The following is a 69950-nucleotide window of genomic DNA, read 5'->3' on the forward strand; positions in this document are numbered from 1 at the left end:
AAAAGATAGAAACTATTTCATTGACGAATAGAAACGATAAGGACATTTTAATAGATATAAGAAAAGATAAAAATATTTTAATAGATTTTTAAAAATATAGGGAGGGACTATTTCATTGATAGAAATAAATTATAAGAACATTTTAATAGATATGAGAAAAGATATGGACTATTTCATTAATAGAAAAAAATGATAAAGACGTTTTAATAAATATGAAAAAAGATAAGAACGTTTTAATAGATTTCTAAAAATATAGGGACTGACTTATTAATAATAATAATATTTAAGAACTAAATAAAATATTATATTTAAGAGTAAAATTAAATTTTAAAAATTTTCTCTCTCATCCTTTATCTATTTAAAAAAAAAAAGAGGACGGAAGGACTATTATTTTGTTGATGAAGGAAAAAATAAAAATATTTTAATAGATTTTTAAAAATATAGGAACTGACTTGTTAATAATAATAATATTTAGAGACTAAATTGGAAATCTCGTTTTTATTTTTAGTTTTTTTTGCCGAAAAAGCTCGCACTGAAAAATACGATTTTCTTCACCCTGAGATTCGGATCCAAAGCTATGCCTAGCTTGGGTACCCAAACCTCAGCCTAGGACCCGAACCTCAGTTTTGTTCATCTGTTCGTTGAAAATTTCGCACTACATTTCGATCGCTTTATCTCTCTACCTGGCTCAGAACAAAGAGAAGGCTTATATCCATATCTCTGTCTACATCTCTCGATTCAAGCCCTTAATTAGTTAACAAATTCAGAGGCACAGAAGATCGGTTCAAAGCTCAAACGGCGGCCGTCAGAGCGAAATTGTGAGTCGCTTTCTTTTTCTTGAAACCCTAACTTTTTTCTTTCTAGAATCTAGTTTGCCATGACGGCCGAATCTGCACCAGGGTTTTGGAGCTTTAGGGGTGGGCAGCTGCATTTCATCTTGTTTTATGTTTTTAGGATTCTTGATCTTATGTGAACTAGGCGTAAAATGTGAGATTTTGGGCTAATTTATAGGTCTAGGCTTTGTTTACTTGCTGAGGAACGGCAGGGAAAGGAAAGGAAAGGAAATGGAGATTTTGGGCGCTGTTTTTCCTGCTCTCTGTTTCTTTTTAGTTGAAAAATCTAGTAGTTGGCTAATAAATTTTAGATGGCTATTTGCAAAGTGGCTCTTTCTTTTTCTGCCTTTAGAAATGTTTCAAGATATTCAGTAGTTGGTGTTCAAAATTTGTCTTATATTATTATTGTTATTTTTCTTCCACTTATTTTCTCGGTAAACCAGAAAGAGAAAGCAAGGGGTTATGAGATTTCAACTAGTTCATATATTGTTATTTATAGTATTCTCATTATTCTGTTTATAGGTGTTTCGATATTTGTAGTGCCTGCATTTAAAATAACAATGACGGCATTTGTGAGGCGTTTTCATTTCCACTTGGCTGGAGCTTTCTCGGCTCTATGTCCTGATTCTCTATTGTGGATTTTCACTTCCTTGATTTATTCCATTCTATTACCACATCTTTAATGTGAGCTGGCTTGTAACAAGAGAATCTTTTAGGAACTACTTGTCTGCATGGCTTGTGAAAGGGGCAAATTTGCAGTACGCCCCAAAGTTCTCCTTATCAAGCATGTCACGTATGTGGCAGATTTTGTATTGATTAGTTAAAGAAGAAATTTGTTTAGAATATAAAATGGGAATCCACAGATGAGCAAGTATTTATATTTTAAGCGTGCCAAATGGAGTTTGACTTGTTTCCCATAAAAAAGGGTGGCATGCTAAATACATATGCCACTGTTCAGGTATTTTTGTGGAGTGTTAGGCAACGGCCCAGCATATCTAGTGTGTTTAAATCTGGGAATTTAGAGATGTAGTGTTTTAGTACATGTGCCACTGCTTAGTTTCCATCTTTACTTGGTTCAATAAGTGGTAGCTGGTATTAAGGTTTCAATTATTGTTACAGGAATTAGTACTGGTCCCAGTATCACATGCAGTTTATAAATTTTGAACCATGACAGAATATTGATTGATCCATTGTATAATCTTATCCTATTCAACATTGTTGATTAGATTTCTTATTGTCAATTGAAGTTAACGAGGTTAATGTCAATATCTTACTAGTTTTTTGGTGTTCTAAAGTTTCTCAGTAATCCTTCTTCTTTGTTTTCTTGCTCTTCTAGTAGAACTTTATGGATGTCCAAACACAAATATATATAAGAAAAAGGTGAGTGAGTTTATTTGTTTTTTTTGGATAAATTACTTTGACATGTGAACTTTTATGGGGTCAAATTTTGCAGCAAGTTCAGGGTTTGCCGTGATTGATATCTTCTTAAATTTTCAAAATTAAAATTTTTGGTTATCCAACATACCTGTGTAATTAATTTATTGACTAATGTTCATGGGGCAAGGTCTACAGTAAAGTGGCACCTAGATATTGATATCCCATCCCAATTTTGGATTGTAAGAATACATTTTGAAGGTTGGTGTGAGACAATGTTATTTTCCCCGATCTTTATGTCTCTTAAGATCATATTCTGTATGGATATGGAGTCGCGGCAGAGATCTGTAGACTTTGAGAACAAGAAGAAATCTTTTGATGTTTCATGTTTATTTTTCATGATGTTTTCACTTGAAAGAGGGTCTCTTACATGCGATGGCGTGGCATTATTACACAGGGTATGTTAGGGCCAAATTGTTCATGTGTACTCCATTCTAGATATGAGGTTGACAAGTATTGAGATTGGAAGAAATTTCTGTAGCTAACTAAATTTGAGAAAAAAGGAAATCTGTAAAGCATGAATAACTAGTCAGTTTTTCAGTTAACTTTCAAACCCTAGCTTCATGGTGCACAAAGTGGGGGCAATTCTCTTTTCCTTGGTGGCATTTTCTTGTTGGGAGTTACAGTTATCACAGGGGTTTTTTTAGGATGTGCCCTTGGTCTACAGGTTCAGTTTGCCATGTTTGTTGCAAGTTAGCCGTTTGACATGAAGTATCAATTGGACTAGCCATAAGCTGCTGGGAATATGTCAAGTTTTGATTGTGAGTGATTTAGGATGTTTAATATCTAGAAGATGCGTAGGAGGTGGACATCCTGGAGAAGTTGAATCCATGGGTAGTTTGGGGATCACTTGCCTCTTGCCCTTTGTTTTGTTGTAGGGAAGAAATTGAGGACAAAGAAATGAGTGATAATGAAGAAAGAGATTGAGAAAGGAGGAATAGGTGCCATTCCTCTGTCTTTTTTGGTAACTGATTGAGGATGATATTCTTCCATTATTTACATGGACAAAATTGTTGAAATGCACCAAAATTCATGAGTTTTATAGGCAACATAGTAAAAAATAAATCCAGTCGAGAACTTTTCATTCTGCCAATATGCTTGAAATTGGTTGGGAAGATTTTCTTTTTTGGTATGGCAGCAGGGCGAAAAGATTTTTTTTTCCCCTTTCCTTGATTGCTGTTGCTCCAACCAAATGATGGAAAATGGCCTTTATCTTGGTCATTCTTTACTTTCCTTTCTTCTTTCTTTCCGCTGAACTTTGCCTATTAGAGAGGAGTTCAAGAGAAGTCATTGCTTCAGCTTCTCTTGTTTGGCATATATGATGAATGAACTGTGACAAACCTACAAAGATGACCATTAAGGCGAATGTAAATGCCTATGGTGTAGCCAAATGCAGGGAGGATGTTTAGGTCCTATATTTCATAAACATTCTGGGAATGGAATTTAGTAGGTCTGGGGCTTGTGTTTGAATCAGGAGTTCTCCATCTAGTTTGTCAAATTTAAGTGAAGTGTTGGGCTGTTGGAAGCTATCCACTTTAGGGATTAGCAATGTGCAATTTCGTTTTTAACTGAACTTTGTAAAAAAGAAAATCAAATCAAACTGAACAAAAATATTCGGTTCATCAGTTTGAGCCTGTTACCAAACAGCTTACCAACAATTACCAGCAACTTCTACAGAATAAATCAAGATGGTTTTCCAATTGTCATCTATAGACATGAAATGAAAATCATTCTATACAGGAAACCCAAAGTAAGAAAAGCAAATTTACATGTTGCAACAACCACGCCAAAAGAACTGTTACAACAAATCAAGGAGAAGTCCAAATTCAGCAATGTAAGGTGAAGAATAAGAAACCAGATATGCAATTTCAGCAAACCAACTGATCAGATATGCAGCAAGGTGAAGAAGAACAAATCTCGATCCCACAGAATCTGTAGCATCGCTGGAACCAATGTGAAGAACTTGTTTTTCTTGGAAATCTGGCATCCCTTTTGTCTTTTTGGCATGGGTGGAATGAGGGAGAGAGTTTTCATCAGGTGATTGATTTCAACGGGTTCAGTTTCTCTAAAGATTTGCATTTGTTAGAGTCAGTTGGGTGACTGGTGAGTGGCGATGGCCGAGGTCAGGTGAGGGATTTGTCATGACAGGAAGGGAAAGATGAGGTAAAGAAGAGGCCAGCTGCAGAGAGAGGGGAAGACTGGGGGGACTCCTGGGTCTGGGCTTTGTGAAATAAAATTGAGGGTTAGGTGAGTGAGTGAGGCTCCAGAATGCAGAGGTGATGGAGAAGGCTGTGAGCTTTAGGGGTTTTATAGGGAGGGCAGAATGGCATAGCAACACATATGGGCGATTTGGTCGGTTGCAGATTTTAAAATCAAATTAACCAAACCAAATTGAAAAATGTCATTTTAAATAATAACCAAAACCAGACAAGATCATTTTGGTTTTAATGGACTCAGCCCTAGATCTTGTGCTGTGTCGAAAGTAATGGATCTTAATACTATATGCTGGTCTTGTCCTTTTTAAGTTGGTTGACTAATGAACTGAGAGATCCTTTGGGTTGTGATGAAGGGAATATCTGAATTCTGAAGTCATACTGTTTGAGTGCAAAGTTTGTATTGGAGGTCAGGTTGGAATAAAGATGTATCTGCAGTCTGCTGTGAATTCTTTTACTGTATCAGTTTTACCAGTTTGCCATGGTCAGTGGCTAAGTGTAGGTGAGATGTGGCACAATGCTTCTTAATTTAAACACTGAATAATGTTTTAGAAACTACTGAGGCCCTGATCAGGTGGATTTTTTTTCTTGATAGAGCAGTTTGGTGCATAGGTATCAATCTTGCTTCCTTCTCAAGCTTAGTTGGTGGATGAAACCATTTGATGCAGGTTATCTAGGTGCTGAGAATTGGTGTATGTCCAAATAAGACTATATAATGTTTAGTGGATGGGTGCTAGATCAGTATTTGGTATGACATTTTGCTTTTGAAGTGTGGAACTGTTTCTTTTTGTTGCGTTCACAAAATGTAAAGTTTTATCCACTTGTGATAAGAAGGTCTGTAACGTTCTTTTTCACAAATAAGACATTTTTCTTATTCATGCTGGAGCTTCCTTTAGTTAAGTAATTTAAGTGAATGGCATTTTCTTCTTATTTGTTTTCTGGATAAATTTAAGTTCGACTTTTCCTTTCTATCTATTACTTGCAAATAGTACGGTATTTCTGTTCACAAATAAGAATTCATTACCGTTACGTTTTTATTTTTTTCCCTCAGTCTTGACCTATGCAGATTAAGATTTTGAATGACTTGCACATGATGATTGGAGTGACACTTAAATGAGAAGAAAGGAGGTTTGAACTTGCTTGTGCTTGAAAATGTTTTGCTCAATTATATCCTCATCCATCAAATGTCAAATTGTAAGGACTGGAAATTTTTGGTTTTCCTTGTAGCTATTAATTTTCCTGTCACAAAAGTTTAGCTGCTGAAAATTTGTGTGGTGGGTTATCTATGCCTGGCAACGAAGTTGGAGATAGGATCCATAATTTCTTTGGCCAGGAGAACTTGTCTCAGGGCCAGCACCAATCAGAGGTTGTTGAAGGGGTCTGGCCTGCACTAGGTAACAATCTGTGGGCTGGTAGTCAAAGACAGATTGGCACGCCTTTTATTTCTAACTTGAAGAATCACTCTGTACCACAATCAGGTAACACTTATCCACATTGAATTAGTTGATTTTGATGATCCGTATTGTTTTCTATAAGGTATATTATTCATTTTTTTCATCTACATTTTGTTTAATAGTAGAATAAGAACTGGATGATTTGAAGTTTATTTGTGGTATTTGAATGCTTCTCTGGTATTAAATGTCTTTTTTATTTTTTTTTCCTTTTAATTTTGATATTAGCTGATTCTGAGAGAGGACATGGGGAACAGTCATCAAATGTGCAGCATGGTGTGAATTTTTCTCAATCAATTCTGAGGACTGAGTTTGCTAGAAACCAATCTCAAAACCAACAACCAACATTGAATGGGTACATGCATGGGAATCAGGCTTTCCACACAAGGCAGAATGATGCAAACTTTTTGGGAATGGATACAGAACCTGATCGACATAATTTAACGTCAAGAGGCTTTTCAATTCTTGATGTGCCTTTAGGAAGTGCCCCTGAACTTCAGAGAAATTCAGTAAGGATGGAGTTTAATGAATCCCCTGTTAATTATGATTTTTTGGGAGGGCAACAGCAAATGAGCAGCCATCATCCTGGCATGTTGCAATCTTTGCCAAGGCAGCAGTCAGGGATTAGAGATATACAGCTACTACAACAAGAAGTCATGCTCAAGCAAGTGCAAGAAATTCAGAGGCAGCAACAGCATCAGAAACAACAATTACAACAGCAAGAAGTAAGGCATATGAATTCTGTAAATCAGGTTTCCCCTTTTGCGAAACAGGCAGCTTGCAGTCATCCATTGACTATGCTCAATGGCATTCCTATACATGATGCATCTAATTATTCGTGGCAGCCTGAGCTTATGGCAGGTAATACAAATTGGCTACAGCAGCGTGGTATGTCTCCAGCAATGCAAGGATCCTCTAGTGGGCTTATGTTTTCCCCTGAGCATGGCCAGGCATCACGCTTGACGGGAATGATTCCTCAGCAGGTTGATCAATCTCTTTATGGTGTTCCTATCTCTGGAATGAGAATTTCCCAAAGCCAATACTCTCCTGTCCAAATGGATATGTCTACAGTACAGCAGATATCAGACAGCAGTAATTCCTTTTCAGGTAATCAATATGCTGGGTTCCAAGTCCATACTAGCATGCTAGATGGTACTTTGGCTTCTAGGCAGGGATTAGGGACTGCTGATAGCCAAGGCTTGGATGGTGGAATTAATTTGGAAAACATGCAGCAATTAGATCCTCATCAAAGCAGTGGGCCTGGGCATGATTTTCATAGGAGACAAGATCTAGGTGGTCTATCTGAAACATCACTGGAGAAAACAGTAATGGAGGTTACTCCTTCAAAGAATGTGGCTACCCTAGACCCAACTGAGGAAAGGATTTTGTTTGGTTCAGATGATAATTTGTGGGAAGCTTTTGGCAGAGGTACGAATGTAGGATCAGGAGGGGTTAATATGTTGGATGGCACTGACTTTCTCTCTGCATTTCCTTCTGTGCAAAGTGGGAGTTGGAGTGCTCTCATGCAGTCTGCTGTAGCAGAAACATCAAGTGCTGATATAGGTCTGCAAGAGAGAGGTCTGACTTTCCGTGTTAGTGAGCCTTCACTTGAGAACCAACGGGCCCCAATTGTGAATGATAGTGGCAAACAACAATCTTCTGGAATTGACAACAGATTGCAGGCTGCCTCTATGCCAAATGCTAGACCCTATGGTATGTGTGATGGCACAAACTCGAGTATCAACTATAATAATCTGCCAGGTGTCAAGCAATCTGGAGTGAATACCTTGCATGAACAGAGTGAGAGGCTGCATGCTGGTTCTTCTGAAAGGCTTGTTCAGTCTTTTTCTGGAGAGGGATCCAAATGGTTGGATCAAAATCCTTTCCAAAAGCCAGTTTCTGAAGGCAGCCATAATTATGGCAAGGGTGCTCAGGCCTCAGATATAGAAACAAATTCAAAGAGCATTTTGGGTTCTTGGACAAATGAACAGAGCATATCCTCTTATAACACTGGTACCCAGCCAGGCAGTAGACTGCATGGTTGGAAGTTAGTTGATTCTGTGCCCCCAGGCACAGGTGCTGTTTTGAAGAACCAGGGTAATGAGAATGCATTGCAAGCTTCTCAGAGTAATGGGCTTAAGACTGCAATGTTTGAGGTAATGGGCTATGGTGCTGGTACATGGAAGACTGATTGTGCTTCTAATCCAAGTTTTGAATTGGAGCGTTCAAAATCCACCACTGGAAGCCCACAGGTCAATAGAGAAGATTCTGACCTGAATAACGTTGCTGCATTGCCTGATTCAAGCACTCTAAGGGCTAACCAGGAAAGCAGCCAGCAGCTTCCCAACGGTAATAATATTGATATCTGGAATAATGTTGCTTCTTCAGTCAACACTGAAGGGCGGGGCTTTTTAAGAAAATACCAACCTTCTATGGATAAGAGGCATAAAACTTTGGAGTCATCAGGACATAATAGTTTTGGCAATGGTGCTGTTGAAACTCATGATTATCCTGATACAAAAGAAAGCAAAAGTGATACCTTCCACAATGTATCCCATCATACTTCTACAAACAGTGCTAGAGGAAATACTTGGCTAGATGCCAATGGTTCACCTGCCCCATCTGGAGGAAAACTAAAGTCATCTATGCATATTGGCCGTAAGCCTTCAGGAGTCCGTAAATTTCAGTATCATCCCATGGGGGATCTGGATGATGATGTTGAACCTTCTTATGGAACAAAACCTGTCACACATCCACATTCCATGCTGATGCAGATTCCTCCAGGGTTAAAAGGTCATGATCAGGAGGATAATGAGAAATCAAAACTTTCTACTCAGATATCTAGAAGTTCCACAGAATTTGAAAAGGTAATTGGCATTTTGTTGTTCTTATTTCTGTTCAGAATCATGCTAAGCCCCTTCACTGGAGTTAAGTTAAAAACCACAGCAAGTTTTTAGATGCTTTGTTGACATTTCTCTTTTAATACTTATTTACAGCTTCATTTTCTGGGTCAAGGAGAAACAAACAACTTAGACGGGATTAATATCAAGAACTCAGTTCCAGGTTCTGCACCCAGTACTTCTACTTCCTTTGACAGAGCTGTTTACAATCACACAAGCAGCAAGGCAACACCCTCAAGGTACTTGATTTATTTTGAGAAAGTTATTTAAGATGATAGGAATGGTTGAATGCAGCATTTCTATTGCTTCCTATTAAATTACTGTGTTTTTGTATGGTTTGCTTTGCACGCTGATCAAATTTCTCCTCCTTCACTGTTTTCGCTTTCATAAGTCATGCTTTCTATGTTCAAATTCGTTGCAGTCAAAATATGCTTGAGCTTCTTCATAAGGTGGACCAATCAAGGGAGCATGGAAATGCAACACACTTCAGCTCTTCTAACTGCAATCAGTCTTCTGAGTTGCATGATTTAAAAAATTCTGATAGATTGGTTCACCTCCAACAAAATCAGGCTTCGACTTCTCAAGGTTTTGGTTTACAACTTGCTCCCCCATCTCAATCCATGCCTAGTCAAGACCATGACCTATCTTCTCAGACAAATAACTCCCTCAGCTCAACTTGTGTCCCTTCTGAAGTAGGGGAGAAGAATCATAAATGGTTGGCTTCCACCACATCTGTTCAAGGTTTGCCTATTTCTTGTGAAACGTCTCAAGAAGAATTGAGAAATAATATACATGGTATCTCAGGATATACTGGCAAGAATGCCCAGGGTAATTTTTGTACTGCTCTTTCCCCTGGATTTCCTTATTCAAGAAGTCATAGTCAAAATCCGCACATGCGTGAGGTGGGCTCACGGGCAACCACCACTCAATCTGGCAATGCATATTTTGATAGGTTTGCATCTCAGTCTAAACAGGCATCTGAGTCTTTTGAACGAGTTCGAAGTGGTCAGGCAGCACTAGCATCTTTGCCAGACATGTCTAGAATTACTTCACATAATGACGTTAATTCCTCTGATGAGATGCATAAGTTCAGCAATAACAACCATTATGATGCAAAAGATTGTGCCCAACAATTTCCGGTTTTGGAAGCTGTACCAGCTGCTCAGGGTTCTAATAGATCTGGCAAATCACAGGAGTATGCTTCTGCAAAAATGTCCGCTCCTGTATGGACCAGCGTTTCAACACAGCAACCTTCATTTCGTATGCAGGATTTTAAGTCTTCATCTGATATGCTTAAATCCAATATTCAATTAAATAATGAATCAGAAGCAACTTCCTCTATACCGCAGAAGCTAGAAGGTCATGGGGTACAGATGGTAAAGAAGGATCCGTCTGAATCTGTTGCATGTCCCATTAGTTCACATGGTTTTGTTGGGAAAGAGCAAGCAGCAAAGGGCGACCTAGGACAGCAAGTTTCACCTGATAATGACCATGCTCAGAAGACAACTTCTGTCTTAGAAGGGAAAGAATCTGTTGCAGATTGTCTTACTGGCACTTCTCTTGTAAACCCTGCTAGTACCCAAAGAGAGATTGAAGCATTTGGCAGATCATTAAGGCCTAATAATGTTTTGCAAGAGAATTACTCCTTAATGCATCAAGTGAAGGGCATGAAAAATGCAGAGGTGGATCCAGACAATACGAGTTTGAAGAGATTTAAAGGTCCTGATGGTGCTATGGATGCTTGGCAAGTAGGCCTCATGGGTGGACAGCAGATCCATGGTCACAATAATATGGTCAGAGATACATCAACTAATTGTGCTTCAAGTCCTGCTGGAGATGCTAAGGTGCTAAGCTTTTCACCGAGACCAACAGATGTTGGGGATGCAACTGCCCCTTCTCAGGATGCACTTGGATTTGGTCAAAATGATTCTCAGAATTTTGCTAATAGCAGTGCAGTTTTGGTGCAAACTGAACGTTCTCAGATCAGTCCCCAGATGGCCCCGTCCTGGTTTGATCAGTATGGCGCTTTTAAAAATGGGCAGATGTTACCTGATGCACGGAAAGCTGTCACCATAACTAGTAGCGAACTTCCTTTCACTGTTGGAAGGCCTTCCAATAGTTTGCATGCTCATGGCCCAGTGGAGCAAGAAAATGTGATTGCTGTTGATGCTAGTCAGCATGGTCTTCTCCAAAAGGGTTCATCCCTCTCACCACTAGCATGTGAAAATCTCTCTTCCCCTCAGTTGATGCATCCTGATGCTGTTGATGTGAGCTTGGCTGCTGTTAGACCAAAGAAGCGTAAAACTGCTACATCAGAACTTGTACCATGGAATAAACAAGTAGTGCATGGCCTTCAAAGGCTTCAGACCATCAGGTAGTTTAAAAAATTTCATCTTGATGAGTGGCTTTTCTTGTCTCCTTTGTTGAAACTCATGCATCAATTTTTTTAAAGAAATATTTTAATTGGCTAATGCGTGAACAATTGCATTTCCTATATGTTCTTAAGTATTGTGTGATATCCTTTCCCCAACTATTTTAACACATGCTGAGTTCATTGTTTGCAGTTCGGCAGAAGTGGCCTGGGCTCTTGCTGCAAACAGGTTGACTGAGAAGGTGTGCTCATAACAGAAACAGGCTTTCCCAGTTATATTGGCTGCTGTTATTGTTTTCCTCCTTACTTCTTAGGCCTCCAACATTTGTCAGTGTTATAATTGCTTCACTTGTTGACAGTTGGAAGATGAAACTGAAATGGTAGAGGACAGACCACCAGGGTTTAGAAAGAGGAGGCTTATATTAACAACACAGCTTATGCAGCTGCTGTTTCAGCCCCCTTTGGCATCAGTTCTGTCTGCAGATGCTATATCACATTATGAGAGTGTTGTACACTTGCTTGCTCGATCAATCCTGGGAGATGCCTGCAGCACGCTCACTTGTGCTGGAAGCGAAACTCCTGTGCCTTCCAGCAATGGAAATCTGTAAGGGCTGAACATTGAAATTTCTTTAGCATGCTTTTATTGGTTGGAAATTTTATAGTTTTACTGGAAATATGATTCCATCTATGTTAATGCCATTATTTTTTATCCTCAGCCGACCCGAGAAGCTCAAAACATCTGAGAGTATCAGCAACCAGTACTTCTCAAAAATTGTGGAAGACCTGATCAGTAGAGCAAGGAAGCTAGAAAATGACATCTTGAGGTAAAACTGTTGTATATCCTGTTCTAATATTGTGTTGCATGTCTGAATAATTAAGAAAATTTTTTACAGAAACTGGGGCGGCTTCACTGCTTCAAATATTGTTTGGTTTATGAATGGGTAGAACTGAGTTATGTATGTTCATAACTTAGATTAATAATTGGGAAGAGAAAATAGGTCTACAAGGTGTGCACTTTACAATTTTGTCATAACAATTAAATTTGCATCCACTTGTTAGATGTTGATCTAGTTTGCATTGTATGACATGGGGAGGGATTCTTGTTTTTTCCTATTAATCTGGCTTGCAATTTAATGGGATTTTGCATGAGCATAAAACTTTGGCATTTGTCATCCTTCTTTCATCTCTCTTCCCAGTTGTTGCTGCTGACACTTCTTTGCTTTGTGTGTCATTCTCAGCTGAATATTTATATAAGCATTGCATATTTGGTCTCGGTACCGAACTCATATTCATTATTCTTGTACTTCCTACTGATGATTCAGATTGGATAAGAGAGCATCGGTTCTAGACCTGAGAGTGGAATGCCAAGAGTTAGAGAAGTATTCTGTTATCAACCGTTTTGCCAAGTTCCATGGCCGGGGCCAAGCTGATGGGTCTGAGACCTCATCATCCTCTGATGCACTTCAGAAACCCTGCCTCCAAAGATATGTTACTGCACTTCCAATGCCTAGGAGTCTCCCTGACAGGGTACAATGTTTTCCACTTTGATCATTAATTTATTGATTCTTATCTCTCTTGGCCAGTTATCTCCACATCCATCATGCTTATCTGATTTGCTACCAACTCGTATAGTAGCACTTTCTTACTGTGGAACCACACAGATGAGATTGTAGGAGGCTTGGATGCTAGTTTGTCTCCTTAAAAGCAATGGAGGCTCTTAGATCTGTTCAACCTAGGCCATTGATACGTATTCATTCTTGAGAGATTAATCTGGTCTTGTATACTTCATTGAATGATTAGAGGAAAATGGGGTTCCCCACTGTTTTTTTTTCGGTAAATGGGGGACAACGGATGGCAGGTCTGTCTTAGTAATGATATTCACACACAGCTAAAAATTCATTAAGTGTTTGCTTACGAGGCTTCCAATCATGGATTTCTATGTGTGATATGGGTCATGGATTTGTATCTGTGATAGGGTTTTACCTTCTTCCCTTCCTTTCTGGAAGAAGAAAAGAAAAAAAAAGAGGGGATAGGGCATAGAGGGGGTGGGGGTGGGATTATTGGGAGAGGGGCAGTGAATTTCAAAGCCCAAAGTCTTGGCTTTAGTGCAATAATGATGTTTGCTTAGATTTGGCCATTCCATTATTTTGTACAAACTGGTTGAATTTTTCACAGGTATCTGTGGGATTTCTTTATCCAAGAAATTGAAAAAAATGTAAAGATGCTGAAGTTGACAAAATACGGTCCAGATAAAAAAAGTTTCCATATTTGGTTTTCCAACATCTTACTCTGTTATCCTTCTCTCCTTCTCTTCCTCATCATCTTCTTTTTTGGATATAACTTAATTTTTGGTCAGTGGATTCAGCTACGAGATCAGTTGGGCTTATGGCAGTGTTAGTATTTTTCATTTTCGATATTTGTATTTCAAAGGCAAAAAAGTGCCCCAGTGCTTTATAGTCGCAGAGAATTAAATTGTTAATGATATACTTAGACTTCCTGGTATAGAAAGTGACCAAAATTTTCTTTCTTACACCCACCTAATATGCAACAGCACATGCAACTCAAGAGAAGCTCTTGGAATATTTTATAAGGATTAATTATATGTGTTGAATCCCTCATCGGTTGTGGTCGTGGAAAGGGGTAATGTGCCCCTTATATGGGCCCTCTTTAGCTAGCTTTTGGGGTGAGTTAGGCCTAGTTCAAATTTAACATGGTATCAGAGCCTCCCATCCGATGTTGGGCGCCCCATAAATGTGTCACGCACCAGTTAAAAAAAATCTGGGCGTGAGGGGGTGTGTTGAATCTCACATCGGTTGTGGAAAGGGGAAATGTGCCCCTTATATAGGCTATAGGCACTCCTCCCTCTTGAGCTAGCTTTTGGGGTGAGTTAGGCCTAGTCCAAATTTAACAATATGAAATTAATATGTTTATGCTCTTATCTTTCTTAAAAAATTTATTTTAAGAAATTTATCTTAACCTCATCTTGTGAAGTCAATTGTGTTTCACTTGTACCTTTGTTTTGATTTGCTCTATATTGGAACGTCTTATTTGCTAATTGATGCAAAACATGTTACAAATCTGAGTGAACACTTATGTTCTATGAATATATATATTTTTCAAGTTTCTAACACTTTTCTTTTTTGGTTGTTAAAGTTTCTGCTTTTATTTTGGTTTATTTTATTTTTTTGATTAATTTGGCTATGGCTGAGGAGTTTGTCTGCTTGTGTTGCCTACATGCAAAACATTATAAACAATGTGGTTCTGAAATCATGGATGAAAAAAAAAAAATCTTATGGATGAGCTACAGGATAGGGTATTTCAAGGTCCCCGTGCTGCAGGTAGAGAAATGGTTGATAATTTTTGAGACTGAGATGAACCCTTCTCTCTATTTTGAATTTCTCATCATTTTTTTTTGTTAAAGATTTGCTTTAATATCTTTCGGTAGTTTGAATTTAGACTCGTCCACTTCTTAGCTTGGTGATTTCCCCAGGAAAATTTGAAATTTCGAAGTGCAGGAATGTGAGTTGGTATGGACATGATTCACTGATTCTTCCATCTTGATTTGCCATTTTTCAGTTAGAGTAACATGGTGGTTGCATTTACCAATGGAGTGTATACATTTGGCCGTTAGTGTTGGCCTTGGAAAGGCCTACATTAGTGACTTTTCTTTGAAAAAAATTAAAAAAACAGTGCTTATTTGTGTTGAGAACTGGTATTTCAATCTTTTAAAACTAAATAAATCTAAGTTGGCCCTTCTGAAAGTGAACAATTTGTGATGTTATGATAACTGAATTGTTGTGGAGAAGACGATATTTTACGTACTGATTTGGTAACGTTAAGGCATGGCACCTAGCAAGTGGTGATCAGCCGTTATAATTTTTCGAGGTTTTCATTCCAGGGCAAACGAACACTTTTTCCACAAGTTGTGATTGTGGCAACTCTGGAAGACATGAATCTGATGCAGAGATTCTATTTTGAGACCAGTAGGCTGTTTGTGTAGGTGATATTTGAGCCGTTAAAATGGACAATTGAGAAAGTCCTCCATTAATTTTGTGTGTGTTTTTAACCTAGATTTAAAAGAGGACCCTTGAATAGAAAGACCTCTCGATCTCAATTTTCAACTGAAAAAGGAGCTACAAGCTCCAAGTGATTTTGCCATATTTTTTTTTCATCCATTTGCAGGCACTGCGCGACCAGAAAAAGGCTTACCTTAGGATTCATGTAAAATGCAACAGAAAATTTTCTCCGTTCTTGCAAAATACATGCCATTTGTTAAAACGACAGATCATATAAACCATTTTCTTCCGAATGACTGGTTGCTCTATTCAAGAGGGTTGAAGGGGTATGTATCCATTTAATAAAAGTATCAAACCGTTGCAGTTCAATTGAAAAGCTAAACTGAATTGTTGCAGTTGGAAATGTTTGAAATTAAAGCCATTTGTGATCTTTTTTCTATTATTCAAGATAAAATTAAACCATTTTTATCATTTTTTCAATATATATAATGTACTTTTTATTTATCTATTTTAATAATAAAATAAATAATCTAATATAACAAGTTAGTAATTTTTAATGTAAAATAAGTTACTTTTTTTAACACACTTATCAATTATCAATATCTCAAAGTTAAATCGAATATGCTCTTATCTAGTTATGTAATTATTGACAAAAATTTTGAGTTACACTAGGCTTTTTACTGCTAAATTTTTGTCAAATTTCAAATGGTATAAGAATTAATTATCTTCCAAATTTAATTTTGAAAAGAGAAATAGATTATTGAACTTTCTTACATAACTCATTCACAGTTGACCTTATCAAAATAAATAAAATCAATAATTTCATACTATTGATATAATAATGAAACCACATCATTGCTATGAGCTTTGTTATTGATATGGGCTAAAGAGAGAACCTTGACAGCAAATAAAGACACGCCGAAAGATATCCAGTTCTTGTTTGGTCAAATGGAAAATGGAGGAAACGAATGATCAAGTAAAATATCCTAACTTGTAATTTTATTAACATTTCATGTATTCCCCGCAAATAGATTGCCTCTCAGAATTAAAATTCGTCCTCTTTCAATATCAATATCTTCTCATTTGAACAGTCCTGAACAAACACGCCATTGTTACAAGATCTCAATGGTATGCTCTGATGCCTTGTTTGTGATCAACATGCAAGCTTAAATAAGGAAGACAGTACCTGCCTGGTTAAATGGTTTCCTCCTGCGCTTGGATCTGGCTCCTTAGCTGTTAAGCTTGCTCATGAAGTGAAGGATTTTAGCATTAATGGCCTCATCTTGTATGGTGCATGATTAGAAGAACAGCTCACGATAAGTTGACATGCATTTCCTCTCCTATAATTGCAAATATTTCATCCACCCTGAAATCAATATTTGAGGCACTCAACTCTATAATTATTAATGACATTTGCATAATTCAAGAATAAAGATAAAAGATTTGCTGTTTTTTCCCCCACTGTAATTGAAGTTAACAGCTAGAGTGGATATCATGGGCAACATCGAATAGGTTTTCAAGTTGCAATCTTACCTATGGATATCTACATTCACCTCTGCCAGCCATGTCGTTAGATAAACCTGCAACGTGATGAAGTTCAGCAGTTCACATAACCATTGTAAATGAAAGCATGCCAGGATGAGAAAATATATTTACTATATTTGGGTAATAATGAAGAACAGCAAGGGCTATGTGAATCCTGGTACAGCACCGTTTCAATTGTCAGGCATGATTTATTTTACCAACTAATGATTAAGAACCTGCCGATTGCCTGATGTAAAATGAAATGCAGCTTTGGAATGGTTGGTTAATGCGGAATACATTTATATATAGCGATGCTTAACGAAATGAATACCTGCAAAATATCCTGGTTTGGTTGACCCTTGAATTGCATGCTAGGCAAATCATACTTCCCTTCCACCAATCTTGGGGGCACTGGTTTACGGGTTTCCTTCGAATACAAGTTGCAAATGCTCAGATCATCAAACTCTCCTGGATACACCTCATTTGACCAGTACGACTCATTGACTTGTGGAACCTCACAGCTAACTGTATGCAACTCCACTACGAGTAGTCTCTGAGAAGAATAGCAGCAAGATGAATAAAATGTGGTGTCCAAAACAGCAAAGAATGCTCAACCAGCAGGAAATACACATGATCACCTCATTGTAGTAAAAGTTTGCAATTTACCTTCAAACTGAGCTCAGATATAAACATGTGAACAAGCTCCTCTGCTAATTGCTCTGAAATCATTCGAATATCAGAATCATCAATAATAAGTTTCATCAAGACACAATAAAAGATCCACCATTTAAACCTCATATTTCAAACTCCCTCTAGAAGGTGATCAAACAAAAAACCAAATTGATAAATAAGATGGGGATGAATAATGATAATGCAGCCATGGACTAGAATTTTGAGGTTTAAAAATCGTACCAAATGAAGAAATTGGCCAAGAGGCAAAGACTGGAATTCCAGCACCGTCACCAGTGTCATTATTATCCTCAGAAGTACTAGAAAATTGCAGAATCGGACTACTGCTTGTCCCTTTGACATAGCATCTCATGGATCTACTAGTGTTGACCATGTGAGTTACAACAGTTACCTGCAAAGAGGTTCTTATAATGAAAAGTTGCTTGAGAAAAGACCTTGTCTATAACCTCATATGGTTGATCAGGGCCTCTGTACTTGAGGATATTTGACAGAGTTACAGACAAGGTGAACAATCCTTTAGCATAAATATAATCATTGCTATACAAATTTTAGTACTGTAAGAACATATGAACCTTTATTTCAACGTAATTCTCAACCAAAATTTGGGAATTTACATAACATAAAGAGAAAAGCAACGGGCTTCCATACATAATCTCAATTATTCAATAAAATTGCAACCATATATTGTTTCCTCAAACCACATTCAACTATTCAACTTCCCATGTGTGTATGCATTCATTAGGAATTACAAATAGAAAAGAAGTGTGTTTTATGTTCTTACCATATCCTTGTAAGATGACAAAAGTTTGCTCCTATGAAGCTCCTGGAAAAAAAAAAAACAGAAAAAGAAGAGAGTAAGCACCGCATAAAATGATTTCTAATTCACAGATGGGAGAGAAAACAACCTGTTGTTTAAACAATTTAGAACAAGCTTTCTTCCGAATATCTGGCATATCATTTAGGACCCCCAGCTCCATTGAAGGCATGTATCTAAATTAATCAATCATTTTCTCAGTAACCAACCAAAGCAACGAAATTTCCCACCCTACAGACAAGATGAACACTAAAGGAAAGAAAGAAAAGCGGATACTTTTGAGAGAGATAAGCGTTGACATGGGAAGTAGCGTGAGATCTCCCAGAAGAAGAGGAAGCCACCCATTGGGTCCTGTAAGAAGCTAACTTTGACCACTGGTTTCTTAAGTTTCGCTGCGCAGCCGGTCTCCATAGTCGCGTAACTGATGGTGGCAGTGGCGAGGAGCTGTAGCAAGTGGAAGTAGAAGAGGAAGAACTTCGTTCTGGGGTTTCCATTGCTGGGGGTTTAGGTCTCGCAGGTCCCTGACTAGAAGGACAAAAACGTGCTGGGCCCACCATGGTAATCCACGTCATCACCTTGGCTGACGCGGCTTAATTTTACTAGCGACGACAAACTTTAACCAATTGACCCTCAGATCAGATCTAATCTCTGCTCCTTCACAGTTGTGAATTGCGATACAAGCACAGAGAAAGAGAAAGGGATCGGGCATGTCGTCGCATAACAATTCGGCATCGTCTGCGAACGATCCACGCCAGCCATCGGCGGCGAAGCCTTACTCGCCACCGATGGTTTTGCCTCAAGATCTTCCTGTCGATTACGCTGGTTTCATCGCCGTTATTTTCGGAGTTGCTGGCGTCATGTTTAGGGTTCGAACCTCTCCTTTCATTTTACCATTATTAATATTTATTTTGTGATCGCTGATATGAATTGAAATTTAGTTACTGTGCTGCAACTAGCAATATGTAAATAAAGTTATTGATGACGCTCTTGGGATCTCAAAATTTTTGTGATGGATCTTGGGCTTTTCTTCCTATCTTGTTCCTTCAAATTTTATAACTTGACTTGTAATATACAAAATTTCTTGTTTGATTAAGTTTACTGTTATTGGGTTCAAGTTGTTTTTATTGGATTTGATTAGTGTTGCTGATGCACTCTATCTTTTTCCTTAACCTTTTACTAATATGTAATGTTGTATGTTTTTTACTTGCAATTCTTTTGGCAGTACAAGCTTTGCTCATGGCTTGCAATAATTTTTTGTGCCCAATCACTTGTCAACATGAGAAATGTCGAGAATGATCTGAAACAGGTTTCCATGGCCTCCATGTAAGTTTTTTTTAATAAATCAGTTTTTGTTTCTATGCTTGTATTCGTTGCATGTGTTATTGTGTTGTTTGTTGATGTTTTTATTCTCATAACCTTCAATCACTGTGTTGTAACATATGATTTTCATGGCATTGGGATGTTTGAGGTTGTAACCTATGTGGATGTTCTCAAGTATGTTAGAACTGCCTCAAAACAGATGCAAAAAAGTTGAAAAAAGAATTGCAAGGCATGCGATTCTAGGAGTGGTTATTTCTATTTATCTAGTTGATCATCTTTAAAATGTTCAAGGCTTGAGAGGGTGATGTGACTTATGAAGTGAGTGGAGTGGATGCAGTGTTATTGTGGAATACCTGATAGGTGATGTTGCTCCATGCTACCAATATGATGACTGATAACAGATGCATAATACATAATATTTTATGTTGTATAAAACAATGGTTGTTTATTCCTGGACTGAGGAAGTAGCAGACAGGTAAACGTCTTTCTGTTCCTGCATTCTCTTCTTAAGTGCCTGTAGGGAACTGGAGGCTTTGTCTGAAAGTATTTCTAATACTGTTATTGTAGGTGTGAATATTATGTCACCCATCCCTTTGTTCACTTGATATGAGAGCGAATAAGAGGCCAGCTAACATATCTCAATCTAGTCTATGAATTTGCTGACACAGTTATTGAGAATAGTTGAGAAACTGAACTATCGTGGAAAGAGATATTATGGTACTTGTATACGCAGGCAAAATTTTGCTTGTTGGAAGCATAAGGCATAAGCTGCCAAGTGTCTATGTAGTTTTTTTTAACTCATGGAGACACTTTTCCAGGGAAGTCATAGCTTGTGAATATCAAATGCTAAATTGCAAATGTTTTGCTTTGAAATATCACTTTTTAGATGAAAATAGTTTGGATTCTTCTGGACACCGAAGATTTGCCTCTATCTGCGTGATCTCTAAGTATTGATGATATAGGTTTCCTCTCATTATAAGATTTTGGCAGAGAATAAAATGCTGGAGTTTTTTTGACCAGTTCATTGCTTTGCTTGATCATTTGCTTTACTTTAATCCTTGCTTGTAAGATGGCCTATATTTTTCTAAAATTAAAGGACAGAATGGAACATAAAAAGGGTCAACTAAGCTGGTCAGAAATTTATTAACGTTTTGATTAGAATAAATGTTCTCAGCAAAGAGTATTTAGGGCACTGAATGTGTCACTTGAGTGCTGGTTAGGCTTGGTGGGACTTGTCTGACACAACAAAGAAAATGTTGTTTTTTGCTTGTGCTGTCATCTCTAAGTGGGTTTTGGGGGGGGGGGGGGGGGGGTAATGGCCAATAGAGTAAGACATTAGTAGACTATGGGATCAGGCTTTTATGAAGCTTGGACATAGTTGTAAATTTCACTTAGTTCATTAATAAGTCTGCCAAATGAAGCTAGTTAGGTCCCTATAGTACAGATGCAGAGACGTAAGACAATGAATTGTTGATTGACTTGGATTTGTGTTCAGTATCATTTTGGCTATTAATTTTGTGTTTTGTGTCTGAGCATCAGGTTTGCGATCATGGGTTTGGTGACGAACTACTTGGGGCCTGCACGACACAGTCCACAAGCACAGAAGTGAAATTCCTTCGGTGAGCGATTAGAAGAGAAATAGTAAAGTCCCTCTTATTTGATGATGATTATTGGTTGTGATGACTTTATTGACTAGTGATTGCTGATATTACGAATTTGGAGTGAACTGTGCACCTACAATGTTGAAACTCAATTAGTTAATAGTATCTCATGGTTCGCAATTTTTCTAGTTTGATTAGCTTTTTAACAGTATTTAACACGAGCTGACATTGAGGGTCCTTGTTTTGAACCGATTACTTGATAAATGGGCGCGCCTTGGGATTTTTTTAACAAGTATTCCTCCCTTTTATAATTTTTATCTATTTTTTTATTGTTTTAAAATTATTTTCTAATTTTTTTATATTATAATAATATATAAATTGACTATTAAAAATTTTATTTAATTTTCAAGAAATTTCTCAATATAATTTAGTATTTAATAAATTTAATATATTTAAAATGGATATAATTAAAAGTTAATAAAAAAATTATATGTTTTTACTGTGTATATAAAAATAAAGTGAATAAAAATTATAGAATGAGAGTATTTTTTTCTCAGCTATAATTAGTTATTGAAATTTAAATTTAAAATTTTATAGATATCACAAGTACAAATAAATTAAAGATCATTAGTGTTTTTTCTCCCTTAAACTATTTGTTTTAACAAAAAAAAAAATCTTATAGATCCTGGTCAGTTGACCAGTGAGTTTGATTCTAAAACCTCCGGTGCAAGGAATTTGGTTCAAGTCTTCTATAATAGCTATACCAGAGGATACAAATTCCCTAATTTCATTGCTAAAGAATAGCTAGATTCATAGCTATTCCATGTCTTAAAACCAACTGGAACTTTTTCATGGCAGCTCTTGTCAAATTTTCTCAACAAAATCAAATTTCTCCTCCGTCAACTCCCCTTTTTCTCAACAAAATGTCCCAGAGATTACTCGTTGCACAGTTTTTCTTTGATAATTATTATCTAGTATCAGTTGGTTTTTATTTATATGAATTAGTCATTTTTACAAATTTTCACTCTTGAATCTGACCATTAACATTTTTCTATGCCCTTTCAAGAACCCATTTCTCGCACTTAGATTAGATCTTGAAGCAAATGGTTCATTACTACAAACAAAAACCTAATAAGACGAGGCGGCTGATTATTACACACTCCAATCAGCAAAGGACAATTATGAAGGCAATGGCCAGCTAAAAATAAACAGCAACGTGGCAATGACTAAATCAACAACAAAATTTATTTTTTGATTCATTTGATTTCGAGTGGGTTTGAACTTGATATTTCTCTGTGCCGAAAATAACTCCACAACTCCAATAGCAATGGGCTTTAGTAACAACCAAATTTTTTAAACAGTATGAAAATACATTATATGGCTGCTCTGTGTAGTCAAATTATGTAAAATCTACGAATCATATTGTGGCCTTCTCCAGGTAAAATTGGTTCTTAAAAAAAGAAAACTATTTCTGTAAACATGTTTTTCTACAAAATCCATCATAATATCAGTAGCATGACTGACCAGATTAATAGATAAATTCTCAAACTGGGGTCACAAAATTAATATCGCAGTCACATGAGCCTGTGTATCCCAAGAAGCCGGACTGAAAGTATCTAGAGGAGTTGAATATACTAACCACCAACAGCATATGTTCAACAACTATAAAATATAGGGGCAATGACCTCACCAAAAACAAAAGTTTAGACGCTTTAGTACGTAAAGACAGTAGGTTCAATCTTCTAATGTGTTCCAGAGAGATCCACTTATTTGTATTTAGATTGGGTTCAGCCAATTATTTTCCTTTTTGGGCATATTAATTTCTAGAAAACTTGAGAGCAAGAGGCATATATATACGCAAATAAGATCACTTCACGCAAACCTCTCTGCTTGGTTCTCTATCATGGGCAGAAAACCACATGTGATGGTTGTACCATTTCCAGCACAAGGCCATGTAGCTCCTCTCATGAAGTTGGCATACAACCTAGCTGGCCATGGAATCAAGGTCACATTTGTTAACACAGAATCCATACATGTAAAACTGACGTCTGCAATGCCTGGGAAATTCAAGGAGCAAAGCCCAATATGCCTAGTTTCAATTCCTGAAGGCTTGGAACCCAATCATGATGGAAAAGATATATTTGAAGCAATAGAGAATGCATCAATTTTTATGCCAGGTCATCTGCAGACGTTGATTGAAAATATAAAGCAGTTAAATGATGATGACCAAGTAACTCATGTCGTTGCTGACATATCAGTTGGTTGGGCACTGGAAACAGCTGAGAAAATGGGCATCAAGCGAGCTGCTTTTGTTCCTTATGGAGCAGGAAACTTGGCTTTGATACTGCATAATCCTATGCTTATTGAGGCTGGAATCATAGATGTTCATGGTAAGAAATGAAGTTTGTTTTTTAACGCTTTGAATTTGACTGTATTGCTATGTTTGAGGAAATATATGTTGTCTTGATAGAAGCACTTGAAATTCTCTGCAGGAACTCCATTGAAAGATGAGCGTATCAGTCTGTCTGAGGAAATTCCTGCCTGGAACAAAAATGAACTTCTATGGAGCTGCCCAGATAATCTAGAAGCGCAGAAATTCACATTTCGACATTTTGTTCGTAAGGCTGTGGAAATTGTCAAAATTTCAGATTGGCTTCTTGTCAATTCGTTTTATGAACTTGAGCAACCAGCCTGTGATTTGATTCCCAACAGCTTACCCATTGGTCCATTGTCAGCAAGTGATCATTTGGGAACTTATCCTGGAAACTTTTGGCCTGAGGACTCAACTTGCTTAAGCTGGCTTGATCAACAGCCTCCACGCTCAGTCATCTATGCTGCATTTGGAAGTTCAGTAGTCTGTGACCAGAAACAATTTAATGAATTGGCCTATGGTCTTGAGAACCTAGGACTGCCATTTTTATGGGTCGTCAGATCAAATTTTACAAATGGATTGCAAGTGGAATTCCCTGATGGGTTCATAAAGAGAGTAGAAAAATATGGGAAGATAGTCCAATGGGCTCCTCAGGAGAAAGTGTTAGCTCACCCATCTACTGCATGTTTCTTCTCTCACTGTGGATGGAATTCAACCATGGAGGGCATAATCAAGGGGGTGCCTTTTTTATGTTGGCCTTACATTGTAGATCAACTCCATAACAAGAGTTACATATGTGAAACTTGGAAAGTTGGTATAGAATTGATCCCAGATGACAATGGGATTGTAACTAGGCATGAAATCAAGACAAAGTTAGAGAAACTGCTTTCTGATGAGGATATAGAAGCCAATTCATTGAAGTTGAAGGAAATGGCTAGAAAGAGCACTAGTGGTGATGGTGGATCATCTTTCAAGAATTTCATAAGCTTTGTTGAACAGATAAAGCAATAGAGTGTTGTTGGTTTTTTTCTTTGGTTGTTGTGTCTATTAAATAAACTTGTGGTGTCTGATTGAAGTATGCTTGAAATGATGATGTAGTATAAGATTCTGAATTAAGAATTTGGGTTTTGTGTATTTTCTTTTTTATTCCATTGAAATTTAAAAGGATGTATACAATATTGTAATTGACTTAAAGGCGAAGGAAGATCCATTAAACTAACGGGCTAAATTGATTCAAGTTAAATTGCATTTATAAAAGAAAGTAAATACAAAGAATAAAATAATTAGAAATTAATATCTTGATTTAGGGTTTCAACATTCCCTCCAGACAAAGCAAAGCCTTCTAGGCACCTAGAAGCAAGTGGTTCATTAAGCCGGAATTCTCCTTTTACTAAACAGATAAAGACAAATAAAAGCCTAATAAAACATGTTGAAAAACAAAAGCAGATATCATAATTGAAATAAAATTTAGAAAGTTTTAAAAGCTATGATAACATATTTAATTTAGAATAAAAATATATATTTAAAATTGAAATTAAATATTTAAAGTTTTTTATTGCTATTAGAAAAATATTATATATTTATATATTCATAAAAAATATAAAAAGAATAAAATAATATATATCATTAGACTCCATATCTGAACGATAACTATTTTTGAAAGTTGAAATTCACTGCAGAAATTCCATTGCAGCATGAGTTTTTGTCCATCCAAAAATACACATCAGCAAGCAAAAAGCAACCTAACCAATTAAATAATTTGAATTCATCAATGAACTACAATATAACCATTTTTTTCTTCTTATGATCTGCAGATTGCATTAAGAACATCTAGACCCTTTTTTTTCTTCTTATGATCTGCAGATTGCATTAAGAACGACTAGATTATAAATACACTACTGCATCAGATTCAACCCTGTCAATAACTAAAGAATTTATCAGCATGTTCTGCACTGCAGCTGAGGAAAATAGAGTTTTTGCTATGCCAGAATTTGTTGACTAATATGCTTCCTGAAGGAAAAAAACATATATATGTTGGCTTCAACTAAAAGTTTAGCTTTCAACGTTCACTTTCAGAGCCAAAAAGATAATCTGGATGATTTCAAGGGAGGGGGACAAGGAAGAACACAACAGAGAGAACAAGCAAGAGCGACAAGAATGATAGATCAATTACAGTGTTAGCTCCATACCACTCCAAACAGAAATCCTTTCATTTCTCAGCTTTCAGCAGTGTTTTTCCATTATTCAAATCTCACATTCTGTAATAATATCAAACCTGACTATTTCCTGACCTCCATTGAGAAATACAAGTTCTTTTTATTATTATTTTAATATAGTATGACAATCAACATTATGTGGCTAAAGCTACACAATTATTAATGTAAGATGCACGTGTTAATACATACTAGTTTTGTTCTAAAATGACAAAAGAAATAAGACAGTATCAAAAAAACAAATGCCATATGAAGGATGTAAGAAGCTGCCGACAGTGTTTCCCAGACAAAGAACAAGGGGCAATGACTTCACGAACAACTAAAGTTTTAGACAGCTAATAACATAAGATATAGTAAATAATTTCACTGATGATTTCGGTTTAAGCACTTGGAAACAAAATAATCAAACAGAAAATAAATTATATAAATGCAGAGTCTGTGATCAAGCTATGCAAGCCTCTGTTCATTTCTCTATCATGGGTAGAAAACCACACGTGATAGTTGTACCATGCCCAGCACAAGGCCATGTTGCTCCACTCATGAAGTTGGCCTACAACTTGGCTAACCATGGTGTTAAGGTCACGTTTGTTAATACAGAATCCACACATGTAAAACTCATGTCTGCAATGTCTGAGAAACTCAAAGAGAAAATCCCAATTCGCCTAGTTTCAGTTCCTGAAGGGTTGGACGGAGAAGATATGAAAGTATTCACAGAGCGTGCACCAAGTACCATGCCACCTCTTCTGCAAAATTTGATTGAAAACATAAACGAGTTAAACATTGATGAGCAAGTAACTCATGTGATTGCTGATGTATCAGCTGGTTGGGCACTGCAAGCAGCCGAGAAAATGGGAATTGAGCGAGTTGCATTTGTGCCCTGTGGAGTAGCAACCTTGGCTTTGGCACTGCATACCCGTAGGCTTACTGAGGCTGGAATGATAGATGTTGATGGTAAGAACATGAAATATAACTTTAACACTTAATATATTTGTCTATGAGATTATGCTAAGCTTTAACCTTGTTCCAGGGATGGGCTATGCAATGAAAATAGCTTTCTCCTTTTTCATAACCCTTCTCATCCCAATCTTAGCACTAGGGAGGATTAAGACCTAGTACTTGATGGTAATCTAAACTATTTAGAAACTATGTGTTAGATTTGTGACTCATAATGCTAATAAAGTTTGAGAAGTAGTTTCAAGCATTTACAATGTATTTGTTCAAATCAAGATTACAAATCTTGATCTCTGTTTTTATTTTTATAAATTTGATATGCTCTGTAAGAATCAGATGCTATATTGTTTGGGTTTATTGAGATTTCAAGTTTAAATATCTAATCTAACACACTAATCTTCTCTGTTATTTGACAAGGCAATTCTATAGTTTTGGTTAGTATTTAAACATTGGTACCCAGTCAAGAATTTGATCCGTAGTCAAATATGGTGTTGATATTTATAGAAGCACATGAAATTCTCTGCAGGAACTCCAATGAAAGATGAGCTTATCAGCCTGTCAAATAGGATTCCTGCCTGGAAAAAAAATGAACTGTCATGGAGCTTCCATGGAAATCCAGAGTGGGAGAAATTCGTGTTTCAACACTTTATACGTACCACCATAGAAATTGTCAAAATTTCCAATTGGCTGCTTGCCAACTCATTTTATGAACTTGAGCCATCAGCCTGTGATTTGATTCCCAACATCTCACCCATAGGTCCATTGTGTGCAAGTGATCATTTGGGAACTTTTGCTGGAAACTTTTGGCCTGAGGATTCAACTTGCTTAAACTGGCTTGATCAACAGCCTCCACGCTCAGTCATTTATGCTGCGTTTGGCAGCACAAGAGTCTGCAACCAGCAACAATTTAATGAACTAGCACTTGGACTTGAGATGGTAGGCCGGCCATTTTTGTGGGTCATTAGATCAGATTTTACAAACGGAAAAGTGGAATTCCCTGATGATTTCATAAAGAGGGTTGAAAAAAATGGGAAGATAGTAAAATGGGCTCCTCAGGAGAAGGCATTGACTCACCCTTCTACTGCGTGTTTCTTTTCTCACTGTGGATGGAATTCAACCATGGAGGGCATAAGCAATGGGGTGCCTTTTCTCTGTTGGCCTTACTTTACAGATCAATTCCATAACAGAAATTACATATGCGAAACTTGGAAGGTTGGTCTAGAATTGATCCCCGATAAAAATGGGATTGTAACTAGGCATGAAATCAAGACGAAGTTAGAGAAATTGCTTTCTGATAAGGATATAGAAGCCAATTCACTGAAGCTGAAGGAAATGGCCAGAAAGAGCATCAGTGAAGGAGGATCATCTTTCAATAATTTCATAAGCTTTGTTAAACAGATAAAGCAATAGGATGTTTAGGTGGTGGTTGTTTCTATGAACTAAACTTGATAGTATCTAATTGAAGTGATTAGCTGGAAATGTAATTAATGTATTATGAGAATAAACTTTAAGGTTGTGAATTTAGAATTTCAGTTTTCTTGAGCATTGCTTAAGCTATCTTTTTGCAATAACAAGTATGGAGGCAATATGCAATTCCTGATCAAGAACAAGCAAGACTTCGCCAGACAATCTAGATTAATATGAAAATAAGGAAAATTTATATTTCAGCCTAATTTTTGCTAGGTTTAGGCACGGCCCAAATAAACTGACGAAAATAATATCAATTTGCTTATCTCCCTCATCCAACTGCGGGTGCCACACTCTCTCCCACTACACTTGCAACTGTGCTAGCTGAACGGATACAATTATCAAATCAGAACCAGATCTCTTTCACTAAATTAAAAAATTGGTTAATCTAAGTCATGTTATTTAGTGATTCAAGTTTGGTTATTATATATCACTCTTGATTTTGCTGATCTCCCATATCCTACTGCGGTCCCACATGATTATTATAGAGTTGGCTTCAACTAAAAGTTTAGCTTTCAACGTTTATTTTCAGAACTAAAAAGATAATTTGGATGATTTTTTAATGGAGGAGAACAAGAACAAGGAAGAGCACAACAAAGACAACAAGCAAGAGTGGCAAGAATGATAGATCAATTACATTGTTAGCTCTACACCACTCCAAACAGAAAACCTTTCATTCTCAGCTGTCAGCAGTGCTTTTCCATTTAAATATCTATTCAAATCTCACATTTTATAATAATATCCAGGGATGAGAATTCGGTCGGTTCAGTTTAAAATCGAACCGAACTGAATAAACTGAAAATCAAAATTTTAGTATTTATAAAAATCAAACCGAACCGATTTTGATCAGAAACCGAACCGAACCGAATCGGTTTGATTCGATTCAATTCGGTTCGGTTTGATCGGTTTCGATTTTTAATAAATTCTTTTATTTTTTACCCTTTATTTTTAACATTTTAAAATTTAATTAAAATATTTTAATTTTAATATAATTTAATTTCTTTATATTATTGAAAATAATATATTATTATCACTAATCGGTTTGATTCGATTTTTTCAATTTTTTTCTAATCAAAATTGAATCGAACCAAAATAACAGAAACTTTTAAAATTAGAAACTGAATCGAATCGAATTGAATAAAAAACTGAATCAAAATTTAAAATTAATTCAATTTAATCAATTTTTTCAATTTGAACCGAATATTTATCGCCCATAATATCAAACTTGGCTATTTTATGATCACTGTGCTTTTTGTCCATTTTGTCCATTGAGATATACAATTTTTGTTTTTAATATAACATGATAATCAACAATACGTGGCTAAAGCTACATAATTATTAACGTAAGATGCCAAAGCAATAATAAAGAATTAAAGAAACAAATGCCATATAAGGGATGTAAGAAGCTGCCAACAATGTATCCCAGATAAAGAACAAGGGGCAATGACTTCACCAACAACTAAATTTTTAGACAGTTAATAACATAATGTTGGGGAAAATAAAATGACCAATTGGTCGAGAAATAAATATAATAATAAAAAAATAAAAAAGATAATTTTTTTAACATGGTTCGTCTAAATATAACCTTACAATCATGTAGCAATAAACTATTTTTTTCACTGCATGAAAATAATATTACATATAAATATTATGTAATTCATGCAGCTCACTGTGATAGTGGAGAGTTTTTTCTAATTCATGTACCTCATTATGATAGTGGGCCCTTCATGTTGGAGGGACCCACATAACACATGGGATATAGTAAACCAGCATGGTTGAAAACAATATCATCAAACAGAAAAGAATATATAAATGCAGAGTAATGTGAATGCGAGCCTCTCTTCATTTCTCAATCATGGGTAGGAAACCGCATGTGATAGTTGTGCCATACCCAGCACAAGGCCATGTTGCTCCACTCATGAAGTTGGCTTACAACTTAGCTGACCATGGGATTAAGGTCACGTTTGTTAACACAGAATCCATACATGTAAAACTCATGTCTGCAATGTCTGAGAAATTCAAAGAGGGAATCCCAATTTCCCTAGTTTCAGTTCCTGAAGGATTGGACGGAGAAGATACTCGAGCATTCCTGGAGCGTGCACCAAGTTCTATGCCACTTCTTCTGCAAAATTTGATTGAAAACATAAACGAATCAAACATTGATGACCAAGTAACTCATGTGATTGCTGATGTAACAGCTGAGTGGGCGCTTGAAGCAGCCAAGAAAATGGGAATCGAGCTAGCTGCATTTGTACCCTGTGGAGTAGCAACCTTGGCTTTTGTACTGCATGCCCATAGGCTTACTGAGGCTGGAATCATAGATGATTATGGTAAGAACATAAAGGCTGGACTCGTGATACTCTGTACTTTGGATCTGTTGATATCCAAATTTAAATATATATTATTTTTGTGTTTTGATATCTAATTTCAGTTTTAAATATATATCCAACATATTAATCTGCTTTGTGATTTGGCAAGGCAATTCCGTAGTTTTTGTTAATATTTAAACGTTGATGCCTAGTTAAGAATTTGATCTGTTAGTGAAATATGGTGTTGATATTTATCGGAGCACTTGATATTCTCTGCAGGAGTTCCAATGAAAGATGAGCCTATCAGCCTGTCAAATAGTATTCCTGCCTGGAAAAAAAATGAACTGGCATGGAGCTTCCCAGGAAATCCAGAGTCGGAGAAATTCTTGTTTCTAAACTCTGTACTCACCGCCACGGAAAATGTCAAAATTTCCGATTGGCTTCTCGTCAACTCATTTTATGAACTTGAGCCATCAGCCTGTGATTTGATTCCCAACATCTTACCCATAGGTCCATTGTTTGCAAGTGATCATTTGGGAACTTTTGCTGGAAACTTTTGCGCTGAAGATTCAACTTGCTTAAACTGGCTTGATCAACAGCCCCCACGCTCAGTCATCTATGCTGGGTTTGGCAGCACAAGAGCCTGCGACCAGCAACAATTTAATGAACTAGCACTTGGGCTTGAGATGGTAGGGCAGCCATTTTTGTGGGTCGTTAGATCAAATTTTACAAATGGAATCGTGGAATTCCCTGATGGGTTCTTAGAGAGAGTTGAAAAACATGGGAAGATAGTCGAATGGGCTCCTCAGGAGAAGGCGTTGGCTCACCCTTCTACTGCATGTTTCTTTTCTCACTGCGGATGGAATTCAATCCTGGAGGGTATAAGCCAGGGGGTGCCTTTCCTATGTTGGCCTTACTTTGCAGATCAATTCCATAACAGAAATTACATGTGTGAAACTTGGAAGATTGGTCTAGAATTGATCCCTGATGAAAATGGGATTGTAACTAGGCATGAAATCAAGACAAAGTTAGAGAAATTGCTTTCTGATAAGGATATAGAAGCCAATTCACTGAAGCTGAAGGAAATGGCTGGAAAGAGCACTAGTGAAGGTGGATCTTCTTTCAATAATTTGACAAGCTTTATTGAACAGATGAAGCAACAGGATGTTTAGGTTGTGGTTGTTTCTATGAAATAAAATTTGATAGTATCTGATTGAAGTAAAGTTCAAATTGTGATATTATGAGAATAAACTTTAAGGTTGTGATTCAGGGGCTGGTGCCTTTCATTGCTTAAGCTACCTTTTTGCAATAACGAGTATGGAGGCATAGGCAATTCCTAATAAAGAACAAGAAAGACGTCACCAAAAACATATGTTTAGGCAATCTAGATTAATATGAAAATAAGGATAATTTGCATTTCAGCCTAATTTTTTTTAGGTTTAGGCAACTAATAACATAACATTAGTAATTAGCCTAATCAATGATTTCGCTTATGATTATTTGAAATTTTTTTAAAAAATAGGATGGATGTATTATAAAATGAAAATACCAATTAATTATAAATAATTTGTGAAGAAAAGTTTAATTTAAAGTTGGGTTTGATATCTTAGAACAGACAAAGTAGCATTCAATGGATTTGACAGGTGAAGGCAGGCAGTCTACTATCTCAAATAAAAAAAGAAGACTTGAAAGAAAAAAAAAAGGAAGAGGGAAAGAAAGGAGGAGGAGAAGAAGATTGAGAAGAAAGTGAAGAAGAAGAAGTGGAGGAGGAGAAACTGAGCAGTGCTAGATATTTCATTTTCAGGTGAGTTTTGCATTTTTTTTACTATTATTTTAAAGATGTTTTTGAGATATATATATATCTGGAAGTTATGGCTAAACTATGGTAAACTTCCAATGGTTGGATTTCTATAAATGTCAATAATTGAATTTAATCATTTAGCTTGATTATTAATCTTGCAGCTTGATTATCTATTTTTTACAAGTTTCTATATCATGGGAAGGAAACCACATGTGATAGCTGTACCATTCCCTGCACAAGGCCATGTTGCTCCCCTTATGAAGTTGGCCTACAACTTAGCTAACCATGGGGTTAAGGTCACATTTGTTAACACAGAATCCACACATGAGAGACTCATGTCTGCAATGCCTGAGAAATTCAAAGAGGAAATCCCAATTGGGCTAGTTTCAGTTCCTGATGTATTGGAAGGAGAAGATGTGAAAAAATTCATAGAGGGTGCACCAAGTTCTATGCCACTGCTTCTGCAAAATTTGATTAAAAACATAAACGAGTTGAACACTGATGACCAAGTAACTCATGTCATTGCTGATGTATCAGCTGGGTGGGCACTGGAAGCAGCCAAGAAAATGGGAATTGAGCGAGCTGCATTTGTACCTTGTGGGATAGCGACCTTGGCTTTGGAACTGCATGTTCATAGGCTTATTGAGGCTGGAATCCTAGACGCTGATGGTAAGAACAGGAAGTATGCTTTTAACACCTAAAATTTGTCTTTAAAGTTATACTAAGGCTCTGTTCGGTATCGATTTTAAAACTACTGTTTTGTCAAGCCACTATTATTTAGTTATTGAGATAGTCCTTTATAAAAAATTATTCACTACTAAAACAGCTAATATTTCCAAACATTGCCTAAGCTTTAACCTTATTCTGTGGAATCGCTATGCAATGAGAATAATCCTAACAAAATCTAAACCATTTTGAAACTATGCTAGGTATAAGTTTGACAGTTCATTAATCTGCTTTGTCACATCTATGCAACTGAAAACATGCACTGTCCATCCAAACCTAGCTAAAATTGCATATCACCCTAAATGGAAAAAAAGGCAGTTCTATAATTTTGGTTCGTATATAAAAAATTGATGCCTGGTAGAGAATTTGATCTGTTGGAGAAATACGGTGTTGTATTGATAGAAGCCATTGTAATTCTCTGCAGGAATTCCAATGAAAGATGAGCCTGTCAGCCTGTCAAGCAAGATTCCCGCCTGGAAGAAAAATGAATTCTCATGGAGCTTCCCAGAAAATCCACAGTCGGAGAAATTCATGTTTCAACACTTGGCATGTAACACCAAGGAAGATGTAAAAATTTCCAATTGGCTTCTTGTCAACTCATTTTATGAGCTTGAGCCATCAGCCTGTGATTTGATTCCCAACATCTTACCTATTGGTCCATTGTTGGCAAGTGATCATTTGGGAACTTATGCTGGAAACTTTTGGGCTGAGGATTCCACTTGCTTAAACTGGCTTGATCAGCAACCCCCACGCTCAGTCATCTATGCTGCATTTGGCAGCACAAGAATCTACAACCAGCAACAGCTTAATGAGCTGGCACTCGGTCTGGAGATGGTAGGCCGGCCATTTTTGTGGGTTATTAGATCAGATTTTACAAACGGAAAAGTGGAATTCCCAGAAGGATTCATAAAGAGAGTTGAAAAAAATGGGAAGATAGTGAAATGGGCTCCTCAGGAGAAGGTATTGGCTCACCCTTCTACTGCATGTTTCTTTTCTCACTGTGGGTGGAATTCAACCATGGAGGGCATAAGCAAGGGGGTGCCTTTTCTTTGTTGGCCTTACTTTACAGATCAATTCCATAACAGAAATTACATATGCCAAACATGGAAGGTTGGTCTAGAATTGAACCCTGATGAAAATGGGATTATAACTAGGCATGAAATCAAGATGAAGGTAGAGAAATTGCTTTCTGATAAGGATATAGAGGCCAATTCACTGAAGCTGAAGGAAATGGCTAGAGAGAGCATCAGTGAAGGAGGATCATCTTTCAATAATTTCATAAGCTTTGTTAAACAGATAAAGCAATAGGATGTCTAGGTGGGGGTTGTTTCTATGAAATAAACTTGATAGTATCTAATTGAAGTATAGCTGAGAATGTGATGTCTTAAATAATAAACTTTGAAGCTTCTGAATTTAAAATTCCAGTCTTTTATTGCTGAAGCTGTCTTTTTTGCAATAACAATTTACGTCTTGTTTTCTTTATTAACCAGACCCTCCGGCATCAAGTGCGTTGACCTGATTAATCTGGAGTCAAAGTTATCCATCTAAATGGGAACTCTCCTAATAAAATTTTTTTTTTCGTCCACAATAACTATGAGTTAAGATTTTTAAACTTCCTAAACCTAATTTATATTCATCAACTAAATCCACTAAATTGCAATTAGGAAAAAAAAAAGATTGAGAATACTGGTAATATAAAAATTAAAAATAATTTATTATTTAAAAAACTCAATATTAGAAACGCAATATTTAAAACAAATAATTTAATATCTTGAGACTAATATGTTTTTATTTCAAAAAATTGATTTTTATAAACAAATTATATAAAATTTATAAACTAATAAATTTTGTCTAAGAAAATTCATTATTAAAAACAAATAATACATTTTTTTTTAAATTACTTTTGCCTCAAACAAATAATTATTAATAATAAATATCTTATTTTTTAGTTACACATAAATTAAAAAAAAATATTTTTCATTTTTAAACTGTATTTTTAAAGTGCGGTAGACTAAAGCACAGTAAATAGTATTACTTCTAATTTATCGTCCTGTTTAATTAAAAAAAATATAAATATTACTGCACTTGTAGTCTACATGCACTCACTTGTAGTGCGGGAATGAATAGCCCGGTTCAAATAATTTAATATAATTTTTATTTATTTAATTATATAAAATTATATAAATATAGTAATAAACATTTTATTAATAATAATTTTATTAATTTATTTAATTTTTATTTATTTAATTATTATATTATATTATATTTAATTAATTAATTTAATTATATAAATATATATTATATTATGTTTTATTATAATTAATTTAAATTATAAAAAATAATATTTTATTATTTAAAAATAATATTATATTATGTTTTATTTCCCCTTAATAAAAAATATACGAGTTTATTGGTCTACAAATTTGAATTGTGTTTATTTGACTTTGAGCAAGTAAAAAGATTAATTAGATTTTTTTATTTTTTATTTATTTTTAATAGAAATTTTGATATTTTTATTTAATTATAATAAAAAATTTTGAGATCAAATTTAATCTGAAAATAATTACATCAAAAATAATATTTTTATAATTTAATTTATAATTATATCATAATAATATATGCAGCGTCATAGCGGTAACATTATAAAATTATATTATTAACTACTATTTTGATACAAAATTAAATATATATTTTAAAATAAAAATATATAAAATTACATAATAATTATTTTTATATTTTTTTAATTAAAAATTATATTTTACTTATTATCTAAATTTTTTTTCATGGTGTTTAAAAAATATTATTATTTATTAAGATACTATTTATACATATTATTTCAATATAAATTTAACTATAGACACTCAACGAAAATAAATTATAATTTATTATTATTATTATTGTAATTTCAAAATAGTTATAATACCTATAAAAATAGTTATTATCATCTATTTTACTGAGTATTTATATTTTGTTGGATTATTATTATTGTAATTTCAAAACATGAAAATAGTTAGAATACATATAAAAATCACTCATTTCAAATTTCAACTCAAATTTATTTAATATATCCAAATTCTTTACGAATCTAATTATAAATTACTTGAAATCATTTAAATTATTTAAAATAATTTAAATTTATTCCAAACTTAATTATTATAAATTTTCATGATTCGAAAATTTGTATAATAAAATAAAGAAGTGTTATTAATAAAAGAAAATAAGGTAAATATTATAAAATTAAACAATATATATTATATAATTATCTAGAAATATAATAGTAAATAAATAAAAAAATAATTTTATAATTTTATTTTTACAATCAATAAAGTTTAAAAAATAAATTATTGAAAAAAAATTTAATATGATTATTTTAATTAAAAAAATATTATTATATAAATTCATAAAACTCATTTCAAATTCCATCAAATTTGACAGGATAAATTTCATGAAATTGAATTCACACAAAATATAAATTAATTGAATTTTACAAAAATGTAAGGATAAGAATTGAAGTAAACATAGTGTTAGTTTCCAAAACCATGCCCTTTCTCCAACCATTCTAATTTCTTATTGCTTTCTCCAAGAAAATCTTCACGTATAAAAGAATACCAGTCTTGAGGAGGTCACTATTAAGCAATAAATTAATAAAAAATATTAATATGATTAGTCAAAGATTAATATATTGAGATATGAAAATAAAAATATAAATATCAAGTAAATAATTTTTTTTTCATCAAAGTGAAGATTTGGGAAGGCTAAGTGCGTTTCCAGCCTGGGACGCGACATACTGCACTTGCAGCATGCACTCACTCGTAGTGCAGAACACCGCACTTTAAATAATTTAATATTTTATTTATTTAATTATTATATTTTATAATATTTATTTAATTATATAAAATTATATAAATATAATTATAAATATTTTATTAATATTAATTTTATTAATTTATTTCATTTTTTATTTATTTAATTATTATATTATATTGTATTTATTTATGTATTAAAATTATATAAATATAATTATAAACATTTTATTAATATTAATTTATTTAATTATTATATCTTATTTCATTTAATTAATTAATTAATTAATTATATATTAAAATATAGTTATAAAATTTTTATTAATATTAATTTTATTAATTTATTTAATTATTATATTATATTTAATTTATTTAATTAATTTATTAATTATATATTAAAATTATATAAATATTTAAATAAATTAATTAAATATAATATAATAAAATATAATAATTAAGTAGATAAAAATTAAGTAAATAAAAATTAAATTATTTGAAGTGGGGTTCTCATTCCCCACTTCAAATGTGTACAGTATTCATTCCCCTTCAAATGTGTCGCACTCTGCAGCAACGCCACTTTTACATCACTTTTATAAATGTAAAGTGCAAAATGCGGTAATATTTGAAAATTTGAAATCATTTAAATGTATTCCAAACTTAATTATTATAAATTTTCATGATTCAAAAGTTTGTACAATAAAATAAAAAAGTGTTATTAATAAAGGAAAATAAGTGTAAATATTATAAAATTAGAAAAAAAAATATTACATAATTATCTAGAAATATTAATAGTAAATAAATAAAAAAATAATTTTTATAATTTTAGTTTTTACAACCAATAAAATTTAAGGAATAAATTATTAAGAGAAAATTATTTAATATGGTCATTTTAATTAAAAAATATTGTTGTATAAATTCATGTAACTCATTTCAAATTTCATCAATTTTTTTAGGATAAATTTTATGAGATTGAATTCACACAAAATATAAAATTTAATTGAATTTTACCAAAATATAAGGATAAGAATTGAAGTAAACACAGTGTTAATTTCCAAAACCATGTCCCTTCTCCAACCATTCTAATTTCTTATTGCTTTCTCCAAGAAAATTTTCATGCATAAAAAAATAACAGTCTTGGGGAGGTCACTGTTAAGCAATAAATTAATAAAAAATATTAATATGATTGGTCAAACATTAATATCATGAGATATGAAAATAAATATATAAATATCAAGTAAATATTTTTTTTTTCATGTTATTGTTAGTTCTCATTTTATTGATTTCTTTTACTTTTTTAATTTCTATGGATGCATTATATATATATATATATATATATATATATATATATATTATTTAATTGTAATTTATAGCTGTAAATATATTTTATAAATTTTAATTTAATAATTTACTTTAAAAATAATTTTATATTTTAAAATTTTAATAATTAAATAAACTATTCAAAATTTTATTTATTTTATATATAATCTATAAATAAATATCAATATTAATATATAATTTATAAAATATATTTAATTGTTTATATAAACGGTAACAGAACAATATATGGAAAATTTTTATTTTAAAAATTAAGGCTCGTCACAAAATTGAATTGTATATTGTTTAAATTCATTTTAATAGAATTTAGTTAGGCTGGATATTTGTAAAAGTCCAACCCATGGATATCCTTGTAATGTTCACTCGAAGGTGCATATAAAGCATTGTAAAAGATGGGATTCGCGGAAAATATACTAAATCAAATAATTTAAATTTAAATTCAAATTATTTCTCAAATACATCTCTTGTTTTGCTCTCATCTCAACAACCACCAATTAGTATCATATCTATTTTCTTTAAAAGCCCATAAGAATTTTAAAATTAAAGGGAAAAGAAAAAAAAATATAAAAAGAAGAAAGTGTAACGATCCGAGAATCGGATTGCTATCAGCGCTAGGGTTTAGATCGATTTAAGATTGTCAGAGTCCGTAGCAAGTTTATTACACTTGATATAATTCCATACATGATTACACGAATTAATAAAATTATAATCATTAAATGAACCAAGACTAGACCTGTACATGCATCATAACTGAAATCATAAAACTCATACTAGAACTTTCATCAAATGCTCCAGTATGGTCAACATAACAAGTTTTAAGTTCGTTTTAAACATAAAATCATACTTAAAACTTTTACATATAAGGAGGAAATACTAGGGCAAAACACAATTCTAATCCATAAATTAATACATGTCCATAGCTATACTATTACAACAAACTATACCAACAACTCAGCCGACTTATCGATCTAACTCTGATCTTACAAACTTAAGGTTGGAGGAAATGGATAAGTTACAAGAGCCTAATGAGCGAACCATAAAAAAAACAGTTCAATAAAACATATGATTATATTAATGCATCACAACACAAACAATTCACATCAAAATGGATTTGTCATTAGTAATTCTCTATAGATTCTAATAGTGCCCGGCCCACGACGGATGCTCTTCAGGACTTCTTCTTAGACATAACATAACATATTTATAGTGCCAAGGGCGTAAAATGGGTCTTGACGTGGACTTTTGTATCCATCATAATATATCATAACATACTCGAGAGCTAGTGGGTCATTCAACATCCATCCACAACAACAATAAATTATGCAATACATCATATTCGCGAATCCTAATGCAAAACAACCTAATTACATATACATGGCATTCATGATGCATGAACATGCTTAAAAAGTTTAATTTCTTTAAAGTAATAAATCAGTTCAGTTTTACTCACCTCTAGTTGACGCATGCCTAGTACTGAAACAATTATCTCACTGCAAGCCGCAAGCCTCTACGGTCTTTCAAGTCCGATCCTACACAGATGGACTTAAATGAGAGACCAAACATAATTTTTATGATACTTAAAATAATCCCTAAAAAACCCCTAAGAACACACAACAGCATACATACGAAACAAGTAGAAAAAGGCTGGGCAGGGGATTTTGGCAGCAGGTTTGGGGATTTTTGGCAGCAGGTTTGGCGGCCGAAGGTCCCTCGCAGATCTGAAGATCAAAACCTTCGGGGGCGGGTTCGGCGGCTTATAGTCCCTCACATATCTAAAGGTCAAAACCTTCGGGGGCAAGTTAGACTGCCAAATGGCTGCCTCTACAGGCAGGTTCGACGACCGAATCTAGGTTCTCCAGCAAGGCAGAACTCGATTCTGCCCTAAACATGCAACCACCAATTACTCCCAAACATACATACAATAGCCTAAAATCAAACGTACACACTCAACACGCATAAGGGACCTCTAGAGCTAGCCTAATCCTCATCATGCATCATCAATAACCCAAGAGAAAATATCTGTTATAAACCTTAAGCTCAAACCTTTCAACTTAAAAATAACTAACTTGCATGGATCAACAATCCCTTCAAACACCTATAAAGCTTACTGAAACTTTCAGAAAATAGAAGAAAAGCAATGATCGAACTTACCTCTTGAAGAACACTAAGGTGACAGCAAATAAGGGGAGGGTTTAAGAGATGGAGAGGTGAGCTCCGAGGGTTCTAAGAGCTAGGATTTCGAAACACAACTCAATTTTCAAAATAACAATAGAAACTCATGAATTCTTTGAGGGATTAACGTCAAGGATGGCGCATAAATTCATCTCTGTCCAAAAATGGAGAAAGAATTCTCACATTTTCAAGCTGAGAGCCACTTTCGGCGGCTACAGGAGCCACTTTCGGTGGCCGAATCTTGAAATTCCTCTAAAATTCTTTTTTTTAACACAATTTTAAAAATTTTAAATTTATTTTATGACAATCCTATTTTATCCTTTTAAAAATTTAAGTTTCGAGATTTCGAGTTTCGACAGGAATTTTGAAGACGGAATTTAGCAGCAAATTTAAAAAGAAAAGATATTGATGACTGCCGGGCTTCCTCTACCCTGGGCGAGGCCGGGCCCAAGAGGAGAACAATAGCCCAAAGCCCATCAAGCCCTCCTTAAGCAAGATCGACCCAGAGTCTTAAGTCTCGACCCGGACGCGCGGGGTAGGCCAGATCCACCATGAGCCCGGGACCAATGACAAGAAGTCCAGCCTAGTGAAATGATGTGAGAAAGAATAGTAGGCCCAATCACCTCGCAGCCCTGCCCGCATGCGTGCTGGAGAGAATTAAAGGGTCGCCTGGCATGGAGAGGAGCCCTGACACATCCGTACGTACGGAGCTGAGTGACAGAGACAGCTAGCATTGTAGCAGAGAGGCAGATATACATCACGGGTAGACGGAAAGGGGCACTCTCTCTTCTTCCTTCTTCTTCCTGGACTCCATTTTTCTTTTTTTCTCTCCACAATTCTTGCCTATCCATACTACCCTAGTTCATAAAATCTGACTTGAATGTCGGAGGATCTCCACCGGGGCATCCCCGGTAGACCCCTGACCATCTTTCTTCATTTTACAGATTTCTTCTTCGAATCAAGTATTGAGGGACCCATATGATGGACCAAAAAGAAAACCAGATCTATCAAATGGAGTAAAAGGAAAATCAGATTTATCAATTGGCGCCGTCTGTGGGAAACAAAAGAGATTTTACTATCTCTAAAGTTTTCAGATCCACCAATTGAGATCCACATAAGGTATGAAAGTTTGTGTGAATAACCCAGCTGAAAAGAAAGATTCATTGTGTTAAAGAATATTTTGATAGTATTTCAGATAGTTTGTTTTAATATTTATTAGATTTTATTACGGCTGATTTTTTCTTTGAAACCTAGTGAAGCAAAATTTCAGATCGAAATACTTGTATATGAGTATAAATTTTAATCTTTTCTGTAAAAGGAAAAAGGAATGAGTAATATATATTTTTGTTGAAATTGTGAGGTCGGCCATATATATGTTGTAAATGTTAGATGGGCAGGTTGGCTATAAGGTGTTAGCAAGATAGAGAGAAAATTAATAAATAAAAAAAAAGGAAAAAAAGAAAAGAAAAGAAAAGAGAGGAGGAATCCGCGAGAAAAAATAAAGCAGGTCGGATAGATTGGATAGCTCTCTGACTGGACAAAAAATAGGCGAGGTCGGATTGCACAACAAATGTCGAAAAATAGGTCGGTAGAAGAACTCAGGTGAAAAGACTCCTACTGTTTAAACGTTTAACAAGTCGGTGGAAGGAAGTGCCAGTGGGTCGCCCTCAACAAATCAGAGGAAAGACTCTGCAGGTTAGAGAGGTCGTCCTCAGCAAATAAGAGGAAGACTCGGAAGGTTAGAGAGGTGGAGTATGGAAGGCTTTGAGCAAGAAACTCAAACTCTACCAAGCACAAATTTTGATTGAGGATTTCGATAGAGTTTGTTGTTCAGAGCATCGAGAGGTCGGTTGGTTGGAATAGCAAGAGTGGAAAGAGCTCGAGCTGCCAAAGACGCGCCGACCTGATGAGGAAGTCGCTTGTAATACCCGGCTAGACTCCGGTATCGGAATTCCTACCATCCGGTGGGATTTTGGATGTCGGGAACTTCTAGAAGGGTAAAGACATGTTTTATAAAATGTTTTCATGAATTTTAATGTTTTAAAGTATGAAACTAAATGAGTTTTTGCATGAAAATAGCATTGGAGGAAAACCCAGGTTCGGCCGCCGAAAGTCAAGTTCGGCCGCCGAACATGCATGCGTTTTGGAGGCACGTTAGGCCCCCGAAAGCATGAGTTAGGGAAGTTCAGGTTCGGCCGCCGAAAGTCAAGTTCGGCCGCCGAACATTGCATGGATGCGGAGGCACATTCGGCCCCCGAACGTGGCCTGGCCAGCCACCTATAAATGGGGCACTTAGCCGAAATGGGCGAGCTTTCTCCCATTTCCGGCCACAGCAAGCTTCCGACCTTCCTTTTGCAACTCTTGTGTTCTTCCTCCAAATCTCTACCATTTTTCTTGAGTTTTAAGCTTGCATTGAAGGTTTTGAGCTTTTAAACCAAGTTTTGGAGCTTTGGGAACTCAGGAGCTCATTTTCATGGATCTCCAAGTTTAGGTCGTCTCCCTCTCGATCTTCAAGAGGTAAGAGCCGATCTTAAGCTCCTCATGTGTTTTAAGTAAGTTTTAAGTGATTTTATGGGGTAGAATGGCATGTATAGGGTTGTATGAGTTTTTAAGCAAATGTTAGGTTTTATGTGATTTTTGAGCAATGTGGCATGTTTGAGTATGCTTGAAGTGTTGTAGTTGGGGTATTTGATGTTTTGAGGCCCCTAGGATCTTGTATGCATGTTTTTAAGTGAGGTATATGCATGATTGGTGAGTTTGGAGGCAAAAATGCACAAAGGAACCGAGTTTCTGCCCTTTGGCAGAAACCAGGTTCGGCAGCCGAAGGCACTTTCGGCCGCCGAACATGGCTGGGGAGGCAGGCCTTTCGGCTGCCGAAATTGCCCCCGAAAAGAGACTTTCGTCTCTGTCTGGGACTTTCGGCCGCCGAAGGTGCCGCCGAACCTACCTGAGTTTCGTCTCTGTCCAGGACTTTCGGCCGCCGAAGGTGCCGCCGAAAGTGCCGCCGAAAGTGCCCTGTTCAGCCACTTCATGCATATCTCTATGTGATATTTTCAGGATGTTTTAGGGGGTTTTCGGGGAATATATTAGAGTTATGTTTATGTATGTTTGGTCCCTCATTGGAGTCCACCGGTGTAGGTTCGGACCCGAGGAACCAAGGACCCCAGCAGTGAGCCAGCTGCTACAGAGTTTGTCAGAGTCAGCCAGAGGTGAGTGGAACTAAGCTTAACCTTTTAAATTAAGAAATGAAATGCTTTTATCATGCTTCATGCATCATGATCATATTATAGGTTGTTTGCATTAGAATTCACGACTATGCCGCATTGTATTGTTGTGATAGATGATAGTGGATGGACATTAGGATGATTCATTAGCCTTCTATATACGAAGTCCTGTGGTGCCCATAATAGGGCCGGGCAATACGAAGTCCTGTGGTGCCCATAATAGGGCCGGGCAATACGAAGTCCTGTGGTGCCCATAATAGGGCAGTCCTGTGGTGCCCATAATAGGGCCGGGCAATACGAAGTCCTGTGGTGCCCATAATAGGGCCGGACAATACGAAGTCCTGTGGTGCCCATAATAGGGCTGGGCATGGAGTTGAGGGATTTTTGAATCAGTCCATCCGTGGTGTGATTTGTTTGTGCAGTGACGCATTTCATGATAGCATGTTTTAAATATTCCTTTTTTTTTACAGTTCTACTCACTGGGCATCTAGCTCACCCCTCTCCCCTAACCCCCAGGTTTGCAGGTACGGGATAGATAGAGAAGGCAAGAAGAGAAAAAGTCATAAGTATGTAATAGTTAGATTGTGGACATGATAATTGTATTATGATGAAATGTAAAAATATTCAGGATGTTATGTAATGAGGTCATTGAGGATAGAGTTGTGCTTGACCACAATATATTGTTAATCCCTTTTGTATATACATGATATTATGTTATGATGTTTATGTAAACTAACTCAACACAGGTTGTTTTGCCTTTAAGGCTTGATGAGATCCCACAGAGGGACTATGTTATGTATATGATCAAAGTATGCACAGGTTGAGTTAGTTGATGACAGTATGTATGAAGAAAAGTTTTAATTTTTTTGCATGTTGTTGATCATGTATGGGATTATACAGGTTTACAGGTTATATGTCAGGCTTGCTACGGGTCCCGGCGGCCTTAAGTCGACCCGGATCCTAGCGCCGGTAGCGGTCCGGATTTCCGGGGCGTTACAGAATGGTATCAGAGCCCTAGGTTCATATGGTCGGACCTAAAGTGTCGGGCTCATAGATGTTCTAGAAGGTCAAGCACAATAGGAAGGTCATGTCCACTAGGATAGGATGTTGAGTCCTGTCTTGCATGATGATGTGAAATGCCATGACGTTATGCATGTGCATTAATGAATATGATGTATATGTGATGAGGGTTCATGTGTGCCCACATGAACCATATGATGCTAATGTTTGTATGATGTGTACTGTTTTCAGAAAACAGGATGAGAGGAACTCGTCGATCTGCAAGATTGACTGGAGTGCCACCTGAGGATGAGGGCACGAGCGCCCGTCCTCCCACATTGCCTAGGGCAATGTCATGTAGAGCCAACAGAGAAAGAGTGTCAAGGGACCCTAGAAGGTCTTTTGATGTTAGCAGAAGGGGGACTGATAGAGGAGGAAGTTCTTCAGGAGTGAGGGAGGTTACAGAAGAGGATCAGAGGAGGGATGGAAACTTGGATGTGAGCATGCAGGAAGAAGGGACAGGGGAGTCTCAGGGAGGCGTTCAGGCCTCGGGGTATGGTTTTCCACCCCATTATCCACCCTTCCCACAGGGTTCAGGGTATCCGATGGGAGGCACATCGGATTACTCCAGCTTTAACCCCTACCCTACCTACATGCCTTATCCACCTTTCTACCCACCCTACACACAGTACCCAGCTTATCCACCCTCACCTTTCTATCCAAACCCGGCAAACCCCGCCTCGGGGAATGCTGCACCTCCACCTCCACCACCTACAGAACCAGCAGCCCCAGTTACTCAACCTCCTAGACCTAGCTCAGTCGATGGGAGCAAAGTGAAGATGACAGATGTAATACCCGGCTCGAGTCCGGCATCGGAATTCCTGTAGTCCGGTGGAATCTCGGGTGTCGGAACCCTCGAGAAGGGTAATGCATATGTTTTCCAAAGTCTTTTCACTTGTTTTCATGTTTTGAAGTGTTAAAAGACTTGAGTTTTGAAAGAAAAGCAACAAGGGAGAAATGCAAAGGTTCGGCCGCCGAAGGTACCTTTCGGCCGCCGAACATTGCAGGGTTGCGGCTTCACGTTCGGCTGCCGAAGGTGGTCTGGCCAGCCACCTATAAAAGGGCCAAGGGTCGGTGGAAGGAGGTTATTTCTCCTCCACTTGCAGCCAGAGGTGAGTTTCAGCCTCTCCCCACGTTGACTTTCATATTTTCCATGATTTTCATCAAATCTTTCAAGAGTTTTAAGAGTTTTGGTGACTTATGAAGGTTTTGAGCAAAAGAAGCAAGTTTTGAAGCTTGGAGCTTTGGAAGAGCTTTTCTTCATATCTCCACGTTAGGATCCTTCATCCTCAAGTTTTGTAAGAGGTAAGTGAAGATCCTGAGCTTCTTTGTTGATTTTGAAGGTTTTATGAAGTTTGTATGGGTAGTATGCATGTTTAGGTTTAGGTGAGGTTTTTGGTGATTTGTGGTGTTCCAGCATGTTTAAGTGTTATGTGCTATGTTTGTTTGGGGTTTTAGGGTAGGTTTAGACCCCTTGGTGCATATCTATGTGTATATGTTAGTTGGGAGTAGTTGATATGCATGTTTGTAGGTTTTTGGGCAAAGTTTGCATGAAACAGAGCAGGGTTCTGTCCTTCGGGCAAAACCAGGTTCGGCCGCCGAAGGAAGGTTCGGCCGCCGAACCCTTTGTGGAGGCAGTTCGGCTGCCAAAGGTTGCCCCCGAAAGCTAGGCTTTCGGTTTAGAAAGGAACTTTCGGCCGCCGAAAGAGGGAGTTCGGCCGCCGAAAGTGTGTGAGTTTCGTCTCTGGACGAGACCTTCGGCCGCCGAAGGTGCCGCCGAACATGCATGAGTTTCGTCTCTGGAGTAGGGTTTCGGCCGCCGAACCTGCCGCCGAAAGTGCCCTGTCCAGCTTTCTTTTGCATGTTTTATATGATGGTTTGAGGATTGTTTAGAGGGGTTTTGGGGAGTTTCTTAGAGATGTTCTTGAGTGAGTTTAGTCCCTCATTTGAGTCCCCCTGTGTAGGTACGGACCAGAGGAATCAGGGACATCAGCAGTGAGTCCAGAGTCAGAACCTGCAGAGTCAGTTCAGAGAGAACTACAGGTGAGTGGAATTGAACTTAATGTTTTAATATGACAACTGCTATTTTCCCATGCTTCATGCATCATGAATATGCTATAGGGTGAGTGCATTAGTGTACACCAAGATGATGCATTGCATTTATCCTTGTACTTGGCATTGCTCCTTGTACATTGCTTATGTGAGACGGCACGGACTTCGTGAGGATTCATTAGCCCTCAGAGGAAAGACCTGGAACAGCCTTACGAGGACCAGGCATAAAGACCTGGAACAGCCCTACGGGGACCAGGCAAATGGTACTTAGGTACCCCAGATGAGATAGAGGGAATTTTGATCCGTCCGGCCGAGGTGATGTGCTTATGTGTTGCATTCCATGAGAGCATGTTTTATCACCTGTATTTGCCTATTCTACTCACTGGGCTATCATAGCTCATCCCTCTCCCCTAACTCCAGTTGTGCAGGTTCAGAGGTCAGAGAGAACTCAGCAGGGTACAGGAAGAGTACAGAGTATTGTAATAGCTAGTGTGGACATGTAAATGTATAGAGATAATGTATATGTATAGTGTATAGAATGGTGCTTGATTTATAAGACTTGTAATCCCTTTGTGGAGTCACATGATCAGTTTATGTATGTTTCTTTATTGTTGTATGTTTATGAGCAAAACCAGGCTTAACATTATGAGTTTGATCCGCCTAGGGCCATGAGGAGCTCTAGTAGGGATTACAGAGAGAGTGCATGCACAGGTTAAGCCTTGAAATGAAGAAAAGTTTTATGTTTTACAACAAATGTATGATCATGTATGGGATTTCACAAGTATACAGATAGGATAGCAGGCTTACTACGGGTCCCGGCGACCTTAAGTCGATCTGGATCCTAGTGCCGGTGGCAGTTCGGTTTCCGGGCTGTTACAGATTGGTATCAGAGCCCTAGGTTCACATGGTCGGACCTATAGAGAGAGAGTTGGGCTCATAGAGAGGTTTAGTAAGTCAAGCACCATAGGGAAAAACATGTCCACGAGGATAGGATGTTATGTTGATGTGCAATGCCCTGCGTTATGCATGTGCATGTTTTTGATGTGGTGCTGATGTGTTATGTGATTTGATGTTTTCCAGAACGTAAAGATGCGAGGAACTCGTCGATCCGCGAGATTGACCGGAGTCCCACCCGTAAGTGAGGGTACAGCTGCTCGTCCACCTGCCTTGCCAAGGGCAAGATCTCACAGGTCAAGCAGGGAAGGAACGTCACGAGACCCTAGAAGGTCTTCTAACGAGAGCAGGAGAGGAGTAAGCAGAGGGGGAAGGTCAGTAGAAGAAAGAGGTGTGATGGAAGAGGATCAGAGTAGAGATGCAAGCATGGGTGTAGAAAGGTCAGAAGAAGGTATGGGGGAGTCCCAGGGAGGCGTTCAGGCCTCGGGGTTTGGTTATCCACCCTTTCCACAGGGCCCAGAGTATCCGATGGGAGGCACGTCGGATTACTCCAGCTTTGCCCCATATCCACCCTACATGCCATATATGCCCTATCCTTCCTTTTATCCACCATATCACATGTATCCACCCCCACCTGTTCATCCAAGTCCAGTACAGCCTGACGTGAGGGAACCAGTTCCTCCACCACCACCTCCTGAACCAGTAGCCCCTGTTGTGGAAGTACAGCAACCCAGTTCTTCAGGGGGAAGGAAGGTGAAGATGACCGAGTACTTAAAGTTGGATGCTCCTAAATTTAATACAGGAGATGATCCCTTTGAGTATCTCAGTGCAGTTAGAATGATAACAAGTGAGTTGGGAGCTGATGACGGTAGAGCCATTGAGATGGCAGGGTTCACGTTAAAGTGTAAGAAAGCTAGAGAATGGTTTAAGAACTATGTGGACCCGAGACTTGAGAGTATGACATGGAAAGAGTTCGCCAACGAATTTGCTGGATGGGCTTTTCCTGACAGTTCCAGGGAACTAAAGGTTGTGGAGTTTGAGCAATTGCGACAGACGGAGGAGATGAGCGTTGATGAATATACCGATAAGTTCCTGGAATTGTTGCCATATGTCGGTCAGGCATATGATACAGATCAGAAGAAGGCAAAGAGATATGCCACAAGGCTTCATCCCAGGTATTTCTCTTTGATTCTTCATGCGGAGAAGGAAAGTTTCCACTCTATTGTGGATGCTGCTAGAAAGATGGAGGCCAGTGCCATAAGTCAAGGTGTAGTTAAGGCACAGTCTTCTGGTGTTAAACCAGGTTCCTCCTCACAGGGTACAGTAAGTGCAAGTAAGAAGAGATGGGAGAAATTCAGAGGAAAGAGAGGCAAGTTCTGGAACAGGCTTAAGTCGGGTCTAGGAATGAGTAGTGGCTCCAGTTCTGGTGCAGATTTTCCAGTGTGCAAGAGGTGTGGCAAACAGCATAGAGGAGCTTGTCAGTTGGGATCCACAGCCTGCTATAGATGTGGGCAGGAGGGACATTATGCACGGGAATGTCCGCAGGCGACTTTGGTTGCACCATCCCAGCAGATGAGTGCGGGCAGTGTAGTACAGCCAGTAGCTTCAGCCATACCACCAAGCAGTGTCAGAGGAAGAGGAAGAGGGGCAGCCTCTTCATCAGGGATGGGTTCCCGAGGTGCAGGTCCGTCAGCCCCAGCACGGATTTTCACCCTGACTCAGCAGGAGGCAGACACGTCGAACACGGTGGTGTCAGGTAATCTCATCATTGGGTGTTCAGAGGTGTATGCTTTAATGGACCCCGGTGCTTCTCACTCTTTCATTTCTTCTAGAGCTGCAGAGAGGTTGGGTTTGATAGTGTCTGAGTTAGAGTGTCCTCTATGGGTCAGTGGACCCAAATGTGATCCATCTTTGGCAGAGTCAGTCTGTCGGTTCAGTCCAGTGTGCATAGAGGGTAGATACCTTCCAGCTGACCTGGTGGTTCTAGAGTTGACAGATTTTGATGTCATTCTAGGGATGGACTGGTTATCTACGTATGATGCTACCCTGAACTGTAGAGACAAGGTAGTCTGTGTCAGAGACCAGGATGGGTCAGAGTGTGTCTTCAGAGGAGACAGGAGAGGGACACCTAGGGGTTTGATATCAGCCCTCCAGGCTCGTAGAATGTTAAGGAAGGGGTGTCAGGGGTTCCTAGCTTATGTGAGAGAGCTAGACAGTCAGGTTAGGGAACCATCCTCAGTACCAGTTGTTAGAGACTTCCCAGATTTGTTTCCTGAAGAGCTTCCAGGACTACCACCGGATAGGGAAATAGAGTTCGAGATTGAGTTGATGCCCAATGCCAGACCGATCTCTATTCCTCCCTACAGGATGGCACCAGCAGAGTTGCGAGAGTTGAAAGAGCAGTTACAGGATTTGGTAGCTAAGGGTTTCATCCGCCCGAGTACCTCACCTTGGGGTGCTCCAGTATTATTTGTCAGAAAGAAGGATGGACCTCTTAGACTTTGTGTCGACTACAGACAGTTGAACAAAGTCACTATCAAAAACAAGTATCCGTTACCCAGGATCGATGATCTCTTCGACCAGCTGACAGGAGCAGGTTGTTTTTCGAAAATAGATCTGAGATCTGGATATAAACCAGTTGAAGATTAGGGAAGGAGATGTATCCAAGACTGCTTTCCGAACCAGATATGGGCATTATGAGTTCCTTGTGATGCCGTTCGGGTTGACTAACGCCCCTGCAGCATTCATGGATCTCATGAACAGGGTTTTCAGGGAGTACTTGGATCGTTTTGTAATCGTCTTTATTGATGATATCTTGGTATACTCCAGGACTGCAGAGGACCATGCCCAGCATCTGCGGATAGTGCTGCAAACCTTGAGAGAGCATGGCTTGTATGCCAAGTTCTCCAAGTGCGAGTTCTGGCTAAGGAGCATTTCCTTTTTGGGACATGTTGTATCAGAGGACGGTATATCAGTAGATCCCAAAAAGGTAGAGGCAGTAGCCAACTGGCCTACACCCACTACAGTGACAGAGATCAAGAGTTTTCTGGGTTTGGCAGGCTACTATCGGAGGTTTGTTCAGGACTTCTCGAAGATAGCTGCTCCTATGACCAGACTGACCAGAAAGAATCAGAAGTTTGTGTGGTCAGAGGAATGTGATGAGAGTTTTGCAGAGTTGAAGAGACGGTTAACTTCAGCACCGGTGTTAGCGCTGCCGCTCAGTGATGAAGATTTCACAGTGTTCTGTGATGCATCCCGAGTGGGATTAGGTTGTGTGTTGATGCAGAATGACCGAGTGATAGCTTATGCTTCTAGACAGCTGAAGAAGCACGAGCTGAATTACCCGACACACGATCTTGAGATGGCAGCTGTTATCTTTGCACTTAAGATGTGGAGGCATTACCTCTATGGGGTAAAATGTGAGATCTATACGGATCATAAGAGCCTGCAGCACATCTTAAGTCAGAGAGAGTTAAACTTGAGGCAGAGACGGTGGGTAGAATTGCTCAGTGATTACGATTGCAAGATCCAGTATCATCCGGGCAAGGCTAATGTTGTAGCTGATGCCTTAAGCCGAAAGTCACTTGGCAGTTTATCCCACATTGCAGTAGAGAGAAGACCGGTGGTGAAGGATTTCTACAAGCTCGTGGAAGAAGGGTTACAGTTGCAGTTATCTGGTACAGGTGCTTTGATCGCACAGATGAGAGTGACACCAGTGTTTCTAGAGCAAGATGCTCTGAAACAGCACGAAGACCCCGAGTTAGTGAAGATTGCCAGGACTGTGCAGTCTGGCAACAGTGCAGAGTTTAGATTTGACGGAGAGGGGATTCTTCGGCACGGTAAGAGGTTATGTGTACCAGATGATAGCAGTTTGAAGGCAGACATTATGAGGGAAGCTCATAATACGCGGTATAGCATTCACCCGGGAGCCACCAAGATGTATCAAGATCTGAGAAGGGTGTATTGGTGGCCAGCAATGAAGAGAGAAGTGGCACAGTTCGTGTCAGCCTGCGAGACATGTCAAAGGGTGAAGTTAGAGCACCAGAAGCCGGCTGGAATGCTTAACCCACTGCCGATTCCAGAATGGAAATGGGAGAACATAGCGATGGATTTTGTAGTGGGCTTACCGGCGACGTCTAACAGACTAGACTCCATCTGGGTGATTGTGGATAGACTCACTAAATCTGCTCACTTCATTCCAGTTAGAAGTAACTACTCTGTGGACAAGTTGGCGCAGGTGTATGTAGACGAGATAGTAAGGTTGCATGGAGTTCCAATGTCGATAGTATCAGATCGAGGACCTCAGTTCACCTCCAGGTTTTGGCGGAGTCTGCAAAAGGAAATGGGCACAAGGTTGGATTTCAGCACTGCTTTCCATCCACAGACAGACGGTCAGTCAGAGAGGACCATCCAGACCATTGAAGATATGCTGAGAATGTGTGTGTTAGACTTTGGCGGTTCTTGGAGGCAGCATCTACCTCTGGTGGAGTTTGCCTACAACAACAGCCATCATGCTAGCATAGGGATGGCCCCTTATGAAGCTTTGTATGGGAGGAAGTGCCGAACACCTGTTTGCTGGGAAGAGGTAGGAGAGAAAACTCTTGCAGGGCCAGAGTTAGTTGAGATAACCAGCAAGCTAGTGCCTATCATCAGAGAGCGGATCAGAACAGCTGTAAGCAGACAGAAAAGTTATGCAGACATCCGTAGGAAGCAGATAGAGTTCCAGGAGGGGGATATGGTATTGCTCAAGGTGTCTCCAATGAAAGGAGTGGTTCAGTTTGGAAAAAAGGGTAAACTGGCCCCACGGTACATTGGTCCCTTTGAGATCTTGCAGAAGATCGGACCTGTATCGTATAAGCTAGATTTACCGGCTTCTATGGAAAGAATTCACCCGGTATTCCATGTTTCTATGTTGAGAAAGTTTGTGTCAAATCCAGAGAAGGTTCTTAGTGAACCTGAGGTGGAAATCTTAAGTGATCTCACCTATATAGAGCAGCCAGTGCGGATCCTTGACACCCAGATCAGAAAGCTGAGAAACAAGGAGATACCAATGGTGAAAGTTTTATGGAACCACCACAACCTAGAAGAGTGCACGTGGGAGACTCGGGAGTCCATGCTCCAGCAATATCCATATCTGTTTTAAGGTTAGTTTTTCCCCTTTTCTATGTGTTTATGTTGTGTTAGGGACATTCGGGGACGAATGTTCTTAAGGGGGGGAGAATGTAATACCCGGCTCGAGTCCGGCATCGGAATTCCTGTAGTCCGGTGGAATCTCGGGTGTCGGAACCCTCGAGAAGGGTAATGCATATGTTTTCCAAAGTCTTTTCACTTGTTTTCATGTTTTGAAGTGTTAAAAGACTTGAGTTTTGAAAGAAAAGCAACAAGGGAGAAATGCAAAGGTTCGGCCGCCGAAGGTACCTTTCGGCCGCCGAACATTGCAGGGTTGCGGCTTCACGTTCGGCTGCCGAAGGTGGTCTGGCCAGCCACCTATAAAAGGGCCAAGGGTCGGTGGAAGGAGGTTATTTCTCCTCCACTTGCAGCCAGAGGTGAGTTTCAGCCTCTCCCCACGTTGACTTTCATATTTTCCATGATTTTCATCAAATCTTTCAAGAGTTTTAAGAGTTTTGGTGACTTATGAAGGTTTTGAGCAAAAGAAGCAAGTTTTGAAGCTTGGAGCTTTGGAAGAGCTTTTCTTCATATCTCCACGTTAGGATCCTTCATCCTCAAGTTTTGTAAGAGGTAAGTGAAGATCCTGAGCTTCTTTGTTGATTTTGAAGGTTTTATGAAGTTTGTATGGGTAGTATGCATGTTTAGGTTTAGGTGAGGTTTTTGGTGATTTGTGGTGTTCCAGCATGTTTAAGTGTTATGTGCTATGTTTGTTTGGGGTTTTAGGGTAGGTTTAGACCCCTTGGTGCATATCTATGTGTATATGTTAGTTGGGAGTAGTTGATATGCATGTTTGTAGGTTTTTGGGCAAAGTTTGCATGAAACAGAGCAGGGTTCTGTCCTTCGGGCAAAACCAGGTTCGGCCGCCGAAGGAAGGTTCGGCCGCCGAACCCTTTGTGGAGGCAGTTCGGCTGCCAAAGGTTGCCCCCGAAAGCTAGGCTTTCGGTTTAGAAAGGAACTTTCGGCCGCCGAAAGAGGGAGTTCGGCCGCCGAAAGTGTGTGAGTTTCGTCTCTGGACGAGACCTTCGGCCGCCGAAGGTGCCGCCGAACATGCATGAGTTTCGTCTCTGGAGTAGGGTTTCGGCCGCCGAACCTGCCGCCGAAAGTGCCCTGTCCAGCTTTCTTTTGCATGTTTTATATGATGGTTTGAGGATTGTTTAGAGGGGTTTTGGGGAGTTTCTTAGAGATGTTCTTGAGTGAGTTTAGTCCCTCATTTGAGTCCCCCTGTGTAGGTACGGACCAGAGGAATCAGGGACATCAGCAGTGAGTCCAGAGTCAGAACCTGCAGAGTCAGTTCAGAGAGAACTACAGGTGAGTGGAATTGAACTTAATGTTTTAATATGACAACTGCTATTTTCCCATGCTTCATGCATCATGAATATGCTATAGGGTGAGTGCATTAGTGTACACCAAGATGATGCATTGCATTTATCCTTGTACTTGGCATTGCTCCTTGTACATTGCTTATGTGAGACGGCACGGACTTCGTGAGGATTCATTAGCCCTCAGAGGAAAGACCTGGAACAGCCTTACGAGGACCAGGCATAAAGACCTGGAACAGCCCTACGGGGACCAGGCAAATGGTACTTAGGTACCCCAGATGAGATAGAGGGAATTTTGATCCGTCCGGCCGAGGTGATGTGCTTATGTGTTGCATTCCATGAGAGCATGTTTTATCACCTGTATTTGCCTATTCTACTCACTGGGCTATCATAGCTCATCCCTCTCCCCTAACTCCAGTTGTGCAGGTTCAGAGGTCAGAGAGAACTCAGCAGGGTACAGGAAGAGTACAGAGTATTGTAATAGCTAGTGTGGACATGTAAATGTATAGAGATAATGTATATGTATAGTGTATAGAATGGTGCTTGATTTATAAGACTTGTAATCCCTTTGTGGAGTCACATGATCAGTTTATGTATGTTTCTTTATTGTTGTATGTTTATGAGCAAAACCAGGCTTAACATTATGAGTTTGATCCGCCTAGGGCCATGAGGAGCTCTAGTAGGGATTACAGAGAGAGTGCATGCACAGGTTAAGCCTTGAAATGAAGAAAAGTTTTATGTTTTACAACAAATGTATGATCATGTATGGGATTTCACAAGTATACAGATAGGATAGCAGGCTTACTACGGGTCCCGGCGACCTTAAGTCGATCTGGATCCTAGTGCCGGTGGCAGTTCGGTTTCCGGGCTGTTACAACAGATTACCTCAAGCTAGATGCTCCCAAATACAAGTCAGGGGATGACCCCTTTGAGTATCTGAGAGTAGTGAAGACAATAACTGATGAGCTAGGGGCAAGTGACAGCAGGGCCATTCAGATGGCAGGGTTCACTTTAAAGTGCAAGAAGGCACGGGAATGGTTCAAGTATTATGTGGACCCGAGACTAGACGGTATGACATGGGAAGAATTTGCGAATGAGTTCGCTGGATGGGCTTTTCCAGACAGTTCTAGAGAACTGAAAATGATTGAGTTTGAGCAACTGAGGCAGTCAGAGCACATGAGTGTAGAGGAGTTCACGGATAAATTCTTGGAGCTATTACCTTTTTCAGGGCAAGCTCTAGATTCAGATACGAAGAAAGCCAAGAAATATGTTATGAAGCTGCATTCCAGGTACTCCTCGTTGGTTCAGTCAGCTGAGAGAGAAAGTTTCCACACTGTGGTGGATATGGCTCGAAGAATGGAGGCAAGTGCTATAGTTGAGGGGTCAGTGAAGCAGTCAGTGACCCAGTCTTCAGGGGTTAAGACCCCAAGCAGAGGAGGACCAGGTTTCTCTTCTCAGAGCTCAGGTAAGAAGAGGTGGGATAGTACCACCAGGAAGCCGAAGAAGAATAAGTTTTGGAACAAGTTGAAATCCGGTCTGGGATTTGGCGGTGGCTCGAGCTCAGGCTCAGATGGTACAGAATGCCAGAGATGTGGAAGACCACACAGGGGAGTGTGTCGAGCTGGGACTAATGCATGTTTCAGATGTGGACAGGAGGGACACATAGCTCGGGATTGTCCTAGAGCGCCTTTTATGGGCCAGCCCCAGCAGACAGCTTCTGGTAGTGTGGCACAGCCAGCAGTTCCAGCCACGACTCAGGGCAGTGGCAGAGGTAGAGGGAGAGGGGCAGCCTCTTCTTCTGGTTCCCGAGGTGAAGGTCCATCAGCTCCAGCCAGGATCTTCACCATGACACAGCAGGAGGCTAACACATCCAACACCGTGGTGTCAGGTAATCTCGTCATTGGGTGTTCTGATGTGTATGCATTAATGGACCCGGGTGCATCTCATTCATTTATTGCTCCGAGAGCCGTTGAGAGGTTAGGTCTGATAGTCTCTGGGTTAGAGTGTCCCCTATGGGTCAGTGGACCCAAGTGTGACCCGTCAGTGGCAGTGTCAGTCTGCCAGTACAGTCCAGTTTTTATTGAGGGAAGATGCCTCTCCGCCGACCTTGTGGTTCTAGATTTGACAGACTTTGACGTCATTCTAGGGATGGATTGGCTATCTACCCATGGTGCTACCTTGGACTGCAGGGACAAGGTAGTCAGGTTCAGAGATCAGAACGGGTCAGAGGTCGTCTTCAGAGGAGACAAAAGGGGTACACCTAGAGGTCTGATATCAGCTCTTCAGGCTCGTAGGTTGCTTAGGAAGGGATGTCAGGGGTACTTAGCTCATGTGAGAGAGCTAGACAGTCAGGTCAGGGAGCCGGCCTCGGTGCCAGTTGTCAGAGAGTTTCAGGATGTCTTTCCTGATGAGCTTCCAGGTTTACCACCTGCTAGGGAGATAGAGTTCGAGATAGAGTTGGTGCCTGGCACTAGACCGATCTCTATCCCTCCCTACAGGATGGCTCCAGCTGAGTTAAAGGAGTTGAAAGAGCAATTGCAAGAGCTGGTAGAAAAGGGTTTCATCCGACAGAGTACCTCACCTTGGGGTGCTCCGGTCTTGTTTGTGAGGAAGAAAGATGGATCCCTTAGACTTTGTATCGACTACAGGCAGTTGAACAAAGTCACTACCAAGAATAGGTACCCATTGCCTAGGATCGATGATCTATTCGACCAGCTAGCCGGAGCGGGTTGTTTCTCCAAAATAGATCTAAGATCGGGGTACCATCAGCTAAGGATAAGGGATGAGGATGTGCCAAAGACGGCTTTCAGGACCAGATATGGGCATTTTGAGTTCCTTGTAATGCCGTTCGGGTTAACTAACGCCCCTGCAGCATTCATGGATCTCATGAACAGAGTGTTTAGCCAGTACCTGGATCACTTTGTTATTGTCTTCATAGATGATATCTTGGTGTATTCCAGGAATGCAGAGGAACATGCCCATCATCTGCGGTTGGTCTTGCAGACTTTGAGGGAACATGGCTTGTATGCCAAGTTCTCTAAATGTGAGTTCTGGCTGAGGAGCATTTCGTTCTTGGGGCATGTAGTGTCAGAGAATGGTATTGAGGTAGATCCCAAGAAGACAGAAACTGTGGCTAACTGGCCTAGACCCACTTCAGTGACGGAGATCAGGAGTTTCTTGGGTTTGGCAGGTTACTACAGGAGGTTCGTTCAGGACTTCTCAAAGATAGCAGCTCCTCTGACCAGACTAACCAGGAAGAATCAGAAGTTTCTGTGGACCAACCAGTGCGAGGAGAGTTTCGAAGAGCTTAAGAAGAGGTTGACTTCAGCACCAGTGTTAGCTCTGCCATCTAGTGATGAGGACTTTACAGTCTTTTGTGATGCGTCCCATGTGGGACTGGGTTGTGTACTGATGCAGAATGAGAGAGTGATTGCTTATGCTTCTAGACAGCTGAAGAAGCATGAGTTGAATTACCCCACACATGACCTTGAGATGGCAGCAGTAATCTTTGCACTCAAGATGTGGAGGCATTACCTCTATGGGGTGAAATGTGAGATCTTTACAGATCATAAGAGCCTGCAGTACATCTTGAGTCAGAGGGATCTGAATCTGAGGCAGAGGAGGTGGGTGGAGCTGCTGAGTGACTATGATTGCAAGATTCAGTATCATCCGGGTAAGGCGAATGTCGTGGCAGACGCCCTAAGCCGGAAGTCACTAGGCAGTCTATCCCACATCACGGCAGAGAGGAGACCAGTGGTGAAGGAGTTCTACAAGCTTATTGAGGAAGGTCTACAGTTGGAGTTGTCTGGTACAGGTGCCTTGGTGGCCCAGATGAGAGTGGCACCCGTGTTTCTGGAGCAGGTGGCTCAGAAACAACATGAGGACCCGGAGTTAGTGAAGATTGCCAGGACTGTTCAGTCAGGCAATGATAGCGAGTACAGATTCGACAGTAAGGGGATCCTCCGCTATGGGAGCAGACTATGTGTACCAGATGACATTGGGCTAAAAGGAGACATTATGAGAGAGGCTCATAATGCAAGATACAGCGTTCACCCCGGAGCCACCAAGATGTATCAAGATCTAAAGAAGGTTTATTGGTGGCCAGCTATGAAGAAAGAAATGGCACAGTTCGTGTCAGCCTGCGAAGTGTGTCAGAGGGTGAAGCTGGAACATCAGAAGCCGGCTGGAATGCTTAACCCGCTACCTATTCCAGAATGGAAATGGGAAAATATAGCTATGGACTTCGTAGTGGGGTTACCGGCGGCGTCCAACCGAGTGGACTCCATATGGGTGATTGTGGACAGACTCACCAAATCTGCTCACTTCATTCCTGTCAGGAGTGGCTACTCTGTGGACAAGTTGGCGCAGGTGTATGTGGATGAGATCGTCAGGCTGCATGGGGTTCCTGTTTCGATAGTGTCAGATAGAGGGCCCCAGTTCACCTCCAGATTTTGGCGGAGTCTGCAGAATGCCACGGGTACTAGGTTGGATTTCAGTACTGCCTTCCACCCCCAGACTGATGGACAGTCAGAAAGGACCATCCAGACTATCGAGGATATGCTTAGAATGTGTGTGCTGGACTTTGGCGGTTCTTGGAGGCAGCATCTACCTTTGGTGGAGTTTGCCTACAATAACAGCCATCATGCTAGCATCGGGATGGCTCCATATGAAGTTTTGTATGGAAGGAAGTGCAGATCACCTGTTTGCTGGGAGGAAGTTGGAGAAAAGGCCTTGGCAGGGCCTGAGTTAGTAGAGATCACCAGCAGGGTGGTACCCATAATCAGAGAAAGAATCAAGACTGCTGTAAGCAGACAGAAGAGCTATGCAGACGTCCGCAGAAGACAGTTAGAGTTTCAAGAGGGGGATCTGGTATTGCTCAAGGTGTCTCCAATGAAGGGAGTGGTTCGCTTCGGGAAGAAAGGTAAACTAGCCCCACGATACATCGGACCCTTTGAAATCTTGCAAAAGATTGGAAATGTGTCGTACAAGCTGGATTTACCTGCTTCGGTGGAGAGAATCCATCCGGTTTTCCATGTTTCAATGTTGAGGAAGTTTGTGTCAGATCCGAGCAAGGTTCTTAGTGAGCCTGATGTAGAGGTCCAAGAGGATCTCACCTATGTTGAACAGCCAGTGCGGATCATGGACACCCAGATCAGAAAGTTAAGAAACAAGGAAATCCCGATGGTGAAAGTCCTGTGGAACCACCACAACTTGGAAGAATGCACTTGGGAGACACGGGAGTCTATGCTCCAGCAGTACCCTCATCTCTTTTAAGGTTAGATCCCTACGTGTGTTATGTTCTTTGCCTTGCTATGTGTGCTAGTGAGGAACATTCGGGGACGAATGTTCTTAAGGGGGGAGAATGTAATACCCGGCTAGACTCCGGTATCGAAATTCCTACCATCCGGTGGGATTTTGGATGTCGGGAACTTCTAGAAGGGTAAAGACATGTTTTATAAAATGTTTTCATGAATTTTAATGTTTTAAAGTATGAAACTAAATGAGTTTTTGCATGAAAATAGCATTGGAGGAAAACCCAGGTTCGGCCGCCGAAAGTCAAGTTCGGCCGCCGAACATGCATGCGTTTTGGAGGCACGTTAGGCCCCCGAAAGCATGAGTTAGGGAAGTTCAGGTTCGGCCGCCGAAAGTCAAGTTCGGCCGCCGAACATTGCATGGATGCGGAGGCACATTCGGCCCCCGAACGTAGCCTGGCCAGCCACCTATAAATGGGGCACTTAGCCGAAATGGGCGAGCTTTCTCCCATTTCCGGCCACAGCAAGCTTCCGACCTTCCTTTTGCAACTCTTGTGTTCTTCCTCCAAATCTCTACCATTTTTCTTGAGTTTTAAGCTTGCATTGAAGGTTTTGAGCTTTTAAACCAAGTTTTGGAGCTTTGGGAACTCAGGAGCTCATTTTCGTGGATCTCCAAGTTTAGGTCGTCTCCCTCTCGATCTTCAAGAGGTAAGAGCCGATCTTAAGCTCCTCATGTGTTTTAAGTAAGTTTTAAGTGATTTTATGGGGTAGAATGGCATGTACAGGGTTGTATGAGTTTTTAAGCAAATGTTAGGTTTTATGTGATTTTTGAGCAATGTGGCATGTTTGAGTATGCTTGAAGTGTTGTAGTTGGGGTATTTGATGTTTTGAGGCCCCTAGGATCTTGTATGCATGTTTTTAAGTGAGGTATATGCATGATTGGTGAGTTTGGAGGCAAAAATGCACAAAGGAACCGAGTTTCTGCCCTTTGGCAGAAACCAGGTTCGGCAGCCGAAGGCACTTTCGGCCGCCGAACATGGCTGGGGAGGCAGGCCTTTCGGCTGCCGAAGTTGCCCCCGAAAAGAGACTTTCGTCTCTGTCTGGGACTTTCGGCCGCCGAAGGTGCCGCCGAACCTACCTGAGTTTCGTCTCTGTCCAGGACTTTCGGCCGCCGAAGGTGCCGCCGAAAGTGCCCTGTTCAGCCACTTCATGCATATCTCTATGTGATATTTTCAGGATGTTTTAAAGGGTTTTCGGGGAATATATTAGAGTTATGTTTATGCATGTTTGGTCCCTCATTGGAGTCCACCGGTGTAGGTTCGGACCCGAGGAACCAAGGACCCCAGCAGTGAGCCAGCTGCTACAGAGTTTGTCAGAGTCAGCCAGAGGTGAGTGGAACTAAGCTTAACCTTTTAAATTAAGAAATGAAATGCTTTTATCATGCTTCATGCATCATGATCATATTATAGGTTGTTTGCATTAGAATTCACGACTATGCCGCATTGTATTGTTGTGATAGATGATAGTGGATGGACATTAGGATGATTCATTAGCCTTCTATATACGAAGTCCTGTGGTGCCCATAATAGGGCCGGGCAATACGAAGTCCTGTGGTGCCCATAATAGGGCCGGACAATAACTCCGAGTACGAAGTCCTGTGGTGCCCATAATAGGGCCGGGCAATACGAAGTCCTGTGGTGCCCATAATAGGGCCGGGCATGGAGTTGAGGGATTTTTGAATCAGTCCATCCGTGGTGTGATTTGTTTGTGCAGTGATGCATTTCATGATAGCATGTTTTAAATATTCCTTTTTTTTTTTACAGTTCTACTCACTGGGCATCTAGCTCACCCCTCTCCCCTAACCCCCAGGTTTGCAGGTACGGGATAGATAGAGAAGGCAAGAAGAGAAAAAGTCATAAGTATGTAATAGTTAGATTGTGGACATGACAATTGTATTATGATGAAATGTAAAAATATTCAGGATGTTATGTAATGAGGTCATTGAGGATAGAGTTGTGCTTGACCACAATATATTGTTAATCCCTTTTGTATATACATGATATTATGTTATGATGTTTATGTAAACTAACTCAACACAGGTTGTTTTGCCTTTAAGGCTTGATGAGATCCCACAGAGGGACTATGTTATGTATATGATCAGAGTATGCACAGGTTGAGTTAGTTGATGACAGTATGTATGAAGAAAAGTTTTAATTTTTTTGCATATTGTTGATCATGTATGGGATTATACAGGTTTACAGGTTATATGTCAGGCTTGCTACGGGTCCCGGCGGCCTTAAGTCGACCCGGATCCTAGCGCCGGTAGCGGTCCAGATTTCCGGGGCGTTACATCGCTGGTCTAGTCAAGCTCCAACAAGTGAGGTCGGCGCGACGCTGAAATGGGCCAGATAGGCAGACGTGATGGTGCCAAAGACGCGCCGACCTGATGAGGAAGTCGCTGGTCTGGTCGAGCTCCAACAAATGAGGTCGGCGCGATGCTGAAATGGACCAGATAGGTAGACACGATGAGCCAACACCACGTGTCTGCAAATGAAGAAACCACAACCTTCAAGAATTAAAGCAGACACCACCAGATGATCAACTTTTGAGTGGGAAGGCTCTAGCAGATCAAGCTCAACAGGTCGAAAGAAGTAGTCGGTCTCGCATTTCTAGTCGAATAGCCAGACTGCCCTCAAGATTCGAATTAGCAAGACGGTCGGATTGAGTGAGTTGGGGAAAATGGATTGGTCGACCGATCAGAGTAGCAAGACTGAAAGGAGCTCGGCCCTGTTGGCCAGCTTGAAGACGAGTGCAAGTTTCAAACTTGGGTTTAGTGGAGCACGACGGCCGGATTGAGCAGGTCGGCCAAATTGACAGTTAGCAAATCTGGGAACAACTCTATTTCAACAAACAACCTTGAACTTGCTGAGGATCAACGTTAGGGTGGGCGCTGAGTTTTGATGTTGTCCACAAGACATGCAAGGTTACATGTCAAACTCAATGACCGCAAGAAAGGGTATAACAAGGAGCTGGCGACACGAGTTCTTTTAATGCATACAAAGTCTGCTAAATGGGTCTCAGCCATTGGAAGGTAAGCATCCGTACTCTTCAAATAATAATAATAATAATAATAAGTGTTCCGTCAGTATTATCCTGAATGCCTTCACATCAATGCTAGAATTTTCTATTATTAAAGAAAGAAGAATTACTATTTCAGTTTTTAAATTAATAATATTTAGATAAAAATAAAATAAGATAAATATAAAATAATTAATATATTACTGAGTAAATAAATAAATAAAATTAACTAGTCCATATTTTAAGTAATATTTATACACTCAATTAAGTTATATATATTTTTTAATTGGCAAGCGTCAGATGCTATTAGTAACATCATAATTCTAATTATTATTATTATTATTTTAAATGCAAATATCTTAGGATATCATGTCTAATTATAAAGTTTAAATCTTAGAATAAAATTTTCATGAGTACACAAATATATGCCCAATAACATACTAGCTTAGCGGGAAAGTTTTCATTGACAGTTAAGAGTAGCATGAACATTCTAAAAGTAGCATGAATATTGTAATGAAAGGGATTATGTATTTAAACATATTACTTTTTGTAAAGTAAAATTTTGAAAAATTTACACATATAAAATATTATTTATTGAACTTTTGAATTGCATGAATTAATATTGTTAGTTAGAGCTAATATTTACGTTCATCTGAAATATGAAACTAAGTGACATGTACGACATATTATTTATTGATAAATATTATTGAATTAACAATGAGCATCCTCATTATATACGCTCTGTGCAAGCTCTTATTTTGCAGAAAAAATTCTGAATCTCGTTCAAGACCTCAGTGAGGTAGGTGATCGGGCTCCCCAAGCGCCCCCGGCACCATAAAATCGGCTGAGATGATGAAGCGACAGTAAGGCCATAGAGCCTGAATCTCGTTCAAGACCTCAGTGAGGTAGGTGACCGAGCTCTCCAAGCGCCCCCGGCACCATAAAACCGGCTGAGATGATGAAGCGACTATAACGACCCGAAAATCGGACCGCTACCGGCGCTAGGATCCAGATCGGTTTAAGGCCGCCAGGACCCGTAGCAAGCCTAACATACATCCTGTACATCTGGTATAATCCCAAACATAATCAAACATAAACATAAAAACTGTAAAACGTAAAATTTGTAAACTTTTTCTTTCTTTCATACACCAAGCTTAACTCGTGCATGCACAAATCATAATCATAAACCCCAACACTAGAGTTCTCATCATCAACTCTAATGGGGCAACATAAAATAAGCTTGATTTTCCTGTCTCATTAAAGACATACATAAGGACCATATACAAGGGATTAACCACACTTCTAGGGCAAAGCACAACTCTATCTATTACATTACATTGATTTACATCATAACATTTTACATTTCATTACATATTTTTACCTTACATCATGTCCACTACTAATCTATTACATGAATCTGACCATAGACATAACCTGCTGATCTTCTGACTATCTCTGACCCTGCAAACCTGGGGTTAAGGGAGAGGGGTGAGCTATAAAACCCAGTGAGCGGAAACCACACTAGCAGAACAGTTCATTTACAAGTATGCCATCATGGAATGCATCACATCACAAACATATCACATCAAGGATGAACTTGTCACCATTAGCCCTCTACATATCAAAATATGTCCAACTATACCAGGGGCGATGAGGCCACACCTAGTATTCGCTTACATAACTCATATCATAACATGTCCAACTATGCCAGGGGCGATTAGGCCACACCTGGTCTTTCCTTACATATACATGATGCCAGGGGCGATTAGGCCACACCTGGGCTTTCTATATCATACCATGTCAACTCATATCATATTATCTCATCTCATACCTAGGGCTAAGGATCATCCAATATCCATCCACATCAACAACATATTATGCAATGCATCATATTCGTGGATTCTAATGCAAGGCAACCTAATACATATCATGGCATTTCATGATGCATGGATCATGCTCTAAAAATATTTAATTTCTTAATTTAAAGCATTAGGTTTTGTTCCACTCACCTCTGACTAGCTCTGGGCCGACTCTGAAACGGCTGACACAGCTAAACACCTCGGTTCCTCGGGTCCGATCCTACACAGGTGGACTCTAGTGAGGTGCCAAACACACCCTAAACAACTCATAAACAACTCCCCAAAAATCCCTTAAAGCATCAAGGAAACATGCATACAGAACACTCATGGAAAGGCTGGACAGGGCACTTTCGGCGGCCGAATGTCCCTTCCAGAGACGAAAGTCAAGCAGGTTCGGGGGCGCCTTCGGCGGCCGAACCCTTTCTCCAGAGACGAAAGTCATGCACTTTCGGCGGCCGAACATCACCTTCGGCGGCCGAAAGTCTGCTTCAGCTCTGAAACACAACTTTCGGGGGCAAGGTTTTGGCGGCCAATTCATGCATCCATAGGCATGTTCGGCGGCTGAAACCACCTTCGGCGGCCGAACCTGAGTTCTTCCAGAACTCAGCCCTTGTGCATACAAGCCTCCCAAACCCCCAAAACAAGCATCCAACCTTTTAAAACATGCACAAACTTCTCAAAACCATGCATAAACCCTTAGTCATGCATAAAGGAGCTTAACAACTAGATTTAAACTCCAAAAACAACATCTAAAGCATGCATAGATAGCTTATGACCCTCATAGGCCAAAATCATCAAAACACCCCATAATCTCACTTGCTCTTTCCCAATCATGCATACACTCTCCCACATGTATAAACTAACTTAAACTTTCAACATAACATCACATAAACATGCATTGGGCATAAAACCCACATAAACCCTACATGCATATCTACCCATACTCAACCATTAAAACATCATTAAACTTACTAAAACTTCATTAAAAACAGTAGGGAAGCAAGGATCTACACTTACCTCTTGAAGATCGAGGGGTGGTGTGATCCCTAACTCGGAGGTGTGGAGGATCCAAGCTCCAAAAGCCTCCAAGCTCCAAAACTTCTATTTGGGTTTCAAATCTTCAAAACAAGGGTAGATCTCATGAAAACTTGAAGGGTGGGTAGAGAAAAACATGAAAACGACCAAAGGAGGATCTAAACTCACATGAGCTCGAGAATGGGGAGAAAACTCGCCCATTTCCGATCTGAGGGCTCTTTATAGGTGGCCTGTTGAACCACCTTCGGCAGCCTAACGTGCCCCCTAAACTCATGCATGTTCGGCGGCCGAACCTGAGATTCGGCGGCCGAACCTTGGTTCATTCAAACAAGGCTTTCGGAGGCCAAAGGCACTCTCGAAACCTTTCCATGTTCGGCGGCCGAACTTCACTTTCGGCTGCCGAACCTGGCAAATGCCTCCTTGGTCTTTTTTTTTCAAAACTCAAATCTTCTTTTTTTTTTTTTTTTTTTTTTTTTTTTTTTTAAAACCATGAAATCAGTAAAAATATTTTAGAAAACACCTTTTACCCTACAAGAAGACTCTGGCATCATCAAAATCCCAAATTCCAACGGAGATTCCGCCGGGAGGTAGGGATTCCGATGCCGGAATCTAGCCGGGTATTACATTCTTCCCCCCTTTAAGAACATTCGTCCCCGAATGTTCAAACAAACAGGCACATGCATATACATAACATAAGCACAATCATAACAACACATAAGTTCTAATCTATAAAGAAACACGATATCACTAGAGTACGAACTCTCGGTCTCCCTAGTGCACTTTTCATCTTAAGGTGATTCTAAAGGACTTTCACCATCGGGATTTCCTTGTTTTCCACACCTTCTGACTTGTGTGTCTGCGGTCCGCACTAGCTGCTCAACATAGGTGAGATCCTCTACGATCCCCACCTCTGGTTTCTTTAAGAACCTTACTCGGATCCGACACAAACTCATATACCGTGGAAACATGGAAAAACGGATGGATCTCTCCCATTGGAGTGGGCAAATCTAACTCGTGAGATACATTCCCAATCCTTTGTAGGATATCAAAGGGTCCAATGTATTTGAGAGCTAATTTACCTTCCTGCCCATTATGAATCACCCTCTCTTTAGGAGACACCTCCAGCAACCTCAACTTCTTCGAGAACCTCCTCATGCTTCCGCTGCGCACTCTGATAAAACTCTTCTCTCTTCTGAAACTCTACGTACCTTTTGCGGGCAACTTCAAAACTCTTCTGCTGACTCACAGCAGTTCTGATTCTTCTCATTCCTTGACTACTGACCTTCTTCTTACTATACTAAGGGATGGGATAGCCGTCAAGTGGTTTCCGGTTGAGGGCATCTCTCAAAATATTTGCCTCACCGTAAAATGAATCTTGAAGTCATAACCACTACACAGTTTTTACCCATCTTCTCTGCCACCGGTTCTTCCCCCTTGACTCAAGATGTATTGCAAACTCTTTCGACCCGTAAGGATCTACCATCATACCTTATACAGGCATCGCCTCCACATCTTGAGTGCAAAGATTATCATCGCCATCTCTAGATCATGTGTAAGATGATTCAACTCATGCTCCTTCAGCTACTTAGAAGCATAAGCAATCATCCAGCCACTTTACGTTAACACACAATCTAGTTCCACTCGGAACGCATCACAGGACACTGTGACATCTTCATTACTGGCAGACAGAGCCACCACTGGTACTGACATCAACATTTCCTTCGGCTCTTCAAAGCCTTCTTCACACTGAGTAGACCACACAATCCTCTGGTTCTTCTTGATCAATCTGGTCATAGGAGCGACAACTCTAGAGAAGTTCTAGATGAACCTCCAGTAGGTAACCTGCCCAACCCAAAAAGCTCTTGATCTTTGTCACTACAATGGGTCTGGGCTAGTCAGCTACAACTTCAACTTTCTCGGGTCTACCTCACTTACCCCCTTTTTTTTTTTGACATACCATGACCCAAGAAAGGTATGCTCCTCGACCGCAACTCCCATTTGGAGAACTGGCATCCAAGCCATGTTCTCTCAGGATCTGCAAATCCTGATTTCAGATAATGGGCATACTCTTCTGCATTTCTGAAACTCACCGAGGTACCGTCAATGAAGACAGTAACGGGGTGGTCCAGAAACCGACTAAAACTCTGCTTATGAGATCCATGAATAATGTAGGGGCGTTCATTAACCCGAACGACATTCCTAGAAACTCATAATGCCCATATCTGGCTCTAAACACCGATCTTTGTACATCCTCTTCCTTGATCTTAACTGATAGTACCTGGACTTCAGATCTATTTTGGAAAGGCAACCAGCTCCTGCTAGCTGGCTTAAAATAGATCGTCGATCCAAGGTAACAAATACTTGTCCTGGGTAGTGACATTGTTCAACGACTTGTAGTCGATACAAAGTCCTAGGGATCCATCCTTCAACCTCGTAACAACACTGGAACACCCCAAGGTGAGGTGCTTAGTTAGATGGGAACCCTTGTCTACCAACTCTTGCAACTGATCCTTACAACTCTTTTAACTCCGATGATACCATCCTGTGGGGAGGGGTAGAGATTGGTCCAATTCCATGCATCACTTCTGTTTGGAACTCTATCTCCCTGACAGGTGGTAGTCCTGGGAGCTCGTCTGGGGAAACATCTAAGAACTTCTCTAACAACTGGCACTGAGGCTGGCTCCCTGACCCGACCATCAAACTCTCTCTAAAGAGCTAGAACCCTTGATAGCCTTCCTGAACAACCTACGAGCCCGTAGGGCTGATATCATACCTCTAGGTATCCCTACTCTGTCCCCTCTAAGGACTACCTCTGATCCATCCTGACCTCTGGACTAGACTAACTTGTCTTTGCAGACTCAGGTAGCACTACTAGTAGAAGAACCAATCCAACCCTAGAATGACGTCAAACAGTCAAATCTAGAACCGCTAGGCCAGCTGGAAGGCTTCTACTCACAACATACTCTGAACTATACCGGCAGACTGACTCTGCCACTGATGGATCACACTTGGGTCCACCGACCCAAAGGGGATACTCTAACCCTTAAGCTATCATGCCCAACCTCACAATGACTCGCAAGCAAACAAAGAAAGAGAAACATCAGGGTTCATAAAATATACACATCAGAACATACTAGAGTGAGATTACCTGATTCCATCGGGTTTGATGTGTTAGCCTCCTGCTGGGTCATAGTGAAGATCCGTGCTGGAGCTGATGGACCTTCACTTGGAAAACCTGCTGAAGAAGGAGCTATCCCTCTTCCTCTGCCTCTGCCCTGCGCCATGGCTGGAGCTCCTGGCTGAGCCATTCTACCTGAAACTGTCTGCTGGGACTGTGTCACCAAGGTCGTGGTGGGACACTCATGTGCCATGTGCCCCTCTTGTCCGCACCTGAAACATCCGTTGTCCCCACCAAACAGACTCCCTTGTGCGGCCTACCGCACCTCGTACATCTGGAGTTACCTGAACCAGAGCTCGAACCATCTCCTAATCCCAGACCAGACTTTAACCGGTCCCAGAACTTGCTCTTCTTCGATCTTCTGAGGCCTCTGCCTCCCTTCTTACTCTTTATGACAGCCTCGCTCAGAGGGGAGAGATTAACATCACTTGTCCCCGGGGCTTTGGAACCCGAAGACTGTGCCACGTACTGTTTAACTGTCCCTTGAAGGATGTCACTAGCCTCCATTCTCCGTGCCATATCCACTATAGCATGGAAACTCTCCCTTTCTGCTGATTGAATCAACGAGGAATACCTGGAGTGAAGCTTCATAACATATCTCCTAGACTTCTTCAGGACTGTGTCAAGACCTTGTCCTGCAAACGGCAACAGCTCCAGGAACCTGTCTGTAAACTCCTCTACACTCATCTCTTCCGTCTGCCTTAACTGCTCAAATTCAATCATCTTCAGTTCTCTGGAACTATCTGGAAAAGCCCATCCTGTAAACTCATTGGCAAACTGCTCCCAGGATAAGCCTTCCAACCTTGGGTCCACATAGTTTTTGAACCATTCCCTTGCCTTCTTGCATTTCAATGTGAACCCTGCCATCTGAATGGCTCTACTGTCACTTGCTCCCAACTCATCAGTTATCATCTTCACCGTTCTAAGGTACTCAAAAGGGTCATCACCTGATTCAAACTTGGGGGCATCCAACTTTAGGTAGTCTGTCATCTTTACTTTACCCCCAACTGATGAACCAGGTTTGGGTATCTGGACATCAGGGACTATCGGCTCTGCTGGTGGAGGAGGAGGTGCAGCATTCCCTAGATTAGGGTTTGCTGGACCTGGGTAGAAGGATGAGGGTGGAAACATGGGGTACTGTGGGTAAGGTGGGTAAAAGGGTGGATTGGGCATAAAGGCGGGATATGAACTGCAATGAAAGAAATCCGATGTACCTCCCATCGGATACCCTGGCCCTTGCGGGTAGGGTGGATACTGTGGTGGAACAAAGCCCGAGGCCTGAGTGCCTCCTTGGGACTCTCCCATATCCTCTTCTGACATACTCCTGCCCAAACTGCTATCTCTTCTCTGATCTGCATCAAAAGACCTCCTAGGGTCCCTTAATGTACCTTCTCTGCTTGTTCTACAAGATCTTGCCCTCTGCAGAGCAGGGGAATGGGCATCCATGCCCTCATTCTCTGGCGGAGCTCCAGTCAACCTTACAGATCGACGAGTTCCTCTCATCTTGACTTCTGAA

The 69950-nt window shown here is 39.4% G+C and overlaps 7 protein-coding genes across 13 annotated transcripts; 6 read left to right on the plus strand and 1 right to left on the minus strand.

Moving 5' to 3' along the window:
* Nucleotides 1-646: 646 nt before the first annotated feature.
* LOC110617453 lies at nucleotides 647-13732 on the plus strand. 3 transcript variants are annotated; one of them, XM_021760222.2, is made up of 10 exons: nucleotides 647-818; nucleotides 5532-5674; nucleotides 5782-5958; nucleotides 6160-8798; nucleotides 8928-9070; nucleotides 9253-11205; nucleotides 11396-11444; nucleotides 11562-11806; nucleotides 11919-12026; nucleotides 12525-13732. In XM_021760222.2, exons 2-10 carry the CDS (start codon nucleotides 5665-5667, stop codon nucleotides 12748-12750), a joined length of 5550 nt encoding a protein of 1849 aa, XP_021615914.1. In that variant the 5' UTR covers nucleotides 647-818; nucleotides 5532-5664; the 3' UTR covers nucleotides 12751-13732. The 3 variants fall into 3 exon arrangements, with proteins under 3 accessions (XP_021615914.1, XP_021615912.1, XP_021615913.1); XM_021760220.2 differs by having other exon boundaries at nucleotides 5532-5608; nucleotides 5708-5958; XM_021760221.2 differs by having other exon boundaries at nucleotides 5547-5608; nucleotides 5708-5958.
* Nucleotides 13733-16022: 2290 nt separating this feature from the next.
* Nucleotides 16023-18833, minus strand: LOC110617614. 3 transcript variants are annotated; one of them, XM_021760526.2, is made up of 9 exons: nucleotides 18523-18812; nucleotides 18338-18422; nucleotides 18214-18255; nucleotides 17655-17823; nucleotides 17409-17461; nucleotides 17074-17295; nucleotides 16752-16798; nucleotides 16409-16584; nucleotides 16023-16311 (listed from the first exon to the last, which is right to left on the minus strand). In XM_021760526.2, the coding sequence occupies exons 1-8, from the start codon at nucleotides 18801-18803 to the stop codon at nucleotides 16530-16532; spliced, it is 954 nt and encodes a 317-aa protein (XP_021616218.1). In that variant the 5' UTR covers nucleotides 18804-18812; the 3' UTR covers nucleotides 16023-16311; nucleotides 16409-16529. The 3 variants fall into 3 exon arrangements, with proteins under 3 accessions (XP_021616218.1, XP_021616217.1, XP_021616219.1); XM_021760525.2 differs by having other exon boundaries at nucleotides 16405-16584; XM_021760527.2 differs by having other exon boundaries at nucleotides 16023-16584; nucleotides 18523-18833.
* Nucleotides 18834-18861: 28 nt separating this feature from the next.
* Nucleotides 18862-21355, plus strand: LOC110617615 (protein Asterix). Its single transcript, XM_021760528.2, has 3 exons — nucleotides 18862-19112; nucleotides 19469-19569; nucleotides 21106-21355. Exons 1-3 carry the CDS (start codon nucleotides 18954-18956, stop codon nucleotides 21173-21175), a joined length of 330 nt encoding a protein of 109 aa, XP_021616220.1. The 5' UTR covers nucleotides 18862-18953; the 3' UTR covers nucleotides 21176-21355.
* Nucleotides 21356-21721: 366 nt separating this feature from the next.
* Nucleotides 21722-24672, plus strand: LOC110618181 (UDP-glycosyltransferase 83A1). Its single transcript, XM_021761273.2, has 2 exons — nucleotides 21722-23557; nucleotides 23660-24672. Exons 1-2 carry the CDS (start codon nucleotides 23071-23073, stop codon nucleotides 24547-24549), a joined length of 1377 nt encoding a protein of 458 aa, XP_021616965.1. The 5' UTR covers nucleotides 21722-23070; the 3' UTR covers nucleotides 24550-24672.
* A 1479-nt stretch (nucleotides 24673-26151) lies between these two features.
* LOC110617162 (UDP-glycosyltransferase 83A1) lies at nucleotides 26152-28511 on the plus strand. Its single transcript, XM_021759778.2, has 2 exons — nucleotides 26152-26702; nucleotides 27229-28511. The coding sequence occupies exons 1-2, from the start codon at nucleotides 26201-26203 to the stop codon at nucleotides 28110-28112; spliced, it is 1386 nt and encodes a 461-aa protein (XP_021615470.1). The 5' UTR covers nucleotides 26152-26200; the 3' UTR covers nucleotides 28113-28511.
* A 1470-nt stretch (nucleotides 28512-29981) lies between these two features.
* LOC110616804 (UDP-glycosyltransferase 83A1) lies at nucleotides 29982-31747 on the plus strand. Its single transcript, XM_021759295.2, has 2 exons — nucleotides 29982-30499; nucleotides 30758-31747. Exons 1-2 carry the CDS (start codon nucleotides 29998-30000, stop codon nucleotides 31648-31650), a joined length of 1395 nt encoding a protein of 464 aa, XP_021614987.1. The 5' UTR covers nucleotides 29982-29997; the 3' UTR covers nucleotides 31651-31747.
* Nucleotides 31748-32180: 433 nt separating this feature from the next.
* On the plus strand, nucleotides 32181-34408 carry LOC110616805 (UDP-glycosyltransferase 83A1). 3 transcript variants are annotated; one of them, XM_021759296.2, is made up of 3 exons: nucleotides 32181-32282; nucleotides 32441-32948; nucleotides 33430-34408. In XM_021759296.2, the coding sequence occupies exons 2-3, from the start codon at nucleotides 32474-32476 to the stop codon at nucleotides 34311-34313; spliced, it is 1359 nt and encodes a 452-aa protein (XP_021614988.1). In that variant the 5' UTR covers nucleotides 32181-32282; nucleotides 32441-32473; the 3' UTR covers nucleotides 34314-34408. The 3 variants fall into 3 exon arrangements, with proteins under 3 accessions (XP_021614988.1, XP_021614989.1, XP_021614990.1); XM_021759297.2 differs by having other exon boundaries at nucleotides 32184-32282; nucleotides 32464-32948; XM_021759298.2 differs by having other exon boundaries at nucleotides 32190-32282; nucleotides 32482-32948.
* The last annotated feature ends 35542 nt before the right edge of the window (nucleotides 34409-69950 follow it).

Source organism: Manihot esculenta, chromosome 6, assembly GCF_001659605.2.
Source record: "Manihot esculenta cultivar AM560-2 chromosome 6, M.esculenta_v8, whole genome shotgun sequence".
Lineage (NCBI taxonomy): Eukaryota > Viridiplantae > Streptophyta > Magnoliopsida > Malpighiales > Euphorbiaceae > Manihot > Manihot esculenta.

Coding starts and splice junctions, on each gene's coding strand:
- LOC110617453 (XM_021760220.2), top strand. CDS start 5,766: ATGCCTGGCAACGAAGTTGGAGATAGGATCCATAATTTCTTTGGCCAG. Junction 8,799..8,927: donor GTTCCACAGAATTTGAAAAG/GTAATTGGCATT, acceptor ACTTATTTACAG/CTTCATTTTCTGGGTCAAGG. Junction 9,071..9,252: donor AGCAAGGCAACACCCTCAAG/GTACTTGATTTA, acceptor AATTCGTTGCAG/TCAAAATATGCTTGAGCTTC.
- LOC110617614 (XM_021760527.2), bottom strand. CDS start 18,818: ATGACGTGGATTACCATGGTGGGCCCAGCACGTTTTTGTCCTTCTAGT. Junction 17,824..18,213: donor TGTCATCTTACAAGGATATG/GTAAGAACATAA, acceptor ACCTCTTTGCAG/GTAACTGTTGTAACTCACAT. Junction 17,462..17,654: donor TTGGCCAATTTCTTCATTTG/GTACGATTTTTA, acceptor GAATGATTTCAG/AGCAATTAGCAGAGGAGCTT.
- LOC110617615 (XM_021760528.2), top strand. CDS start 18,954: ATGTCGTCGCATAACAATTCGGCATCGTCTGCGAACGATCCACGCCAG. Junction 19,113..19,468: donor TTGCTGGCGTCATGTTTAGG/GTTCGAACCTCT, acceptor TTCTTTTGGCAG/TACAAGCTTTGCTCATGGCT. Junction 19,570..21,105: donor CAGGTTTCCATGGCCTCCAT/GTAAGTTTTTTT, acceptor TCTGAGCATCAG/GTTTGCGATCATGGGTTTGG.
- LOC110618181 (XM_021761273.2), top strand. CDS start 23,071: ATGGGCAGAAAACCACATGTGATGGTTGTACCATTTCCAGCACAAGGC. Junction 23,558..23,659: donor TGGAATCATAGATGTTCATG/GTAAGAAATGAA, acceptor AATTCTCTGCAG/GAACTCCATTGAAAGATGAG.
- LOC110617162 (XM_021759778.2), top strand. CDS start 26,201: ATGCAAGCCTCTGTTCATTTCTCTATCATGGGTAGAAAACCACACGTG. Junction 26,703..27,228: donor TGGAATGATAGATGTTGATG/GTAAGAACATGA, acceptor AATTCTCTGCAG/GAACTCCAATGAAAGATGAG.
- LOC110616804 (XM_021759295.2), top strand. CDS start 29,998: ATGCGAGCCTCTCTTCATTTCTCAATCATGGGTAGGAAACCGCATGTG. Junction 30,500..30,757: donor TGGAATCATAGATGATTATG/GTAAGAACATAA, acceptor TATTCTCTGCAG/GAGTTCCAATGAAAGATGAG.
- LOC110616805 (XM_021759296.2), top strand. CDS start 32,474: ATGGGAAGGAAACCACATGTGATAGCTGTACCATTCCCTGCACAAGGC. Junction 32,949..33,429: donor TGGAATCCTAGACGCTGATG/GTAAGAACAGGA, acceptor AATTCTCTGCAG/GAATTCCAATGAAAGATGAG.